General features: G+C 46.6%; 1 protein-coding gene and 1 pseudogene across 1 annotated transcript in view; both read right to left on the bottom strand.

Moving 5' to 3' along the window:
- Positions 1-4,424, bottom strand: part of trmt112 (tRNA methyltransferase activator subunit 11-2) — a 5,742-nt gene extending 1,318 nt beyond the window's left edge. Inside the window, exons 1-4 of the mRNA XM_056273164.1 lie at positions 4,262-4,424; positions 3,494-3,595; positions 2,756-2,848; positions 1-260 (exon numbers count right to left, since the gene is read on the bottom strand). The exon at positions 1-260 is cut by the window's left edge and continues 1,318 nt beyond it. Coding sequence (XP_056129139.1) covers positions 159-260; positions 2,756-2,848; positions 3,494-3,595; positions 4,262-4,336 — 372 coding nt within the window. The 5' untranslated portion in view covers positions 4,337-4,424 and the 3' untranslated portion in view covers positions 1-158. The remainder of the gene's footprint in view (positions 261-2,755; positions 2,849-3,493; positions 3,596-4,261) is intronic.
- A 12,416-nt stretch (positions 4,425-16,840) lies between these two features.
- LOC130110664 (NLR family CARD domain-containing protein 3-like) lies at positions 16,841-39,721 on the bottom strand (annotated as a pseudogene).
- Between the last annotated feature and the right edge of the window lie 32,368 nt (positions 39,722-72,089).

Genomic DNA, 72,089 nt, shown 5'->3' with positions numbered 1-72,089 from the left:
CATTTTAGTTTTTCCTCTCATTTTCCATGACTGGAAAATTGGTCAGCTATTTTCCAGGACGCGCGGGAACCCGTGGTTGTTGTGTCCATGTGTGTAACTGATTAGATGGGGTGGGGGGGGGGTTTGTAAGCTCGGGGCTCCATTCTCTGGGCTCTGATCTACACCTCGTCTTCATTCAGCAGCATGTTGGGGACCCCTCTGGAGATGGGAAACTCACGTCCTGATTCAGGACACTGCAGACACCCCTCGATAACCTCCACCTGCAACACACACACACAAGGCCATGTACAAGTCGTAGAAATTAAAAGTAGAATCTACATGTCAAAATAATTTAACCGCTCCATGCTGTTGCTTTTGAATTTTGCTGTGTGTTACTGTTGTGGTTTTCTCCTTGTGGGGTGTAGCCACAGGGTGTAGCTACATCCCTCCTATCCCTGATGCACCACCTCAGGAACGCCAGCCAGGATGACTGTCGGACGTGCTGGTCTGCATGGGCTAGCAGTTAGCTTAGCCCACCCTGCCTCCGCGCCCTGCCAGACCGCCCTCGGTGCTTCCTCCCCGGGCACAGCTCCAGGCAGGGGCTGTGGTCCCTGGGCCCATTGGTACGAAGCAGACCAGGCTCTCCAAGCCGATCCAACAGCAGCTCTCCCAGCCAGACACCCTCGACACACGTCCCCCGCACTCCACACGACGACGCAAACGCAGACAAAAACACTGCACAGTCGACGCTAGGCGAGGCCGCCGCCAGACCGCCTCAGTGTTTTCTCTCGGGTACGGCTCCGGGCAGGGCTGTACAGCTCCGGAAAGGGCTGTAAGCTCTCTCAGCCGATCCAACGCCAGCTCTCCCAGCCATCAAATGAATAAAAACCGACGAACAAAATAAAATCAAACTTCACACGAAGACACAAACTTAAGACACAGACGCCGACAAAGACACGACACGGTCGGCATTGGGTGAGGCCACCGCAAACGGGAGTTTGCGCCGCCATCTTCCTACACCGGCCCACCCACCTGCAATAGCACAACTGCTGTAAATTACAATGCTGCATGGTCAGCCTTACTGCTGAATCCCCTTTTCCGGTTCTAGAGCGCTACGTCTTCTGAAAACATCGCCTGCATTAATCCAGTGGTGAGAGTGGCTACGCCCACTGATGTCAAACTCTGGCACTGTGAAAACCAATGAGAAGTAAATCGGGAGAGGCAATACAGCGCAACAAGTCCCCCCCCCCCCCCCCCCGAGATACGCAAAATGAGGGAAATGGTCACTTGCTTGAGTTGAAAAATGTTCACCTTGAGCCACAGTTTGGCTTGTACTGAGCCAATTAGCACAGGTCCCTCTCAGAGTAAGTCCTCCGTAAGAGAAAACGTTGTTCCCTGTGGCTCACACTCCTTCACAGACCATCCCTTCACCCCATCTTAAATCCAACCCACATGGGCATCTGGGTGGCATGGAGGTCTATTCCGTTACCTACCAACACGGGGATCTTCGGTTCGAAACCCAGTGTTACCTCTGGCTTGGTCGGGCGTCTCTACAGACACAATTGGCCGTGTCTACGGGAGGGAAGCCTGGGGGAACTGGGGGGAATAGCGTGATTCTCTCACGTGCTACATCCCCCTGGTGAAACTCCTCACTGTCAGGTGAAAAGAAGCGGCTGGCGACTCCACATGTATCGGAGGAGGCATGTGGTAGTCTGCAGCCCTCCTCAGATCGGCAGAGGGGGTGGAGCGGTTGAGGTGGAACTGTATAGAGGTCACCAATTCCCCAATTTACAGACTGCACTTCTAAGTTATATAATTTCTTTGAGTGCCTTATGCTCAACACTAGAGGTTCTTGCACAGCAAGAAAGCCATATTGTGACGTAGCTTTTGAAGATGTAGTAAACCTTCAATTACATTTTTTGAGATGATAAATTATTTTGAACACACCCTAGGGTTTTTCCCCAAGGGTAGTAAAACTGAATGCTTTGGTGATAAATTCGACAAAAAAAAAAAACAAGACCGCCAACACAAGGCTACTATGAGGGGGGAAATCTGTGCTGTCTCTTTCCTCCAGGGTATAACGCACATCCTGATCAACACCCCCCCCCTTGATTTGATGACATCATAGCAAAGACACTGACACCTCATACTGTAATGATGACACATGGAGTCCAGCACACAAGACCATTAAAATATGGGGTGAGTATAAAGACGACACCGACTCTCTGGATAGACTTGTGAGAAGCTGGAGCAAGATGTTCTACTACAACAGTGACACCTTCAGTCTAACTCACACCATGATCCTTGTCCTCTACATCTATACCCTTTATTTGCTTTATACATGGACACCTCCATCACTGTCCTCTACATCTACACCTTTTTATAGCCTTTATACATGGTCACTTCCATCACTGTCCTCTACATCTTCCCCCCCATTTATATCCTTTATACATGGACACCACCATCACTGTCCTCTACATCTACACCCCTTTATATCCTTTATACATGGACACCTCCATCACTGTCCTTTTCATCTACACCCCATTATTATTCACTTTTTTCAAATTGAGAGTGGGTAGAGACAAGCTAAAACCAAATATTTACTTATTTTAAATGACAATACCTGGAATAGTTCCTAATCTGTGTTTATCACAGATTGACATTCTAATTCAAAAAATTTTACAGACTGTAAATCAAGTGTATGACACTGATGGAGGGGGCCCTTGCTGCAAAGAATGACTGACAGGAGTCAAGTGACTTTCTGTTGGCTCCTTACCTCCAGCAGTACCCTGTGGACATTCTTGAGGAAGTCTTCATTGCTCTCGTAGTCTGGCACCAGTGCAGTTGGCAGGTCATGCAGGTGACCCAGCTGTGAAAGAAAGAAAAAAAGCTTGGTAAGAGCGATTCACATTGGGTGGTGGTGGCAGTGACAAGAGGTACAAGCGTTTGACTCGGGGGGGGGGGGGGCAAACTCCTTGACTAGCTTAGAAAATCTGCTCCCGAGACAGGAACTGAAGAAAAAAATTCCCATATGCCAGCTTCTACAGTGCAGGGGTGTACATCTATCGGCGTGAACCATTTCTCCGCCTGAACTCAATTCTCTAAGCAGTTCATCTTAAGCCAAAGGTGTGGGTTTATTAACCATAATGGCTAAATAACGCTTACTAGGCAAAGAGAAGTTAAAAGAGGCATATCAAGGCGACAGTGACCCCAAATTTTCCCTTCTTATCAGAAATACTGAATCCCCAGCTTCCTCCAGGCGGGTGCTGATCTGTGGGTACCACTGACTTCCTGTAGAGTGGGACATGTCAAAGCAGAACTAAGCATCACGTTCTTGTCAAACTTACCCTCAGAATCAAAAATATGTAAACTAGTGAAACATAAACTCAAGCAATGAGCAGTGGTGTTATGGCAGACACAACGGTTTTCCCTCCTTGTAACTGTGGTGTGACTGGTGTACTATGTTAACATTTAGCATGAGCACAATAGTTCTCTGATCCGAAACAGGGCTCACCCCTTCAGCAGCTTGGACCAAAGCGCTCCACTCAAGCTTGGGCAGCATGCGGCAAATGAACTTGGGGTTGAAGTCCACCTCATTCACCTTCACCTCTGTGGCCTGCAGACAGCCCCGTAGGGAAGAACACCGCAAAAACAGCGAGTCAGGGTCTAACAATGATAACAGTCAACCCTCTACTATGGGTGGTTACATGATATAAACAATCACAATGCAGCATCACGGCTTCTCAAAGATGAATAATTTACTGGGATTTCACGCCACCTTATGCTTTAGGTGTCTGCAACTATGCAGAATATCTGAACAAACAGTAACATTTTAGAAACGGGGCATGCAACTGGCATTAAACCGGTTCTCGGTTTAAAGCAGTAACACAGCTAAGCTGCGAACAGTACTTGAGGCTTGGCGTGCCTCGCCTGGCTGATCTGGAGAATCAGATCTCGTCTGGCTGATCTGGAGAATCAGATCTCGTCTGGCTGATCTGGAGAATCAGATCTCGCCTGGCTGATCTGGAGAATCAGATCTCGCCTGGCTGATCTGGAGAATCAGATCCCGTCTGGCTGATCTGGAGAATCAGACCTCGCCTGGCTGATCTGGAGAATCAGATCTCGCCTGGCTGATCTGGAGAATCAGATCCCGTCTGGCTGATCTGGAGAATCAGATCCCGTCTGGCTGATCTATACACGTGCTAACGCTGATCTGAGCTGGATAAAGACACAACGTTGCGTTTTAACCAGCACACGAGCAGCTTCCGGTATCTGCGCTTACCTTGATAAGCAACGGGTAGCCTTTGGTCACTCCTTTCACGTGAGACGTCAGCATGTTATGCGTCAGAAGCTTCATTGTTTTATTTCTTAAATTTTTCGGCCAGTCTTTAAAGATATTGACCCGACTCGTGTCACGTTAGCCGAAGTTTACATGTGAACCGGAAGTGGAGTAGGTACGCCGATTTATTTATTCCCCGAAAATCTCGCTCTCTTGTGTTCCGGACGGAAGTTCATCGGACATATGTGATCTAAAAAAAAACAAAAAACCCGGAGAACCGAATGGGAACCTATAGAACCGACTGGGAACCTATAGAACTGAATGGAATATTGATGTGAATTTAGCATCAATTTATTAAAAAAAATGCCGCAGTAAAATAACTTAAGTAATCCCATGAGTACCTGAGGACATGTTGAAGAAGAATATGGTGTAGTTTGCTGATATCAATTTGGTTTAAAACATTTTTTGGTAACACTTTAGTATGTGGAACATAAAAAAACTAAATTACTAGTGAATTAGTAATGATCAACATGTCACTTTAGTATGGGGAGCATATTCTTAGTAACAAAAACTTAATTTACAGTAATTTAACACTATGAACACTTGTAGTTTTGTGTGTTGTTATGTAAGAACAGACCATAACATTAAGTGTTAGTAAGGGAGAATAACTCTTCTTGTGGTACTACCACCTTATTAAGTCCATACTAAGCAAAGCATATTGAGATGGTACTACTAATAAGCAATACTTCTGAGGTTATAGAGGGAAAACTCATAGTTAATGGCTTACTGGTTGTATAATAAGGCCATGCAGAATAAGGCATTAATGAGTACGTAATAATGACCAATTAAGAGCCAATATGTTGCTAATTTGCATGCTAATAAGCACCTAATTAATGGTGACTACGTTCCCCATACTAAAGTGTTACCAATTTTTTTGTGGAATTTAAAAAATCTGTCTATATAGAACTGAATGGGATATTGATATGATTTTAGCAACGATTTATTAAAGAAAAATGCTGCAGTAAAATAAGCTGACAATAATCACGGGGGTACCTGGGGACACGTTGTACAAGAATATGGCGGAGTTTGCTGATAACAATTTGACTTAACATTTTTATGGAATTTTAAATATCTGCCTGTATCGCAATGCATGTGTATTGCCATTGAATTTAGCATCAATTTCTTTAAAAAGAAAAATGCTGCAGTAAAATAACCTGAAAATAGCCACAGTGGTACCTGGGGACATGTTCAAGAATATGAGGAAGTTTTTATTTATTTATAACAATTGGATTTAAAAAATAATTATGGCCGTTTAAAGGTCTGTCTATATAGAAATGAATGGGTTATTGATATGACTTTAGCATCAAGTTATTAAAAAATGCCGCAGTAAAATAAGTTGACAATAACCACAGTGGTACCTGGGAACATGTAGAAGAATATGGTGGAGTTTGCTGATGACGTTTTGCCTGAAATGTTTTAATGGAATTTTCAATATGTGCCTACGAATGGGGTATTGTTATTATTATATTACATTTTCATTTCATTTTTATTATTTTATCTTATTATTAACAATGGTTGGGTAAAAGAACAAAAATTAACGAGACCTTAGTGTAGTTTGTTAGTTTTCTAACATTTGCCATGTACAAATTTACATCTTGTGGTCCCTGGACAGGGGGGGGGGGGGGGACAATTCAGTAAAACACGAGCAATTACAAGCCATAGAGTTAGCAATGTCTGCCAACAGCACATCGCATATAAAACATCACACAAAATATACATAGGGGTCTGAAAACAACTGTTACGGGTGGTATTATAGCACCACCCAGTGGATGTTAGCTGTAGTCAATGTTAGGTAAGGCACACGGTGCGTCAGTCCATCTCTGCAGTGTTGATACTGTAACGTGCATGGATTAGTAAACAGGCTGGCCGCTGCCTGGCGGGTCTGATCCTTTAGTCGAGCGGTTAGCGATCCCTCCTGCGGTGCGGACGATACGGGTTCGCTTCCCGGCCGCGGCAGTTCCTGTGGGTGCGTTGTCCCCCGAATTCGCTACAATACTTAACAGTTCGACATTAAAGCCCCTTAGCTGTTAACTTGGAGTATGCCTAATTTTTACACACCGCTAGCTCAAACATGTTGTAACCGGTTATTTTCTTGCCCGGTGCGGGATTCGATACGCGGTGTACTGCACCACAAGGCGACGTCACTAACCGCTCGGCTAAAGGGTCAGACCAGTTAGCTAGGGGCTAACGTGTCTTATTAGTAGTTTACAATGGTGTCAGAAGTGGGCCCTTGATTCGGCGATTTGGTGGCTGAAGGGATATTGAGGCGTCAAGCGAGTTTTGCAAGTGTTTTGGTTTGCTAATGCTAGCTAGCCGTACCGCAGTAACAGCAGCGAATAGCCATGGCCGTGACCATACCCCCCACCAGCTCCCATGAGGCTCAGTGGCAGCATGGGTGCGAATTGGGAAATCTTCCGAGCAGAATATGAAGACTATGCTTTAGCCACAGGGCTGGTGGACAAGGACAAGAAGGTCCAGACGGCGACTCTGAGGAGTGTCATGGGAGTTGAATGGCGACATGTCTACAAACACAACTTACATCTGACCGATGCACAGCAAGAAGACGCGACCGTCATACTGGACTCATTGGAGAGGCATTTCCAACCCGCTAACAATGTGATTTATGAGCGCTACGTTTTTGGCTGTTGTAAACAAGAGGAAGGTGAAACATTAGACTGTTTTGTGACATGGCTCAGGGAGAAAGCTTCCACGTGTGAATATGGAGCCCTAAGAGATGACTTAATCAGGGACAGGATAGTCATCGGCATTGCTAAGGAGGGCACATGCAGACGGTTGTTAAGGGAAAAGGACTTGACTCTAGCCAGTGTTATTGAAGCGTGCAGAGCAGCAGAGCTGAGTGATTTGCAGTTGAGATCCATGGAGCAGGAGAGCTCACTCGTGGACAATGTCAATGTTGTAGGGAAACAAACATTCAAAAGATCAGCCAGTACTACAGAGAAAATGAGTGGGCACCCCAGATCACAAGGTGGGGGCCTCTCCGCATGCAAATACTGTGGCACAGCACATGAGTGGGGAAGAGAACACTGCCCAGCGTATGGCAAGGCCTGCACTGCTTGTGGCACAGCCAATCACTGTGTGAGAGTTTTCAATAAAAATAAGAAAAAAGATGGTAAACTCCACGCAGTTGAGGGACTGAACATGGATAAAGATGACACAGTCATGTACACAAATGATGTGTATGCAACAGAAAGCATTGGTGCAGTGGGAATAAAAGGCAAGAAATGGTTTGTCAATCTTCGCCTAAATGGAAAACTACAGAGATACCAACTTGTCACGAGTCTCAGGGACAATAAGAGGCTAGCTCCCAGAGAGAAACTAAAGCATAGCAGCACCACACTGAAAATGTACTCAGACCAAGGTCTGCCACCATTTGGGGTCCTTACCACTGAGTGTGTTGTATGGGGCAGCAAATACAAGCTGGATTTTGAGGTCGTAAATACATGACAGTTGCCACTGCTGTCAGGGTCCACGTCAGAGGAGATGGGGCTCATACACTTCACCATCCCAGAGGAGCTCAGAGTAGAAGGGCTCAACGCAGTGGACGACAGCCTCACCATGCCTCTCACCAGAAGTACAATAATCAGAGTATATCAGGATGTCTTCACTGGTCCTGTGGAGGCACTCCCCGGAGAGGTTCATTTCGACTTGGATCCAGCGGTTCAGCCGGTACAGAGTGCACCACGCAATGTTCCAGTGGCTATGAAGGAAGCTGTGAAGGCTCAGCTCGACCGATATGAAAGAGAGGGTCATATCACATCAGTCAGTGAGCCCACGGATTGGATTAGTAATATGGTCATAGTCAAAAGACCAGAAAAGCTGCGTATATGTCTACAGCCACACCATCTCAACCAGGCACTCAGACGCTCGCGTTACCTCATGCCCACACTGGAAGATGTGCTCTATAAGTTGCCTAAAGCCAAGGTCTTCACACTGGTCGATGCAAGAGATGCTTTTCTTCAGTGTAAACTGGATGAGGCTAGCAGCCTCATGACCACCTTTTGGACCCCCTGGGGCCGGAAGAGATGGTTGAAACTTCCGTTTGGTATGTCAGTAGCCCCAGAGGTCTACCAGAGGAAATAGCATGAGCTGTTGGAAGGGCTTGAGGGAGTGGAGCCTATAGCTGACGACATCCTCATCGTTGGTTATGGCGACAGCGAGGAGGAGGCAAACAAGGACCATGATGACAAGCTGGTAGCCCTTCTGGACCGCTGTCATCAAGTGAAACTGCGGCTCAGTGTCAAGAAGCTTCAGTTTAGAATGTCTGAGGTGTGGTTCCATGGCCACATCCTGTCGGCTGCAGGTCTAAAAGTTGACCTGGAGAAAGTCAGAGTGGTTTTGGACATGCCAGCCCCATCCGACGTCAAGGGTGTGCAGAGACTCATCAGATTCGTCATGTACTTGGCTAAGTTTCTCTCTCAGAAGGCTCTCATAAGTACGCGAGCCTTTGAGGAGACTCACAGACAAGGACACAGTCTGGCACTGGCTGCCGAAGCACGAGGCAGCTGTCAGGAAGATAAAACAGCTTGTGACACAGACGCCTGTGCTGCGATACTATGATGTGTCAAAACCCGTCACAGTACATAGTGACTCCAGCCAGCATGGCATGGGCTGCTGTCTGATGCAGGAGGGACAGCCTATTGCTTTCGCGTCGATGGCACTCATGCCTACAGAGCAAAACTACGCGTAGATAGAGAAGGAATGCCTCAGCATAGTATTTGCCTGCCAGCGTTTCCATCATTATCTGTACGGTCGAGACAATATCACAGCGGAGACAGATCACAAGCCCCTCATAGCAATCTTCAGCAAGCCTCTCCTCAATGCTGCCAAGCGCTTGCAGAGCATGCTACTGGCTCTTCAGAATTACAACCTGAGTGTGAGCTACAAACCAGGACCGGACATGTTTGTGAGTGAAATATTAAGCAGGGCTGTCACTTCCAAAACACATCTTGGCTCTATGCATGCAGAGCACACAGTCTGCAGTATGGTGGACGAGCAGCTGGCAATTGAGCACATAAATATGGCCGACTATCTTAATGTCACAGACAAAAGTCTGCTACAGATACAGCAACACACAGACAATGACAGACAGCTGCAAGTCGTGAAGTCTACTATCCTGAAGGGTTGGCCCATTGATAAGGATGAAACAGAGCAGGCAGTCAGAGTTCTGACCTACTAAAGAGGAGCAAAGAGTCCAGAACGGAGTCTTGTTTAAGGGGCAAAGAGTGGTGATCCCAAAATCATTGCGTCCTGAGATGCTTGCCAGAGTACATGGCAGTCACATCGGTGGCGAGACCTGCTACAGACAAGCATGGGAGACCATATACTGGCCTGGAATGCAGAGCAAAATCAAGCATTATGTCAGTAAGTGCTCTACATACAATGAGTATGCGATTGAGCAGCAAAAGGAGACAATGCTGAGCCATGAACTGCCCACACGCCCCTGGCAAATCATAAGTCTGAATCTTTTCCAACACAGTGGGAAAGACCTTCTGATGGTCGTTGATCACTACTCAGATTTCTGGGAGATTGATGTTCTGCCAGACCTTAGCGCAGAGACAACAATAAAACGATGCAAGGCTCAATTTGCTCGTTATGGGCAACCTGACAGGGTCATTTCCGACAACAAGCCCCAGTTCGCCTGTACTCGGTTCCACCAATTCACTGTGGAGTGGGGGTTTGATCAAGGCCAACAGGGAGGCGGAAGCAGCGGTCAAAATCACAAAGAACCTGTGCAAGAAAGCACTACGGGATGGTGAGGATGCCTGGAAGGCAATCTTACAATGGAGAAACACCCCAACGGAGGGTATGGACAGCAGTCCTGCCCAACGACTGATGTCACAGCATTTGAAGTCAGCTCTGCCAGTGGTTGATTAACTTCTTGAGCCACGCGTCGTTATGGATGTTGTAGACAAATTGTGGCACAGGAAAAAAATCTCGACACTCATCTATGACAGGACTGCTAAGGACTTACCTGAGCTCACAGTGGGAGAAGCAGTTCGGATGAAACCACTAGGGGACAGGACTGGTATCTGGCAATGGGGAGTGTGTCTGCAGAAAGTGGCCCCACGGTCATATCTGGTAGAGGTCGAGGGCTCCTTGTATCGTCGCAATCGAGTCAATCTATGTATGGCAGAGCCAAGGCCATCACAAAACCCTAAAGCTGGCGCAGAGGGGCCTTCATCTGAAGGCAGTGGGTCTTAGCCACAGAGCAAAATGACGGAGGGTGAGAGGGCATGCACGTTCTCTCCTCAACCCTCTCCCGGCAGGCTCTACAGCAGTCCACGGGCTCCGGGCCCACCAGACTTTGGACACCTCTGCTGTCCCATCGTCACCCCATTCCCCTGCTCCTCTCGAGATGGCCGTCCGATATGGCCTCCTAACAGACTGAACCTATAAGCTCACATGGACTGGTTCTAATGTTCAGTGTTTAGGCAGTCTGGGGATAGTGGCTGAAGGGAAGGTGGGGGAGGGGGAAGATAGACGGGCTGTTTAATTGTTTTTGAGATCTAGACATGACCATGTCTTGGGTGAAGTCCACAAATTGTTATTTCAAGAAGTGTTTCGTTTACTTAAAGGAAAGGGAAATGTTACGGGTGGTATTATAGCAACACCCAGTGGATGTTAGCTGTGGTCAATGTTACGTAAGGCACGCAGTGTCCTGCGTGCGTCAGTTCATCGCTGTATTGTTGATACATACAGTTCGACACTAAATCTCATCAACTGTTAACGTGGAGTATGCCTCGTTTTTACACACCACTAGCATATAGTTGTCGAACTTCTTCCGCCACGTATCAACAGTGGCGCCCCCAGAAATTTTTCATAGGGGTGGCCAAATGGGGCCACTGAAAATCTTGGGGTGGCACACCAAAACCAAAAGCCATGACAGAATTTCGGGAATTCTATGATGCTGTTGTAGTATACTGTATAGCCTAGTGGAAAACTGTCAATATGAGAGTTAAGAAACATACATTATTGATTTAAATGAACAGCACCTAATGCAAAATATCAGATAGAAGCATATTATGCATAATCAGAAGCATATTTTGCATATGCGACTCGTGGCTGGGGGGGCCAGCAGGGGGGGCCAGGGATAGTATCAGGGTGGTCGTGGCCACCCCTGGCCACCCCTTGGGGGCGCCACTGCGTATCAAACGGTATTGGCGGCTCACAAGCACGAGGAAGGACGGGCGGTGGACTCGGTACTGACACGCTCGTCCTCGTTGCCTGTTTATTATGTTGGCGAGTGAATCACAGGAGACGAAAGAAGTGTTATTTTACTTTATTTAGCAACACCTAACACCTTCCATCCAACTGTCGTCGCTCTGCTTGTTCTCCCTCTGTCCCATGGGTGTATTAGAGGATGCCGGATCTAAAAATGGCGCCTGTTCATTCCGATAAGAATTGCTCGCCTGGCGCAGTCTCTTATCTTTATTATTATTTTTAAATTATTGAACACGTTTATTGAACACATTACAACACAATATACAGAGAAATGCACATTTCAACACCTGCGCATTTCAACCTCTGGCGCATCGTCATCGCCCGATCCGTTACGGACACCCGGTTTGTTTTACGCATGCGCGAACATGCGTCTACTTCTTGTCGGCGTCCGTCGAAGCAATTTACGGAAGTGTCTGGGATTTAAGTAAAATAATTGTAACCCACTCAGAAATAACCTACAAGCAGGGTCGACAACGTTAACCAGTCGACTAAAGGGTCCGACCCGTTAGCCAAAGGCTAACGTGTCTACTTATCCGTGCACGTTACAATATGTTTCGCCTGCATATTATTGTAGCCCAGCAGAGGGCAGTAGTGGTGCTGCGGATAGAGAAAACTACTCCAACGGTTGTCAGGGCGAGGAAGAGCGAAGTTGGAAAACAGCAGAGAGCAGTGAGTTGGAGTTGAAACGCGAGCTGAAAGAAAAAAGCGGGATTAAAGAAATAGTTGCGGGGTTTTCTCCACAGCACCCTCCTCTAAGCAAGGAGCAAACAGAACGGGGTTGACATTCTGACGGAGATTTTCCAGAATTGTATTCTTCTCTCCGGTGAGTGTCTTACTAAGTGTTCGCCATGTGCGTTGCTAGCAAACATAGCATGATGGCTTTGTTTCACGAGATGAGATGAAGCAACGGAAGCAAGAAACCAGTCGGAGTTCATCTCCAGTTAAACTAACGGAAGTGGTATTAGAAGCTGCTTCACATGTGCAGCGGGTGAGAGAATGGACTGTATACCAACTGTAAGCTGCTATATGTTCATGGATATGGGTTTCTGAGTGATCTTAGTGTCCGATCTGGTCATGTTTAGTTGATAAGTCATTGAATGCTGCCCTGCTATGCAGGTTGGTTTTTCTCTTGACATGATTTGGGACAGTCCATTAGACCAGTGTTTCTCAACCGGGGGTCAGCGGACCCCTAGTGGTCCGTGGTGTAATTGCAAGGGGTCCGTGAAAATAAAATATCTTTAAAAAAAGATCCAATGACATTTATAGAAATAGGATTATTTTACTCGAATGTGACTGAGACCGTTATCTACCTAAACTATAAAGGGTAACAGGACTTTTTTCTCTAATTACATCTGTTTCACCAGTGTAATTTATTGTATTTCAATAAGAGATCTCGCTCCCGTTTGCATTGTTAAAAGTTACTGCATAAAAATTCTGTTGTTACATATATCTGAAAGTTACTGAATACATATTCTGTTTTGTTACATATATCTGAAAGTTACTGCATAAGAATTCTGTTTTGTTAACTATATCTAAGTTACAACTGAAAGCTCTTATTTGTGCCCCAAAGAGTGAATAAATGCTATAATGCAATTTGAAATGCAGTTTCTACTGTTTCTATCAAATTGCAACCCCCCTCCCCCAAGATCAGGTGGAGGGGTCCTCAGGGTAGATCAAAAATACGCAGGGGGTCCAGGACCCCAAAAAGGTTGAGAACCACTGCATTAGACAGCTCGCCAACGGACCCGCGGCAGACGAGCAGAGGGCGTGAAGAGGAACATCCTGCCAGCAACCGGAAGTGTTCTACTCCACGTGTCTTCATTTCATCGGGCAGATAAGCGCTGAGATCTCACCACACTTAATGCAAAAAAACACTACCCGGGTAGATGAACATTGTGTACTTTTATTTTTGGGGGGATTATTTCATCAGAACTTTGAAAGGCTTTTTCATTTTCTATTTTTTCCTCAACTCATGTTGTTTAAAGACTAAAAAAAGAGAAATCAGGATCATAATATGTTTAATGTTACAGTGGGATAAATGCCGGCGGTTTGAGTAAAACGTAATAGGTTTTTTAGTGTTTTCATTCCTCTACTGCTCTTTGAAAAGTACCCTAAACGAGCGTTTGCAGTTTATAGTATTGTAACGTGCACGGATAAGTACACACGTTGGCCCTTGGCTAAGGGGTCGCACCCTTTAGTCGAGCGGTTAGCGAGGTCTTCCGCGGCGCGGGAGATACGGACAAATCCTAGCGGGAACCCTGGTCTGCCCTCTCGACATGAAAGGTAAGCCTAAGAAAGAATTTTCGAGTTGGCCAACGTTACACGTTATTGCTTTAAAAAGGGTAGTGATTAAAACTGAGTAAAATGTGTAGATAACAGCACGGCACAGAAAGTGAAGGAAAAGAGAAACAGCAAAAACCATCAAAGTTGTTACTATTAAAAACAAAATACAGACAAGACACGTTGGTGAATGTTCTCATTCATCCAGGTCATGGTTACCCAAAGGAATTGAATCAAGTGCAACTGGACTTATATATATATCCGTGAAGACGTTTCACCTCTCATCCAAGAGGCTTCTTCAGTTCGTGCCTTTCTGACTAGACCAAGCTAGTCTGACTGGCTGCTGATGAAACTCAGATATTTAGCCTCTTTGGAGTCGTTATCAGAGCTATTGATGGCAGTGGCTCTTTTGTGTTCCGATGTTTAGTAACAACAGTAGTTGGAAGTGTTAGTTTCGACTCGTTAGTGCTCCATTCAGTGGTCATGAGTCATTGAAGCCGTTAGTGACGGACTGTTGTTCTTGGAGGCTAAGCTTTTGAGTCTCCTGAGTAGAGATGAAAGGACGGCATTGTAAGTGAGAGATAGGTGGTGTCGCAGACCTCCTCCTCTGTTGAGGGATGGTTTTTCCAGTTTCGCATAGATGGCTCCCTTCACCCCTCTTTCAAACCATCTATCTTCCCTGTCCAAAATGTGTACGTTGCTGTCCTCGAAGGAGTGTGTCTTCTCCTTTAGGTGTAGATAGATTGCTGAGTCTTGTCCTGAGGAGTTTGGCCTTCCGTGTTGGGGCATCCGTTTGTGTAGTGGTTGTTTGGTTTCTCCTATGTATAGGTCAGTGCAATCCTCATTGCTTTGTACAGCATACACCAGATTGCTTTTCTGGGTGTGTGGTACACGGTCTTTGGGATGAACCAGTTTTTGTCGGAGTGTGTTGCTGGGTTTGAAGTATACAGGGATGCGGTGTTTGTTAAAGTTTCTCCTGAGTTTCTCGGAGACCCCAGAAACATACTGGATGACTGTGTTATTCCTTCTGTTCCTCTTCTCCTCATCGCTCACCCATTTGGGCTTTCTGGACCATGTTGCAGTTTTCACAAAGGTCCAATTGGGGTAGCCGCAGGTTACCCCAATTGCAAGCGGTTACCAAACACATCAACTCAGTGGACAAGAACATTAAGTTCACAAGGGAAGATGTAAAGAACAACAGTTTGCCCTTCTTGGACTGTGACGTCCACATTGGGGAAGACAGGAGCCTCCACATTGGGGTTTACAGGAAACCTACACACACAGACCTATATCTACTTTTCGACTCACACCACCCTCTGGAACACAAACTGGGCGTCATCAGAACTCTGCAACACAGTGCTGATAATGTGCCCAGCAGCACTCAGGCCCAACGAGAAGAACACAAACACCTGAGGGGAGCTTTAAAAACCTGCGGCTACCCCAGTTGGACCTTTGTGAAAACTGCAACATGGGCCAGAAAGACCAACCGGGTGAGCGATGAGAAGAGGAACAGAAGGAATAACACAGTCATCCCATATGTTTCTGGGGTCTCCGATAAATTCAGGAGAATCTTTAACAAACACCGCATCCTTCAAAACCAGCAACACACTCCGACGAAGACTGGTTCGTCCCAAAGACCGTGTACCACACAGAAACCAAACAACCACTACACAAACGGATGGCCCAACACAAAAGGCCAAACTCCTCAGGACAAGACTCAGCAGTCTATCTACACCTAAAGGAGAAGACACACTCCTTTGAGGACAGCAACGTACACATTTTGGACAGGGAAGATAGATGGTTTGAAAGAGGGGTGAAGGAAGCCATCTATGCGAAACCGGAAAAACCATCCCTCAACAGAGGAGGAGGTCTGCGACACCACCTATCTCCCACTTACAATGCCGTCCTTTCATCTCTACCCAGGAGACTCAAAAGCTTAGCCTCCAAGAACAATAGTCGGTCACTAATGGCTCCAACGACTCATGACCACTGAATGGAGCACTAACGAGTCGAAACTAACACCTCCAACGACTGTCGTTGCTAAACATTGGAACACAAAAGAGCCATTAACATCAATAGCTCTGATAACGACTCCAAATAGGCTAAATATCTGAGTTTCATCAGCAGCCAGTCAGACTAGCTTGGTCTAGTCAGAAAGGCACGAACTGAAGAAGCCTCTTGGATGAGAGGCGAAACGTCTTCACGGATATATACCAAGTCCAGTTGCACTTGATTCAATTCCTTTGGACAGACAAGACATATTTTACATAATAAAGACACAAACTATTAACAATGTTGTCCATCTGCCGTAAATCTGATTTATTACTACGCCCAAAAGCAGACCTCATTAATATTCATAAAGTTTTGCATGTCTTGAGAAAATAAGCTGTTTGTAACCAGATGGTACATGAATTCAATAAATCAAATACACAGAAGAAGAACTTCTTTTTGGACCAGTTGTCTATGAATGACGTCGAATTTCCCATCAGAACTTTATAAACTGCAGAGCTGACTTGGTGGAAACGTCTCATAGACTCCTGTTCATTCTGGTGCGTGTCGTGTTCCCTACCCCCATCTGCTGGTGACACGAGATATCGTCAGTATGCTCCATAAACACAATTAGCTGGTGTAGGCCTGGATACCAAGGCTGTGACCGTAATAATACACACTGGAGGGATATATCGCCCCCAACATTCACATGTGATCACATGGTTCTTCCAATATTATGGTGAATGTTTGCATTTATTTTATTTTTTTATTCTACAGCAACCAGCCACAGGTCATGGTCCAAAACAGTCAATGTCATTTATTATGAAGTTAGGCTGACCATAAATGGTTATTTAAATCTAGCCTTGATTTGAATATCATCAGTTTGCAGCTGCGTAAAAAAGAGGCTGAAGTTCAGCAGGTGATCCTGCAGACACAACTGAAGATTCAGGAGATCCAACAGTCAGCAGAAATTGGCGAAGAAGACGCAGACAGAGAGAAAGCCCACAGTGTTCAGGTCTTCACTGCTCTGCTCTGAGACTTCTCAAAGTCCAGTCCTCGGTCTGCATCCGGACCGAACGGCAAGTCAATCTGGACCCAGCCCACACTTGTGTTATGAATACAACACGTTATGAAGTGTAACGTTTTCTATTTTGTGTGTTGTTGCTGCCGAGTTCACGCATTAACTTTACACCGGTGAATTTGCTTTGCGGTGGTGCGAAGCTTTTACTGTACTTATGGTAATGTAACGAGTGTAGTTGTCAACTCGAGTAACGCTAAAAACTGCTTTTAATGCTGGCATGCTGGACCTTCATGGTGTTACTTGTTAGATGCTCCAACCCATTTGGCAATGACAGCAGTGCTGCTGGACTTTAAAAGGAATGTGGGTGGTTTGGCAGGGGCATATTGTGAGTTTGGGTACTGGGCTGGTTTTACTGGCCACTGGGCTGGTTTTACTGGCCACTGGGCTGCTGTTACTGGCCACTGGGCTGATTTTGTCACACAGACCCGGTAACCCTGCTTGCTTCCTCACGGTCTTCCCTCTTCGCGGTTCTGGTAAGTGTGGTGCTGTGTGTGCTGACGCACTGTGGCATATCAGACTTGTATGGGCTCACAGGAAAACGCCGTGTTACTTCTCCACCCGCTGCTCCCTACATCTGTCTGATGACACCATCAGATATGTGACTTCATCTGGCCGCAATTCATTCTCTCTCTCCCCGTGTGTGTGTGTGTATGTTAAATTCAAATTCAGATGGCTTTATTGGCATGACGTAACACTGTACATATTGGGTATACACATTGGAAAAAGCTCAACATTAATTGGAAAACATTCCTGAAAACAAACACTACAGCAAAGAAACACAGCACAAAACAAGATGAATAAACTGTCATCAAATAGAACAGCAACAACGTGTGTCAGGTGACTCACTCACAGTGCCTCACTTTATGGCAGGCAGCAACATAGCCCGCTGCTAACTTAGCGGTCTTAATAGTGGTCTTAATATTAGTCTTAATAGTTCTCTTAATAGTGCTCTTAATAGCGGTCTTAATATTAGTCTTAATAGAGGTCTTAATATTAATCTTAATAGTGGTCTTAATATTAGTCTTAATAGTGGTCTTAATATTAGTCTTAATAGTGGTCTTAATATTAGTCTTAATAGTGGTCTTAATACCAGTCTTAATAGTGGTCTTAATGTTAGTCTTAATATTAGTCTTAATATTGATCTTAATAGCGGTCTTAATATTAGCCTTAATATTGGTTTTAATAGCGGTCTTAATAGTGGTCTTAATATTAGTCTTAATAGTTCTCTTAATAGTGCTCTTAATAGCGGTCTTAATATTAGTCTTAATAGAGGTCTTAATATTAATCTTAATAGTGGTCTTAATATTCGTCTTAATAGTGGTCGTAATACCAGTCACAATAGTGGTCTTAATAGTAGTCTTAATAGTGGTCTTAACATTAGTCTTAATATTGGTCTTAGTAGTGGTCTTAATATTAGTCTTAATAGAGGTCATAATATTAATGTTGATAGTGTTCTTAATTTTAGTCTACTAGTGGTCTTAATAGAGGTGTTAATATTCGTCTTAATAGTGGTCTTAATATTAGACTTAATAGTGGTCTTAAAATTCGTTTTAATATTGGTCTTAATACCAGTCCTAATACCAGTCTTAATAGTGGTCTTAATATTAGTCTTAATAGAGGTCTTAATATTAATCTTAATAGTGGTCTTAATATTAGTCTTAATAGTGGTCTTAATATTAGTCTTAATAGTGGTCTTAATATTAGTCTTAATAGAGGTCTTAATATTAATATTGATAGTGGTATTAACTTTAGTCTTAATAGTGGTCTTAATATTAGTCTTAATAGTGGTCTGAATATTAGTCTTAATATTGATCTTAATAGTGGTCTTAATAACGGTGTTAATAGTGGCCTTAATAGTAGTGGTAATACTGGTCTTAATATTAGTCTTAATATTAGTCTTAATAGTGGTCTGAATATTAGTCTTAATAGAGGTCTAAATATTAATCTTGATAGTGGTCTTAATATTGATCTTAATAGCCATCTTAATAATGGTCTTAATAGTAGTGTTCATAGTAGTCTGAATATTAGTCTTAATAGTGGTCTTAATAGTGGTCTTAATAGTAGTCTTAATAGTTGTCTTAACATTAGTCTTAATAGTGGTCTTAATATTAGTCTTAATATTAGTCTTGATAGTGGTTAAATCTTCTTCTTCAGTAATTAAATGAATATTACACAGGGAACAATCACAGGAAGTCTTTCCAGTAGTCTTTTAATCATTCTAAACATTTTATCTCACTTCAATATCGTTTGCAAACATTTTTCTCAAGTCTTTTGTTCATCTTTCTTCATATCTCCATATTAGAGGACAACGTCTGTTCAAATAAGACTATTTAATGAATAAAAGTGAAAGTTTCTGCATAAAAGTAGAAGTGAGGAGTGGACACACATCTTACGTGTGGTCTCAGGTTTTCATACATTTCTGTCAGATGTGTGAAAAAGTTGATAAATCCACTTTTCATGTAGAAACCTCAGTATGAAGGAACCACACACACACTAGTGCTGAAGTTCCTTGATAAATGAGACCTAATGACTGTTAATTTCTCAGCAGTGTGATGAAGACCCATCATGTCCACCATCATCTTCATCCCCAGTAGGATGTGAATGAATGGATGTCCCACAGTGCTGTGTGGACGCACTTTCCATCTAAACAGCTGAATGTGATCTGCTTTGTTCTCATGAAGAAACTAAACACACACTTACACTTCCTCACACCTGGTGTCAACCTGCACACTCCAGCATGGTCCAGCCTGGGGGTGGATGAGAGACACAGTTACACCAGCACATCCTCCATCTAATAAACCTGCATCCAGTATCAGTCCTGTCCACTGTTACAGATGAACCAGTCTGATCCAGCATCAGAGTAGGAGGAGAAAATCCTTGTAGAAGACATGATGAGTGAGTGTCATCCAGCCTGTCCATACCTGAGATTGTCCAGTCTCCAGTGTGGATCCTCCAGTCCAGCAGAGAGCAGCTTCCCTCCTGAGTCTCCTGGCTGGTTGTAGCTCAGGTCCAGCTCTCTCAGATGGGAGGGGTTGGAGCTCAGAGCTGAGAGCAGAGAAGAACAACCTTCCTCTGTGACCAGACAGCCCGACAGCCTGAACACACACACACACACACACACACACACACACACACACACACACACACACACACACACACACACACACACACACACACACACACACACACACACACACACACATTACTTTCTTTCAGCTGTTGATGTGTAAGAGTGTCTCATGAAACATGTTCAACATAATCAGGTTCCTGAATCAGTTTCAGCTTCACTAAACCTACTACTACTACTTTCGGCTGCTCCCGTTAGGGGTCGCCACAGCGGATCATCCGTTTCCATTTCTTCCTGTCTTCTGCGTCTTCCTCTGTCACACCAGCCACCTGCATGTCTTCCCTCACCACATCCATAAACCTCCTCTTTGGCCTTCCTCTTCTCCTCTTCCCTGGCAGCTCCATATTCAGCATCCTTCTCCCAATATACTCAGCATCTCTCCTCAACACATGTCAAAGCCATCTCAATCTTGCCTCTCTTGCTTTGTCTCCAAACCGTCCAACCTGAGCGGTCCCTCTAATATAATCGTTCCTAATCCTGTCCTTCTTCGTTACTCCCAGTGAAAATCTTAGCATCTTCAACTCTGCCACCTCCAGCTCCGCCTCCTGTCTTTTCGTCAGTGCCACTGTCTCCAAACCATACAACATAGCTGGTCTCACAACCATCTTGTAAACTTTCCCTTTAACTCTTGCTGATACCCTTCTGTCGCAAATCACTCCTGACACTCTTCTCCACCCACTCCAACCTGCCTGCACTCTCTTTTTCACCTCTCTACTGCACTCCCCGTTACTTTGGACAGTTGACCCCAAGTATTTAAACTCAAATGCCTTTGTCACCTCCACTCCTTGCATCCTGACCATTCCACTGTCCTCTCTCTCATTCACGCATAGGTATTCTGTCTTGCTCCTACTGACTTTCATTCCTCTTCTCTCCGGTGCATACCTCCACCTCTCCAGGCTCTCCTCAACCTGCACCCTACTCTCGCTACAGATCACAATGTCATCCGCGAACATCATCGTCCATGGAGACTCCTGCCTGATCTTGTCCGTCAACCTGTCCATCACCATTGCAAACAAGAAAGGGCTAAGAGCCGATCCTTGATGTAATCCCACCTCCACCTTGAACCCATCTGTCATTCCAACCGCACACCTCACCATTGTCACACTTCCCTCATACGTATCCTGCACCACTCCTACATACTTCTCTGCAACTCCTGACTTCCTCATACAATACCAAACCTCCTCTCTCGGCACTCTGTCATAAGCTTTCTCTAAATCTACAAAGACACAATGCAACTCTTTCTGGCCTTCTCTATACTTCTCAATCAACATTCTCAAAGCAAACATCGCATCTGTGGTGCTCTTTCGTGGCATGAAACCATACTGCTGCTCGCTGATCATCACCTCTCCTCTTAACCTAGCTTCTATTACTCTTTCCCAAATCTTCATGCTGTGGCTGATCAACTTTATACCTCTGTAGTTGTTACAGTTCTGCACATCACCCTTGTTCTTGAAAATCGGTACCAGTATGCTTCTTCTCCACTCCTCAGGCATCCTCTCACTTTCCAGGATTGTGTTAAACAATCTAGTTAAAAACTCCACTGCCATCTCTCCTAAACATCTCCATGCCTCCACAGGTATGTCATCAGGACCAACTGCCTTTCCATTCTTCATCCTCTTCATAGCTGCCCTCACTTCCTCCTTGCTAATCCGCTGAACTTCCTGATTCACTATCCCTACATCATCCAACCTTCTCTCTCTCTCATTGTCTTCATTCATCAGCCCCTCAAAGTACTACTTCCACCTTCTTAGCACACTCTCCTCGCTTGTCAGCACATTTCCATCTCTATCCTTGATCGCCCTAACTTGCTGCACATCCTTTGCAGCTTGGTCCCTCTGTCTAGCCAATCGGTACAAGTCCTTTTCTCCTTCCTTAGTGTCTAATCTGTCATTCAACTCACCATACGCCTTTTCCTTTGCCTTTGCCACCTCTCTCTTTGCTTTACGCTGCATCTCCTTGTACTCCTGTCTACTTTCTTCATCTCTCTGACTATCCCACTTCTTCTTTGACAACCTTTTCCTCTGTATAATTTGCTGTACTTCCTCATTCCACCACCAAGTCTCCTTGTCTTCCTTCCTCTGTCCTGATGACACACCAAGTACCTTCCTAGCTGTCTCCCTCACTATTTCTGCAGTGGTTTTCCAGCCATCTGGCAACTCTTCACTACCACCCAGTGCCTGTCTTAACTCCTGCCTGAACTCCACACAACAGTCTTCCTTCTTCAACTTCCACCATTTGATCTTCGGCTGTGTCTTCACTCGCTTCCTCTTCTTGGTCTCCAAAGTCATCCTACAGACCACCATCCGATGCTGCCTAGCTATGCTCTCCCCTGTCACCACCTTGCAGTCTCCAATCCCTTTTAGATGGTGCCTTCTACATAAGATATAGTCCACCTGTGTGCACTTTCCTCCACTCTTGTACGTCACCCTGTGTTCCTCCCTCTTCTTGAAATATGTATTCACCACAGCCATTTCCATCCTTTTCGCAAAATCGACCACCATCTGTCCTTCCACATTTCTCTTCTTGACTCCATACCTTCCCATCACCTCCTCATCACCTCTGTTCCCTTCACCAACATGTCCATTGAAGTCCGCTCCAATCACCACTCTCTCCTCCTTGGGTACCCTCTCCACCATGTCGTCCAACTCATTCCAGAATTCTTCTTTTTCATCCATTTCACACCCAACTTGCGGGGCATATGCGCTGATAACATTCAGCAATAAACCTTCAATTTCCAGCTTCATACTCATCACTCTGTCTGACACTCTCTTCACCTCCAGCACGCTATTGACATACTCTTCCTTCAGAATTACCCCTACCCCATTTCTCCTCCCATTCACACCATGGTAGAAGAGTTTGAACCCACCTCCGATACTCCTGGCCTTACTCCCTTTCCACCTGGTCTCTTGCACACACAGTATGCCTACCTTTCTTCTTTCCATCATGTCAGCCAGCTCTCTCCCTTTACCAGTCATAGTGCCAACATTCAAAGTTCCAACTCTCACCTCCACATGCCTACCCTTCCTCCTCTCTAGCTGCCTCTGGACTTGCTTTCCCCCTCTCCTTCTCCTTTGCCCAACAGTAGCATAGTTTCCACCGACACCCTGCTGGTTAACAGTACCAGTGGCGGTCGTTGGTAACCCGGTCCTCGACCGATCCGGTATGTAAGTCTTATTTATGATCCGCATATTTGATTTGGCAAAGATTTTACGCCGGATGCCCTTCCTGAAGCAACCCTCCCCATTTGTCCGGGCTTGGGACCGGCACTAAGGATGTACTGGCTTGTGCATCCTCAGTGGCTGGGTTTTCAGCTTCACTAAACCAAACAATAATAATGGATTATATTTTTAGGGTTTTATCTGGACACCCAAAGCACTTCACAGAGAAGGGGGGAAACTCACCTCAACCACCACCAATGTGCAGCACCACCTGGATGATGCACGGCAGCCATTTTGCACCAGAATGCTCACCACACATCATCTTGAGGTGGAGAGGGAGGAACCACTGAGCCAGTCATACTGGGGGATGATTAGGTGGTCAGATGGAGAGAGCCAGGCTGGGGAATTTGCCAGAACACCGGGGACCCCCTACTCTTTGCTGTAAGTGTACAGACCCATGGGGTCTTTAATGACCACAGTGAGTCAGGACCTCGGTTTTAACGTCTCATCAGAAGGACGACATCTCCTACACCAATGTGTCCCCATCACTACACTGGGGCATTGGCTTTTTTTTTTAAGGCTCAGAGGGGAGACTGCCCCCTACTGGCCCACCAACACCAAATCGAGCAGCAACTCCGTTTTCTCGGGAGGTCTGCAATCCAAGTACTAGCCAAGCCCACACTTGCTTAGCTTGTGTCATTGGGCAGAGCCAGGGTACATGTTGGTATGGCTGCCAGCAAACCAACCCAACCTGGGTTAACTGATACGGGGCTCCAGAGTGCCACCATTTAGTCACATTTTGCACCTAGTTTTGGCGTCGTTGCGAGTAGATTTTAAACCTAGGTGCAATGGTGCCACTTGCAATATTACCGTGTTTTTGTAATCATGTGAAAACCAGTAAGAGGAGAACTTGTGTGTGAATGAGTGGGCTTGGCGTATGTGTGTGTGTGTGTGTGTGTGTGTGTGTGTGTGTGTGTGTGTGTGTGTGTGTGTGTGTGTGTGTGTGTGTGTGTGTGTGTGTGTGTGTGTGTGTGTGTGTTTTATGTGTGTGATAAAGAGGAGTTACTACGAGGCTCTCGTGACATGACCAAAAAAAAGACAAAACAGCATTTGGGGGGGATAGCACATGTGCAGGCCCCCCCCCACAATGCTGCCCCACAACAACAGCCTGAAGTACACACTGTGCAGGGCAGGTGCACGGCGTGACAGCTGACACGCTTAAAGAGAAGACCGGCAAAAAACCAGCGGACTCCATGTAGCTCTCATTCAAGACTGACGGCCACACGGACGTGTCAGCCAAGGAATGGAGATTGTGTATGCACGGATCCTGCAGCAGAGGAGGCCGGTGAATGTTTTGATGGGCCACGTGGAAGTCCAGCACCCAAAATCTCAAGGTATGTAAGGACTCTGACTCCGGTCTGGCTCGTTGTACTCGCACACAGAACACACAACCTCCAGAAATACACACTAGGAATGACTATATACAGGGGAAACTGTTTCTGTGACATGTAAACAGGATAGAGTGCAAAGAAGTGAAGGAGTGATGGTAAATACTGTAACAAGCGTTACTGTACAGTCAGTAGGGGGTTATGTACAGTATAATACAGCTTGTTCACACATGAGAGGCACATATTTATTGCACTCTATTACTAAAATATTTATTTGTAGGTACATTGAGTATTTCACTGCTCCAAGGTTATTGCAGTGCCGCAGTGAGTTTGATGCCAAGGAGGCTGTACAGACGTGGTTCAGTCAGGGTAAAAGAGCTAGAAGGCCCAATTACAAGGGTTGGGTAGAGCCTCCTAGTGGCCCTCAGGGGGATGTGCTCTAAACTACAGGGAAGGCTAGGGGAGGCATACTGTATGAGTTCAGTGTTGACTTGTGTTGTTGTGGTTCTGGTGCTGTAATGACAGTAATATTACTGACCACATACATTATGTTTACATTTATAAATGTTATATTTGGTGCCTATGTTTACAAAAAGCACTTTCGAGTTTACATTTTATCTAACTTATTGTTTTTTTGCTCTTAAGCACTACCTCCCTTGGTGACATTTAAATAAAACAGCATATTGTTATTTCTGTAAGTGGTCTATTTATTACCAAAGCATTTATCAGTAATACAGTTAAGACGGGAAAATATCCATGTGTTGCGTTGTGTGTCGATTCAAGTGGTGCTCCTAAAATTGTCAGTAAGGAGCAGCAGTGCTCCTAGTGGAAAAAGTTAGTCTGGAGCCCTGTGGTATCACGACGGTGGTCAACAACTTCCTCTGTCAACTCAGGTCACATGATCAGACTAGGGTGCATGTTGGTATGCACATTTTTCTTTGTTATTCTTTACAGTAGCTGCAACCCTAGTTGTATGAAGAGGTCTTGGATACAAATCAAGACTAAATATAAAACATGATCCAAAGTGGTCAGTATTCCCTGTCCTTATTCTTTCAGTGGTGTGAATGTGTGCTACTGTACAACACATTAACACTTTATATGATTTGCACCAAACTGAATAAAAATAAAAATAAAAAAGTGAACTAAAAAGGATAGGAGGGCATCCATCTCTGCCAGAAGATCCTCCAGTAAAGAAGTTGTCCATCTCTAATAATGAGCGGTGGTCTAACATGGTGGGGGTCCAGAAAGGTGTGTGTTGTGGCCCTGCTGCTGGCAGCTCCAAGCAGACCTCTCTGACAGCAGATAGTCTATGTAAATGAGAGTTTATGCTTTACAGCTGTGATGTGAGCACATGTGGCTGAATGTACTGACCATCTGCAGTTTTGAGGGAAATCCTGATATTAATGAGCCAACACACACAGTCATGAAGCCCCACACAGAGGTATCAAACCCAGCAGTGAACAAGGACCACATAGCTTTATAGATCATGTGATGAACACACATCATATAGATGATGTCATTAACACACTGTCATGTTTTGTTCTTAGGGGGGTACAGTGATGAGGACACATTGTGTGCTCAGAGAGCTGCAGAGGTCAATGCATCCTATTGTGTTGTCATAGTAGAGATGGGAGTGTGAACACAATGCCAGAGGAAGTGATGCCTCCTTCACTCCTACAGTGTGTCTGTAACAGGTAGATGAAGTCACTCTTCACCCCAGAACCTGTGGCCTGTACCTCCACATTTAAAAGACAGACAAAACCACTACAACATGAACCTCTACACAGGGTTACCACCTCACATTCATGTGTTCATACAAGCACATGTATATTTAAGTTGTGTTTGATACACTACAATATAACCTTAACCAGCGCAGTATTTTTCAGGTGAAAACAGAGTTATACTGCAAACTGAAACAAGAAATATGAATTATAAATATGTAGTTGGAATATGGTCAGAAGGACGGCCTTGCTATGCCTGTTAGACTATTTCACTTTTTTCTCTGAAAACCAAACTGTATTGATTTGTAATGTGTTGACATGACCTCTTTGCTGGTGTATGTGCTCATGGAAAGCGGTTGACAGGAAGTAGAAAGTAGAACCAGAGCTTGTTACTACAACTGGTCTGTAATTCCTCCAGTCAGAGAAAAGACCACCCAGGTTAGGATGTACTGACTGCCATTGAAGTGGATGTAAATGAGGACTGAAGGGGTCCTGTGTTGTAGAGGTTTAGGAATACTGACCTGAGAGTTTCCAGTCTACATTGTGGACTCCCCAGTCCAGCAGAGAGCAGCTTCACTCCTGATTCCTGCAGATCATTGTTACTCAGGTCCAGCTCTCTCACACTAGAGGAATTGGAGCTGAGAACTGAGGACACAACTTCACAGCTACTGTCTGACAGATTACAGGAACTCAACCTGAATGGACACACACACACACACACACACACACACACACACACACACACACACACACACACACACACACACACACACACACACGCACACACAAACTATATCATTCTATTACATTGTAATGGCGTTAATACTTTTGATTTTACTACCTGTTTTCATCATTACAACAGTTTGGATAATAGTACTTTATTATAGTACTCATCTAAACATGGAAATAACAAAATATTACTACTACGAGAGTACCATTACTGCTGTTATTTTTACTACTAGTCCTACTATAACTGCGACGGCTATTTGCAATAATACAATTTGTACTACTACTGCAACTACTGTGACTACTAATACTATTTTTACAACTACACTAGTACTACTGCTACTACTATTGCTGCTTTTACTACTGCTGCTAATTCCATTACTACCTGCTTCTTTTATGATTACTGCTACTTACAACTATTACAACTACTGTTTTAATAGTTGTAATTATTCTATCATTTTAATGTCATTAATACTTTTGATTTTAGAACCTGTACCCCCAATAACAGTCTCAATAATCAGTGTAATAAAACAATATTTTATCACCAATGAAAAATAATAACACATAATAGATTTAATACTTTAAAAGGCCTAATCCATATACTTACAGAGCTGTATTGGAGGCTTTGACCACTGGCAGCAGCCTCAGAAGACCTTCCTCTGAAGCAGAGTATTTCTTCAGGTCAAACACGTCCAGCTCCTCTTCTGAAGACAGTAAGATGAAGACCAGAGCTGACCACTGACCAGGAGAGAGTCGGTCTGTGGAGAGTCTTCCTGATGTCAGGCACTGTTGGATCTCCTCCACTAGAGAATGCTCATTCAGTTCATTCAGACAGTGGAACAGATTGATGCTTCTCTCTGGAGAGAGATCCCCCCTCATGTTCTGCTGGATGTACAGGACTGTTTGCTGATTGGTCTGTGACTTACTTCCTGTCTTGCCCAGCAGGCCTCGTAGGAGATTCTGATTGGGTTCCAGTGAGAGGCCCAGGAGGAAGCGCAGGAACAAGTCCAGATGTCCGTTTGGACTCTCTACCGCCTTGTCCACTGCTGTCTGGTAGAGGTCTGGTTGTATAGGTTTATATCTAATTAGTTTCAGCCAGTTGGAGATTGACTGTGTTGCTGACAGCAGATTGACTCCAGTCTTGATGAATGAGAGAAAGACATAAAGAGCAGCCAGAAACTCTTGAATGCTCAGATGGACAAAGCAGAAGACCTTGTCCTGGTAGAGCCCACAATCCTCCTTAAAGATCTGTGTGAACACTCCTGAGTACACTGAGGCTGCTCTGATATCAATGCCACACTCTGTCAGGTCTGCTTCATAGAAGATCAGGTTGCCTTTCTTCAGCTGTTCAAAGGCCAGTTTTCCCAGAGACATAATCATCTTCCTACTGCCTGTATTCCAGTGTGGCTCTGCTTCAGATCTCCCATGATACTTCACAGTCCCCTGGATGGACTGAACCACCAGGAAGTGGATGTACATCTCAGTCAAGGTCTTGGGCATCTCTCCTCTCTCATCTGTTCTCAACACGTGATCCAGAACTGTAGCAGTGATCCAACAGAAGACTGGGATGTGACACATGATGTGGAGGCTTCGTGATGTCTTGATGTGTGAGATGATTCTTCTGGCCTGCTCCTCATCTCTGAATCTCTTCCTGAAGTACTCCTCCTTCTGTGGATCACTGAACCCTCTCACCTCCGTCACCATGTCAACCCACTCAGGAGGGATCTGGTTGGCTGCTGCAGGTCGTGTGGTTATCCAGAGGCGAGCAGAGGGAAGCAGTTTCCCCTTGATGAGGTTTGCCAGCAGCACGTCCACTGAGGTGGACTTTGTGACATCAGTCCAGATCTCATTGTTCTGGAAGTCCAGAGGAAGTCGACACTCATCCAGACCATCAAAGATGAACACAACTTGGAACTGGTCAAAGCTGCAGATTCCTGCTTCTTTGGTTTCAATAAAGAAGTGATGAAGAAGTCCCACCAAGCTCAACTTTTAATCTTTCAGCACATTCAGCTCTCTGAACGTGAATGGAAATGTGAAGTGTACATTGTGGTTGGTTTTGTCTTCAGCCCAGTCCAGAGTGAACTTCTGTGTTAAGACTGTTTTCCCGATGCCAGCCACTCCCCTTGTCATCAATGTTCTGATTGGTTTATCTTGTCCAGGTAAGGGTTTAAAGATGTCTTCACATTGGATCGGTGTTTCTGGTCTCGCTGGTTTCCTGGATGCTGTTTCAATCTGTCTGACCTCATGTTCATTATTGACCTCTCCACTCCCTCCCTCTGTGATGTAGAGCTCTGTGTAGATCTGATTCAGAAGTGTTGACTCTCCTGGTTTAGCAACACCCTCAAACAAACACTGAAACTTCTCCCTCAGAGCTGCTTTGAGGTTACTCCGGCTCAAGGGAACAGGGGTTTCTGAATAAACAAATCAGGGAATCAGTGAGTGGATGATACTGTAAATGTGAGAAACAGAAACTTTACCAAACTCCATAGTATTAATTCAGCTCATCACTGGTGGATGGACAAGCAGGTTTTATTTAAAACAAACAATGAAGACATGTATATAATTTATATAAAGGGTAGATTTGTCCAAATATATTTCCACAAACAACATGTACATTAATAATAATTAATTTCTACTGTAATAATATTTTGATGGCTATTGTCACATCTCTTGTAGTAACCATGTATTAGTTAGGAGGTCTTTACTGGGATTATGGTGACAGTGATGATGTCTTAAAGAGGTTCTCTCTGGTATTATTGTTCTGATGTGAACCAATGTCATCAGCATTTTACACCCTCATTAACCAATCAATAGTTTGACCAGATTATCCATTAGATTTCATTTACCATCCAAATGGAAACTGTCTGAACCTCCTGTGATAAATCTACATTTTCAGCAGGGTTTGAAAACAATTCCACCTCCCACTTTGCCTCTGTTGACCCTTTACACGGTGTTGAGGCTTTTGAATAAAGAGTCTCTTACTGCTCTCCAGAGTCAGCCAGCTCCTCCTGCTTCATACTCCTCAGGAAGTGCAGTGTGATCTTCAAAAGTGCCTCTCTGGGACTCCTCCTCTGCTCCTCCTCCTCCTCCCTCTGTCTCTCTAAGCACTCTGGGTAATCTGGACTCAGATCCTTCTGGAACCTCTTCAGCTCCTTCTTCACAAAAGTGACTATGTTCTCCTCAAGCAGCTGTAAATGAATCAGTATATGAATTAAACTTTCATGTTAAACTCATGGAACAAAACATCAAGCCCATCTGTCATTGATTAAAACCCACTGATGTGCCTTTGGATACTTACGCTTTCAAGTACCGGTACTTAATTTCTTACACTACCGTTCAAAAGTTTGGGATCACCCAAACAATTTCGTGTTTTCCATGAAAAGTCACACTTATTCACCACCATATGTTGTGAAATGAATAGAAAATAGAGTCAAGACATTGACAAGGTTAGAAATAATGATTTGTATTTGAAATAAGATTTTTTTTACATCAAACTTTGCTTTCGTCAAAGAATCCTCCATTTGCAGCAATTACAGCATTGCAGACCTTTGGCATTCTAGCTGTTAATTTGTTGAGGTAATCTGGAGAAATTGCACCCCACGCTTCCAGAAGCAGCTCCCACAAGTTGGATTGGTTGGATGGGCACTTCTTTGAGCAGATTGAGTTTCTGGAGCATCACATTTGTGGGGTCAATTAAACGCTCAAAATGGCCAGAGAAAGAGAACTTTCATCTGAAACTCGACAGTCTATTCTTGTTCTTAGAAATGAAGGCTATTCCATGCGAGAAATTGCTAAGAAATTGAAGATTTCCTACACCGGTGTGTACTACTCCCTTCAGAGGACAGCACAAACAGGCTCTAACAGGTACTATTTAATGAAGATGCCAGTTGGGGACCTGTGAGGCGTCTGTTTCTCAAACTAGAGACTCTAATGTACTTATCTTCTTGCTCAGTTGTGCAACGCGGCCTCCCACTTCTTTTTCTACTCTGGTTAGAGCCTGTTTGTGCTGTCCTCTGAAGGGAGTAGTACACACCGGTGTAGGAAATCTTCAATTTCTTAGCAATTTCTCGCATGGAATAGCCTTCATTTCTAAGAACAAGAATAGACTGTCGAGTTTCAGATGAAAGTTCTCTTTTTCTGGCCATTTTGAGCGTTTAATTGACCCCACAAATGTGATGCTCCAGAAACTCAATCTGCTCAAAGAAGTGCCCATCCAACCAATCCAACTTGTGGGAGCTGCTTCTGGAAGCGTGGGGTGCAATTTCTCCAGATTACCTCAACAAATTAACAGCTAGAATGCCAAAGGTCTGCAATGCTGTAATTGCTGCAAATGGAGGATTCTTTGACGAAAGCAAAGTTTGATGTAAAAAAAATCTTATTTCAAATACAAATCATTATTTCTAACCTTGTCAATGTCTTGACTCTATTTTCTATTCATTTCACAACATATGGTGGTGAATAAGTGTGACTTTTCATGGAAAACACAAAATTGTTTGGGTGATCCCAAACTTTTGAACGGTAGTGTATATTCGCAAATTTTTGCTGCATTTTGAATGTCGTGAAAAGTCACAAAACTGCCTTGAGCTTGAGTGATGCCTTGTATTTAAGTGATGTACACCATGTTAAGGGGAACTTTTTCCGTCTATATATTAGTTTAGTGAAATTTGTAAACTTTTCATACATTAAAAATATTGAGAAAATGTGTAAAAATATGTGCAAGCCAGCATGGATTAAATGTTAATGTATGATTAAATATTGTAATTGAAGTAGGTACCTTTCATTGTAATCAATTTTGCATCTATCGATCTTCTAATGCAACAGTGTTTTTTAACTTCAAGTGTAAAATTGCTGTTTTCTCAAAAATAAGGATTTTTCATTGTTCAAAAATCTGATGTGATAGGCAAAAACTAATGCCAGATTTGGATTCAACACCTAAACGTTTGCAGGAATCAATTGAAAAACCCCATGCAAGAAAAATTGTGTAGACCAGATGAGATGTTTTGAGAGAAGAAACTAAACCAACAGAAGGTTCAGACCAATTCTATGTGTCATGACTTGTTACCTCTGTCTGTTCAGTAGAGTCTGATAACAACCAAACCACCTGTTCATATCAGCTGTTTAATTCTGACCTCTGCTCAGTAGAGTGGTGTCCATCTTTGAATCTAAGAGGTATATCCATAGACCAGTCACTCTTGATGGACACACAGCTGGGTACAGGGGAGTCTGGTCTCTCCTGATGGATCCTGCTAAAAACAGAGGAAGACTATCTAACAAGTCTTGTTTTGAAGATGTATTAAGTAGATATGGGTCAGAATAGTCGACTACTGTGTTTACTTTTTTATCTTTAGATGTAAGGTTTTTTATCTTGTGTCAATCACTCAAACTTTATTTGAATAACACCTTTCATACAGGTTAGTGACGTTCAAAGTGCCTCACAGATGACTGACAAGCCGATAAGCGATCAATTTGAGACAATTTGAGAATAATGACAATAAAATAGATTTGAATAGAAACTAGACAAATAAAGTAGATAAAATAGCTTAAACAAACAAGACAAAACGAAACAAAGACAAAATCGATAAGATGGATAAAGATACAGTATATTATAATATTAATAATAAAATATCAACATAAATACAATCAAGTAAGTGAATAAGCTAAAGTAAATAAGTAGCTTGTTGATTGTTTTTATTATGATGTTCCCGATGGATCTGACTAGTTTTTCTTAATCTCTTGAAGTAATTAAATACACCATCCAGATATATGTAGATTAGTCCTACGTCAGTTTGGCAAATCACTGTTTTGAGAGGGAATCGCTGGTCGTTAGTAAGCGATGTGTTACTTGTAGTGACACGTTATGGTCCAAATTAAATTATGGTGCAAATAAAACAGATGAAAGATATAACAATTTGTACACATGCATCTCTTTATTGTGAACGTGTGTAGGCCTAAATAACAATCATAGGTCTTCACTGAAGCAAGTGGGTCCAGTTAAAGTAGAGCCTAATTTATAGGGCTTCCTTGAGACCAACTGTTATGTATGGATGGTGCTATTCTACCAGTGACCACTAGGTGGCACCTGTATTCTATATTGCTGTTGTCTGGGTTGTAACCAACAGAAGAAGAGTTCCTAGTACAGTGTGGTGACCCACATCTATATAACTAGAGACATTCACCTAAGAGATAATGCACTTCCGCTTCCGGTACAGAGTTCAGTGTCGTTGTCGAATGTATGACATGCAAAGTTGGAGTTAGTAAGCTACCTCGACTACGTCTACTCTCACGTCTCCTGTCTCGTTGTTTTCTAACTCCACATTGGTGACCCCGACGTGATCGAACTACTAATACGAGTATGTCTGACAACGACGACGCCGGTGCTAACAACATGGCTATTGCTAACGCCAGCATTTACACCGCTACTGTGAAGCTACCCGACTTTTGGCAGCATAATCCACGGCCGTGGTTTCAACATGTGGAAGCCCAGTTCCAGCTGAGAGGGATAACGCAGGATGCAACGCAGTACTTCCACGTAGTGGCGGCGTTAGACGCATCGACAACGGCGCGAGCAATGACACTGTTGGAAGCTCCGCCAGCTGCTGGCAAGTACGATGCTATAAAGACATTCCTCCTGAAACTATTTGAACTGTCGGAGCTGGAGAAGGAAGACCGTTTACTGTCCCTGAATGGCCTCGGTGACGGCAAACCGTCTGAGTTAATGGAAAAAATGCTGTCTGTGCTGGGATCGGCTGATCCGGCCTTTCTTTTCACACACATTTTTCTGAGGCAGCTCCCCGCACCTGTACGCACAGCACTGGCCAGTTCTCCTCTCGCCGCCTCCAAGGACTACCGTTCTCTGGCTGCTGAAGCAGACAGGGTTTTCCTGGCCAACCGGCAACAGTTTGTGCATGCCCTGCTACCCCACCAGACCGCCCCACCACCACCTGTGTACGACTATATGGACACCGCGGCTGCGGTGACAGCCCGCCGCCAACCTGACGACGGGCTCTGTTATTACCATGCCAGGTTTGGGGCAAAAGCAAAACGGTGTCGCAAACCCTGCAGTTACAGGGTTCAGGGAAACGCCAAGGCCGGCGCTCGTTAACGGCTATGGGCGCCGGCCGTGACTGCAAGCTGTTGTTCATCAGAGACTCCTTGTCGGGCCGACGGCTGCTGGTTGACTCTGGCGCTCAACGCAGCATACTACCAGCACAAGCTGTGGACACGATGACCGACAGTCACGGCCCCCAGATGGACGCCGCCAACGGCACGTCCATTCGGACGTACGGTATCAGACATGTGGACGTGTGTTTTGGCGGCCGACGTTTCGGCTGGGACTTTGTGATGGCTGCTGTATCCACCCCGCTCCTAGGTGCGGATTTCCTCTGTGCTTTCAACCTGCTGGTGGATGTTAAAAACTGTCGCGTGATTGATGCCGTCTCTTTTGCGTCATACCCCTGCACGCTTGGAGGCGCTGGAGCGCTGTGCCTCGCTAACACACTCTCCACCGGGGATCCATACCAACGCCTGCTCGCAAATTTCCCCGAGCTCACCACACCCACCTTCTCCTCGGCGGTGGCCAAGCACGGCGTGGAACATCATATCACTACAGTGGGCCCCCCAGTTTACGCCCAGGCCCGACGCCTCGACTCGGCCAAGCTCGCAATAGCCAGGGAGGAGTTTTCGACTATGGAGCGCCTCGGCATTGTCCGCCGTTCTGACAGCCCGTGGGCTTCCCCTCTTCACATGGTTACTAAGGCCAACGGGGGTTGGCGCCCGTGCGGGGACTACCGTCGCCTAAACAATGCCACGACCCCCGACCGGTACCCCATACCGCACATACAAGATTTCTCTACCCACCTGGCGGGCGCTGCCATCTATTCCAAAATCGACGTAGTGCGGGGGTATCACCAAGTGCCGGTCCACCCACTGGATGTCCCAAAAACGGCTGTCATCACACCCTTTGGGCTCTTTGAGTTTTTACGTATGCCTTTCGGCCTTAAAGGGGCGGCGCAGACGTTTCAGCGCCTTATGGATTCTGTGCTCCGCGACATGCCATTTTTGTTTGTGTACTTAGACGACATCCTCGTGGCCAGCGCGTCGGCGGAGGAACATATGACGCACCTCAGACAGCTGTTTGACAGGCTCAGCGAACACGGCCTCATCATCAACCCAGCTAAGTGTCAGTTCGGGGAGTCGTCCATCACCTTCCTCGGGCACCACATCACTCCACAGGGGGCCGTTCCCCTCCCTGCCAGGGTTGAGGCTGTCACCATGTTCCCCCGCCCCCGCACTGTACAGTCGCTGCAGGAATTCCTGGGCATGGTGAACTTTTATAACCGTTTCCTGCCCCGTGCCGCCCACATCATGCGTCCCCTGTATGAGGCCCTGCGGGGTAAGAAGTCTAAGGACGAGCTGGACTGGTCTTCGGGGATGGACGAGGCTTTTGTGGCTGCCAAGACCGCGCTGGCCAACACGGCGCTGCTAGCTCACCCGTCGCCTGCCGCCCCCATAGCCCTTACAACGGATGCCTCCGACTACGCCGTGGGGGCCGTGTGTGAGCAGTTGGTGGGGGGGGGGGGCTGGCAGCCGTTGGCGTTCTTCAGTAAACAACTCCGTGAGAGCGAGCGCAAATACAGCACCTTTGATAGGGAACTACTGGGTCTCTTCCTCGCAACCAGACACTTTAGGTTCCTATTGGAGGGCCGACAGTTCACCGCTTTCGTGGACCACAAACCGCTGACGTTCTGTATGGCCAAAACCTCAGAACCGTGGTCTGGGCGTCAGCAGCGCCATCTCGCGGCGGTTTCCGAGTTTACCACGGACATACAACACGTGTCGGGCAAGGATAACTCCGTCGCCGACTGCCTTTCACGGGCGGTTGTTAACGCCGTTCACTTGGGACTCAACTACGCCGCTATGGCAACGGACCAAGCCAAGGACGCGACCGTTCAAGACTACCGGTCGACCCCTACGGCGCTACGGCTGGAGGACGTGACGTTCGACGCGGCCAACACCACCCTCCTCTGTGACATCTCCACCGGTCAACCGCGCCCCCTGGTGCCTACTTCCTGGCGGCGCCGAGTTTTCGACACCGTCCACGGCCTTTCCCACCCGGGAGTGAAGGCCTCGACCAAGCTGGTGAGCGTCAAGTTTGTTTGGCCTGGGCTCCGTAAAGATGTTAGAGCCTGGGCCGGCTCGTGTGTGGCGTGCCAACGCGCCAAGGTGCACCGCCATACCAAGGCCCCTTTGGCGCCGTTTGTGGTTCCAGAGAGGCGGTTTGACCACGTCAATGTTGACCTGGTGGGTCCCCTGCCCCCCTCCCGTGGTTATACGTTCCTCCTCACTATTGTGGACAGGGCCACCAGGTGGCCAGAGGCTATTCCCTTGTCCTCCACGACGGCAGCAGAGGTAGCACGGGCGTTCATCGGCTGCTGGGTGGCCCGTTTCGGCACGCCGGGTTACATCACGAGCGACCGGGGCTCCCAGTTTACCTCGGAGCTCTGGACGGCGGTCGCTGAGCACCTGGGGATGAAGATCCACCGCACTACGGCGTACAACCCGCAGAGCAACGGACTTTGTGAGCGGTTCCATCGGGACATGAAAGCCGCTCTGCGGGCAAGCCTCACTGGCTGCGACTGGATGGACCGGCTCCCATGGGTCATGCTCGGCCTGCGTTAGGCCCCGAAGGAAGACCTCCAGACCTCCTCCGCTGAGCTGGTGTATGGCCAGCCCCTGCGAGTTCCGGGGGAGTTTCTTCCGGATGCTACGGCTCCCTGGTCGGCCGCCTCTCACCTCAGTGCGTCCCGGAGCGCTGCCGGTGCCTTCGCTCCCGTTCCGATGTCTCAACACTGCCCCCCCCAGTCCTACGTCCCCAAGGATCTGCCATCGGCGAGGTACGTCTTCATTAGGCACGACAGCCATCGGTCCCCGCTGCAGCCCCCATACGACGGGCCCTTCCGCGTCCTGGAGGCGGGGGATAAGAACTTTGTGGTGGACATGGGGGGCAGGCCGGAGCGGGTCGCTATAGACCGTCTCAAGCCCGCTCACTTGGACATTGGGGAGCCAATGCAATTGGCCCTACCCCCGCGGCGGGGACGCCCTCCTAGGTCGGCCCCGGCACCTGCCTCTGTTCCTGCTTCGGCCCCGCCTATGGCCCGGGTTTCGGCCCCATTTGTTTACCCTCCTGTGAAGCGCAGCCGTTATGGCCGCAGGGTCCACCCCCCGACTCGTCACTTGTTTTCCCCGTGACTTTGCACTATGTCATTGACTGTTCTGTTGTAGAGTCTATTTTTATGTTCATGACTTGCACTTTTGCTGTTTTGCATTGTTTTGGGTAGGTGAATTCTGGGGGGGCCTGTGTGGTGACCCACATCTATATAACTAGAGACATTCACCTAAGAGATAATGCACTTCCGCTTCCGGTACAGAGTTCAGTGTCGTTGTCGAATGTATGACATGCAAAGTTGGAGCTAGTAAACTACCTCGACTACGTCTACTCTCACGTCTCCTGTCTCGTTGTTTTCTAACTCCACAACAGCATGGAAATGAACAGCCGTGTGTGCGTTGTGGTCCCTGCATCGTGTGTGAAATTGTTCACACCATAGTGTTATTAGCCAGCTACATAATATAAATTGGCTACGAGATGTGGAGTAGAAACTTTTAGGCACCAAAGTAGCCGTGAAAAGGGAAGTTTTCTACTTGTTTGGACAAAGTCATCCACGCAGTTGTAGCTAATGCTAGCATGGTGCTAGCCAACTGACTGAACTTGCTAGCTGATGATGAGCAGTGGCAGCGGAGAAGAAAGGGAAGAGGAACCAGAAGGACGCATCATGGCGGGAATGATTGGCGGTATGGAACCATTTCAGGAATCCGGTGAACAATGGGCAACGTATATTGAGCGTTTTGAGAATTATATCCTGGCTAATGAGATCAGGGATGCTAAGAAGGTGCCGGTTCTATTGAGTGTGATAGGGCCAAAGACCTACGGATTATTGCGCAGTCTGATTGCTCCAGACAAGCCTGGGGAGAAGACGTATGGTGACATTGTAAAGGTGTTGAAAGGACATTTCGCCCCCAAACCGATAGTGATAGCAGAGAGATTCCGTTTCCACAAGAGGAATCAGGAGGACGGTGAGTCTGTGGCTCAGTATGTTGCTGTGCTTAAAGGACTTTCCGAGCATTGTGAGTTTGGTGGCTACTTAGAGGATGCACTACGGGACAGGGTTGTTTGTGGACTGAAAAGTGAAACGGTTCAGAAGCGCCTGTTGACCGAGGACAATTTGACCTTTCAGAAAGCGGTCACTTGTGCAGTTTCAGCAGCAACAGTGGCGCGTGACGCACAACAGTTGAGCGGCTCGTTAAAGGTAAATGCCGTTCTCTCTCAAACATCCCATGCCAAATGCAGGCGGTGTGGACAGACAAATCATAGTGATGATGACTGTTGGTATAAAGATAGAGACTGCCATCAATGCGGCAGGAAAGGCCACATTGGTCGCATGTGTAAAAGTAAACCCAAGAATGACTATGGCAGAGAGAGGAAATACAGAGAAGGGGAACCGGAGTTTAAAGGCAAAAGCAACACATCCAAACACAGCGGGAGAGACAAGAAGAAGAAAGTGCATTGTGTGGAGGCCAGTGACAATGAAAGTACAAGTGAAGGGACTAAATCTGACACTGATAACGAATTGCCATGTTATGCACTGTCTCGTAAGGGTAAATATTCACGTATATCTGTGTTACCTGAAATAAATGGTAAGAAAATGGAAATGGAATTAGACACAGGGGCTGCTGTATCTTTAATTTCATGAGAACAGTATAAAAGTACAATGAAAAAGGTGCCATTGCAGCCTACTGATGTAGTCCTTAGGACGTATACAGGCGAACCTTTGTTACCAGAAGGGGTTATTAATGTGAAAGCAAACCTGAATAAGCAAACAGCTGAGTTACCATTGTATGTTGTAAAAGTGAATGCAGCTCCACTATTTGGTAGAGAGTGGCTGAGAGCTATTAAGCTTAACTGGAAAGACTTAAAAACTGTGTATGGTGTACAACTTGAAAAGAAAGACAGTTTAGATGCTGTACTAAAGCGGCATTCTGCTGTGTTCTCGGATGGGTTGGGTTCAATGAAAGACAATAAGGCGAGAGTGACTCTTAAACCTGATAGCATACCCAAATTCTGCCCACCACGTAATGTGCCCTATGCTCTGAGATCCAAAGTAGAGGCTGAACTGACCCGCCTCACTGACCTTGGCATGATCTCACCAGTGGAGCATAGTGACTGGGCCACACCCGTAGTTCCTGTCAACAAGAAGGATGGCACAGTGAGACTTTGTGGTGATTTCAAAGTCACCCTCAACCAAGTGCTCTGTGTGGACAAGTATCCTATTCCACGCATTGAGGATCTCTGCATCGCTAGCTGGAGGTCAACGCTTCAGTAAACTGGACTTGTCAAACGCATACCTACAGATGGAAGTAGTGGAGGAGTCGAGGAAGCTACTGACTATTTCCACACAAAAAGGACTTTTCTGCTACAACCGCTTGCCCTTCGGTATTGCGTCAGCACCAGCGTTGTTCTAGAAGGCTATGGATCGGATCAAGTGCTCGTTGGATTGCCATTCACGCACTGTTATCTCGATGACATTCTGGTTAGTGGGCCAGATGAAGGGACCCACCTGAAAGCCCTGGACGACATTCTCACGAGACTGGAGGAGTATGGTCTCCATGTCAAAAAGGATAAGTGCATGTTTTTCCAGGAGTCAGTAGAGTATCTAGGTCATATCATCGATGCTGCCGGGCTCCACAAGTCGCCAAAGAAGGAACGCATTGTTGTGGAGGCACCGGCGCCCACCAACGTTAGCCAACTACGCTCGCTCCTCGGAATGATAAACTACTATGGACGTTTCATCCCGGACCTGGCAACCATCCTGCAACCAATGAACGCACTGCTGCACAAAGGGAAGAAATGGCAGTGAACTACAGCTTGTGAGGCAGCGTTCCGAAAAGTGAAAGAGCTCATGGTATCTCAGAAGGTGCTAACCCACTACAACCCTGAGCTGCCCCTCCGTCTAGCCTGTGACGCTTCACCCTATGGGGTAGGGGCTGTACTCTCTCATGTCATGCCTGATGGTGTAAAGAAACCTATCGCTTATGTGTCAAGAACACTCAGCAAAGCAGAGCAGAACTATGCCCAGATTGAGCGAGAGGCGCTGGGGATAGTCTTTGGCGTACATAAGTTTCACCAGTATCTCTATGGTAACAAGTTCACTCTACTCACAGACCATCGCCCGCTGACCTCCATTCTCAGTCCAGTGAGGAGTACGCCGTCGACGGCCGCAGCCCGCATGCAGCGCTGGACGCTCCTCTTGTCAGCGCATGATTACACTATAGAGTATCGTAAGGCTTCAGCACATACTAATGCAGATGGACTGTCAAGGTTGCCACTTCCGGACACCCACGACGACAAGATAGACACAGTAGATGTGTTTTACATGTCACAGTTACACACACTACCAATCAGTACCACTGATATCCGAAACAACACTAAATCTGACCCTACACTGTCTCGCGTACTAGAGATGGTCACTACTGGACATTTTCCAAACACGAAAAACACAGATACTGAACTGTCTCTTTTCCTGACTCGTCAAAATGACCTCACAATCCAACAGGGATGCCTCATGTGGGGCACACGAGTGGTAGTGCCACCCAAGCTATGGCCCCGGGTGCTCAATGAGCTACATACAGCACACCCAGGGGTAGTGAGGATGAAAAGTTTGGCACGGTCGTATGTCTGGTGGCCAGGTATTGACTCTCAGATCGAGCTCCAGGCCAAATCCTGCCACTCATGCCAGCGTATTCAGAGAGAACCGAGTCTTGCCCCTCTACATCCATGGATGTGGCCTTCCAGTCCTTGGGAAAGGATTCACGTGGACTTTGCTGGTCCATTTGAAGGATACATGTATTTTGTGGTAGTAGATGCTCATTCTAAATGGCCCGAGGTGCAAATCATGGATAGCACCACAGCAAGCAAGACCATCACAGTACTGAGGGGCCTTTTCAGTCGCCACGGCCTTCCTCACATTCTCGTAAGCGACAATGGACCCCAGTTCTATTCTGAGGAATTCGCCACATTCCTGAAAGCCAATGGAGTCAAGCACATTCGCTCAGCGCCGTATCACCCTGCTACGAACGGCCTGGCCAAGCGCTTTGTACAGACTTTCAAACACGCCCTCAAATCCTCCAGGGGCGCCGCACCAGTGCAACAGCGGCTCGACACATTCCTGTTGACGTATCGCAACACCCCGCATGCCACGACAAAGGAACCGGCGGCTATGCTGTTCACTAGGCGCATGCTACGCACGCGACTGGACTTTCTCAAACCCAGTGTGGCTGGGGTTGTTCATCGCTCTCAAGACTCCCAGCAGCAACGCCGTCAACAACACTCCAAGGCATGACACTTTGCAGTCGGTGAGTCTGTCGTTGTTCGTGATTACCGGAAGGGGGAGGAAAAGTGGACACAAGGAGTTATAATGACTCAAACGGGACCAGTGTCATACGAGGTCAAGGTGGGAGCACAGGGAGTGTGGAAACGCCATGTGGATCAGATGTTGACTCGAACAGAGCAGGCACACGCGGACGCTGCCAGCTCTGCAGTCCACCTTCCTACCAGCTTCCCTATGTCACCTCAACGTAGTGCTGGTGGTACTACACGTCACCTCGGTACCCCTGCATCTCACACTGATGAGAACACTAATCCAGTTCCAGTGGCTATCGATTCACTGGAACTCACGCTATCCGCTGAGACATACTAAACCACCTGCACGTTACTCTGCTGAGTAAACACATTGATAATGTGGTAAAGAGACTGAGACTTTTTGAGTTTAAAAATATTGGGAAACGAATACGGGTTCTGAATGTATACTGGAAAATAACAATGTTTTGAATGTACTTTTGGGAAGTAACATTACGCCTTTGTCACTTAATCTTTGTTCCGGGAAGTGATTTTTGCATTGTTGATGTACAACATATTTTAGTTGGGAGGAGATGTTATGTATGGATGATGCTACTCTACCAGTGACCACTAGGTGGCACCTGTATTCTATATTGCTGTTGTCTGGGTTGTAACCAACAGAAGAAGAGTTCCTAGTAAAGCATGGAAATGAACAGTCGTGTGTGCGTTGTAGTCCCTGCATCGTGTGTGAAATTGTTTACCCCATAGTGTTATTAGCCAGCTACATAATACCAACTAGTCGACTATTCACTCAGACAACCTCCCGGCTAGTCGACTTGGAACAAACTGAATTCACCATCTTTCTGCCTGTTATAGCAGCCCTTCACATAATGTTCTAATATAAGAATGTAAATAGGAAAACGGTTATTTTGTTGCACTGTCACAAGTTGAACACTATATGGCAAAGTGATGGTGATAGGCAGCTGTTTTAAGGTCACAGGTTAAAGGAAGTATTGTAAATGATCACAGATATCAGGAAAACACAGTTCTTACCAAAAAGAAGACAATTTAATATTGGGACAAAGACAAATGTCATTTTGAAATATTTCGGAACACTTTGCCTTCACCAATTCACCACATCAGCACAATAAATATTGTCAATAATCAGCATGCTGTGATAAATGGGAACACACACCCAAAGAGAACATCTCAGTTGGACATTGTTATTGGACATGTGAAAAGAACGGTATTATCCCTCCAATGCAAGAGACTAATAACAACTTTGGGTTTAACTGATAGTCACTATACATGTGACCATAGACCTCACCTCTGTTCAGTAGAGTGGTGTCCATCTTGGAAAGAAATAGGTGGATCCATAGACCAGTCACTCTTGATGGACACACAGCTGGGTACAGGGGAGTCTGGTCTCTCCTGCTGGACTGGGCTACAACACAACACAAACAGACCTTTGACTCTGACTGATGATGTCATGATGACATCACTGCTGAGCTCTGAGATGGAGACCAGTCATGGACAGATAGAGATCCTCATCTTACCTCGTAGCTTTGGTCTGGCTGTCATGTTCCCTAAACAGAGTGGTTTTAGAGGTAGGACCTCCCTCCTCTCTCTCCTCAGACACATTCATAGCAGAGTGTAGACCTTCACACAAACACACACAACATGCTGTGTTAGCTGGACACATTCGTTATCATAAGATTTTCATTAGAGGATCAGTTATTTGTAGGCTTGTCATCATTCATATTAGTAACATGTCACATACACACTGAGTGTATAAAATACTAGAACCACCTGCTGTCTGCATCTAACAGCCTGACCAGAAACATCCAGAAAGAAGGATTTGGAGCCGTGTGGACCATCGAGACCTGGACTGTTTAACAGGTGGTTGTGTTAAAGGGAGTGGGTCTCAGTGTTGGAAGGCGGTAGTGTTTTTTACACTCAGTAGATGAACAGTAGATAAAATGTACTTCAGACAAACTTATCTGGGCTGTCAGAGCAGCTGTGAGACTTTCTGCTGAACTCACCAACAGAATGAGGAGAGACAACACACTATAACCTGTTGGCTGCTGTTGGTTCTGTCTGGATACCACTGAGAGGAAAACACAGAAAACATTCCCATGAAATGTTCATCTCAACACCAAAGTCAGACAGAAATGCTGGAAATCATGATGCAATGAATGCCAATGAATATTCAGATCTGAAAGCAACAAATAAACATTTGGAAAGATTTTACCACCGTCATCTGGTACAACTCCACTATACAGTTATACAGTACAAAGTAATAGGAGGGAGACAAGTCATCATACATTTAATATGTGTCCTGGTAGGATTGTTACCTGGTGAACTCAGGTCCACATCAAGTCAAACAGACCTTCTGTCTTCATCAGTAGAGGACACACAGAGAGAAGATGCTTCTTATTCTCTTTGGTGGGTCCTGGATGTCTGTGGACATTTGATCACATCCTCATAACTTCAGTATCCAAGTCTAGAAATGTCAGAATGACATCAGACCCATCTAACCAGTCTAACCAGTGGTCAAGTCTAGTCTGTGTCAGACAAACCACATGTCAGGTGGTTTAGTTTATCTGTGTCCACTAGATAGAGGATAAGAATCACATCTTGGACAGTGGACTGAAGAAAAGCCTCAAAACTCAGAAATGAAAGTGAGGTGGAGAAACTTTTATCGATTTAAAATTCAGTAGCTGAGGTAGAAAGTCAGTGGTTATGAAAATCTGTCTACAATGACACAAAATCACAGCTACAGTACAGCATATAGTAAATAATAATAAAGTCTATTACTGAGGGGGAAACCAGAGCAACAGTAAACTCTCATGTTTCTGTGTTGACAGATCTGGTTTGATAAATGGTTTGCTGTTGTTTCATACATTGTTTTGTCTGATATATGAACATAGTCAACATGTCTATGGAGCCTTAAAACTGTTCAAAGTGTTCCTTCGTGTTTTAGAGGTCTACAATGTTCTTCATCAACAGGCCTCGTCTCTGTTCCCTCTTTTCTTGATGACAAATCTCCTGAATCGGTTTCAGTCAAATCTGTCATTACACAAATGGCTTCTTTTAACGTGGTCACATAGACACTGCTGTGTTAACAGTTGTTCATTCTGACGAGGTGTTGAACAGAAACATCAGATATTAAGAGTCGTCTCAAACAGCAGAGTGAGTGTGGAAAAGTCCAGTCACACTTACATTATTCTGATTGTCCGCTAGATGAAGCAGGAAGACGTCAACAGCAACAGAGATCCACTAAAACCAAGTCATGGAAGAATATCCCACTATGAGACTGTTGTGTTGCTGTGAATTACAACCCACTTTTACTGCTCCTGCTGCTACACATTTCTACCCCGAGGTCACAAAGTGAAAGTAAAAAACTAATGAAGATGGAGAGGAGAGAGAGAGAGAGAGAGAGATAGAGAGAGAGAGAGCCACACACACACACCTGGGGAGAGAGAGAATGAATTGTGGTCAGATGATGTCACATATCTGATGGTGTCATCAGACAGATGTAGGGAGCAGTGGGTGGAGAAGTAACAAGGCGTTTTCCTGCAAGCCCATACAAGTCTGATATGCCACAGTGCGTCAGCACACACAGCACCACACTTACCAGAACCGCGAAGAGGGAAGACCGTGAGGAAGCAAGCAGGGTGGGGCATCAGATCATATAACATATAACCCCCCACCACCCCCACTACCCCCCCCACACACACACAAGTCAAGTCAATTGTATTTGTAAAGCCCAATATCACAAATTACAAATTAGCCTCAGTGGGCTTAACAGCAACACACCATCGTGTCCTGAGACCCTCTCATCGGATAAGGAACACCTCCCTAAAAACCCTTTAACAGGGAGAAGAAACAGGAAGTAACATCAGGGAGAGCACCAGAGGAAGAGCTCTCTCCCAAGACGCACAACGTGCAATGGATGTTGTGTTTACACAATTTACACAATACAACACTGAACCAGGATAAACACAATTACAATACTACTACTACTACGACTACTTTCTCCAAAAGGAGTTGAATCAAGTGCAACTGGACTCCTTTGGATAACCATGACCTGTATGAATGAGAACATTCACAGATACTACTAATTTCGGCTGCTGCCGTTAGGGGGCGCCACAGCAGATCATCCGTTTCCATTTCTTCCTGTCTTCTGCGTCTTCCTCTGTCACACCAGCCACCTGCATGGCCTCCCTCACCACATCCATAAACATCCTCTTTGGCCTTTCTCTTCTCCTCTTCCCTGGCAGCTCCATATTCAGCATCCTTCTCCCAGTATACCCAGCATCTCTCCTCCACAATTGTCCAAACCATCTCAAGCTTGTCTCTCTTGCTTTGTCTCCAAACCGTCCAACCTGAGCGGTCCCTCTAATATACTCGTTCCTAATCCCGTCCTTCTTCATCACTCCCAGTGAAAATGTTATCATCTTCATCTCTGCCACCTCCAGCTCCACCTCCTGTCTTTTCATCAGTGCCACTGTCTCCAAACCATACAACATAGCTGGTCTCACAACCATCCTGTAAACTTTCCCTTTAACTCTTGCTGGTACCCTTCTGTCGCAAATCACTCCTGACACTCTTCTCCACCCACTCCACCCTGCCTGCACTCTCTTCTTCACCTCTCTTCTGCACTCCCCGTTACTTTGGACAGTTGACCCAAAGTATTTAAACTCATACGCCTTCGTCACCTCCACTCCTTGCATCCTGACCACTCCACTGTCCTCCCTCTCATTCACGCATAGGTATTCCATCTTGCTCCTGCTGACTTTCATTCCTCTTCTCTCCAGTGCATACCTCCACCTCTCCAGGCTCTCCTCCACCTGCTCCCTACTCTCGCTACAGATCACAATGTCATCCGCGAACATCATCGAATGTTTATGATGAACATCATCATAAACAGAATTATAATGGACCTGTAAAATTTATGAAGAATATGATGCATAGGATCATAGGCGCCAACTTTTCAAAATGACTGGGGGTGCTCGTTTTGCAGAACATGTCCTGCCTTTATCTTAATCATAACAAATCACAGTGACGGGGTTGCATTTCAGTTCTTGCACTAAATGTCCATATTTACAAAGGGAAATAATAAGAACTGTGATGTCTTCTTAACAAGCACGCAATTCGTGATAAGCTGCGACAGAGCGGCTTACAGGCCTGCTAGCTGCAGCTAAAAAATAAAAATAAAACCAAGCACACACACAATTGACCCTGCACATTGTCCTTACAATCGGACACAAAATACAACCTTAGCACAGGCCCAGTAAAAGGGGATTGCTCACCAAGTTCCGTTGACATCGCAAACGTGTTTGTCCGCCCAGTACTCCGTGAACTGGATTTATGTCCAGATCCTTCAGCCTCCACCTGGACGTCCCCGCCGTGAATACGGGTGCTACTAGCGACGCTGCTGCTCAGCCTGGTCCGAGTCATCGCTGACCTCAGGAATGTGTTCAGACGTCGGAGTCCAGAAAAAGACCTCTCGCTTGTACTACATGTCGTGACTGGTATAGTTAGACCGAGTCTAATGACAGTTAAAAGGTCTGGGTACAGAAGTGCGGAGGAGGCTGCATCCTTTTCAGGAGTTGATACAACGTCCTGCACGCTGCTGTCCACTTTGATCTGACGGGCCTGTGAACTCCCCAGTGTAAACTACTAATAAGACACGTTACTCCAGTGATGTCGCCTTGTGGTGCAGTACACCTCGTATCGAATCCCGCACCGGGCAAGAAAATAACCGGTTACATTGGTGGCAGCAGTGGGATTCGAACCCACGCCCCCGGAGAGACTGGAGCGCGGGAATAACAAAGCGCGAGGGCGCGCTTCCGGGGAGGGCGACGACTGTAAACTACTAATAATAGTCCATGGGCCAGAGCCCAAAATTTCCTATTTCGGTACACTCAAGGTGGCAAAACTTACTTATAATTTTTGAAAGGATCCATGTCTGTAGATGATATTTTGGTATGCTAACCATTCCTGAGTGGCAGCTGTATCACAGTTATCAGCTCATGAAGTTAACCACCCCCTAAAGTAAATTGCATTTTAGACGCTGGTGCATATCCTGGTTTAGCCTCATGGTCAGGACATTTTTCAATGTTCTATAATATTGTCTTTGGTATCATTTTAAAGGGGACCTTCTTAGCTTTCATTCAAGCCCTGTTGTGGATATTTCTCACAAATATAGAGGTCACTTGAGCTCTTCAACCCGTCAATAACACACATCTTTCTGCAATGTTCGCCTAAACTATATACTTTCTTTTAGCCCTGTGGCATCTAGGAATATCAGGGACACAAAACACAAAAACTGGAATACTCACAGGACTGTAAAGATTCAGGAAATGTATAATATACCCATACTATTTCATTGTGTGAGGTGATTGTGAACCTTAAATTAGAAGGGCATTATTACTAAGAAACTAAACCAAAGCCAGTTAGTCCATGGGTCAGACCAGATATCGATATCACCCAAGGTGACACAACTTCACTGGTGCCATTTTATTTGGTACACTAACAGAAGTAAAATAATACATGATAACCTTTCCAAATGAGCAGCTATTTCATGTTTCTTTCAGGAAACCTGTTTCTGTGCCTCCCACGATTGTGTATTTGCCCAGATTTTTACAAATATAGCATTTCAACACCCCTGGTACTGATTAGCCTAGCTTAAACTCTGGGACAGTTCTTAGTTGGCCAACAACCAAGGATAACCAGTACTGTTTACTTCCATTCATTGTGCTAAGCTAGGCTAACGTGCAGCCAGATAGCTTTCTACTAAACACATATAGAGGAAACTGGTATCTATCTTCTTGTCTCACTCTGGAGAAGATTGTAAGCTAATTTCCCATAATGTTAGCATGTTCTTTTAATGTATATGTTAATATGATTAGTTAAAGTGGCTACGAGGAACTTTCATCTTGTGTTGATTTTAGCGGCCTCATGTGGACAAAATACAGCTGTTGCATAGCAACTAGGTAATGTATCTATTTGTGGCTATGTAAGATAAATAATGGTAATATGACGCTGGTGAAGCAAAGTAAACTTTGTTTTAGTAGTGTTCATACACCTAAGTTACATGTATTGTTTGTATGTGGCAGGTGAAAACTGACTGAATATGGCCACTGGTGAACAAGCAAGTTTTTACCCAATACCAAAGCGCCCACGGGTGGAGTGCATTATCCACTGTTCTGATGATACAGATAAGCTGGTTTCACTACAAAGTGTCGACTCATGGAGAACTCTGCTCAGGGCAGCTCAGATACGAAATCATGCACCAGTTTTGAAACTGGCAAAAGACATTCCTGAGGGACAGATTCCAGCAATCTACTACCACAGAAAGTGTCGCAGTATCTTCACTATGAAGCAAATTCTTGATGGCCTCCTTGCCAAAGAAAAGAAAAGTTGTGTCTCTGCTGAAGAGAAACAATCTAAGAGAGTAGCTCGACATGCTCCAAGTACATCTAGGACTTATGATGCAGAGTGCATATTTTGTCAGAAAAACAGCAAATATTCCAAGAGACAGAATACGAGAGAAGTACTGGTGCAGTGTCGAGAACTGCGAGCTGATGCAAAGATCAGGAGTGCAGCCACAAAGAAAAGGGACAGCAGAATCCTTGCCATTGTGAGTAGAGACCTTGTAGCAGCTGAAGGGCACTACCACAGGTCATGCTATAAACTTTACACCAAAGAAGAGGTTTCCAAAGGAGAGGTTGCCAGCAATGAAGATGATGATGCTGCAGCCCAGTATGAAGCTGCTGTGAATAAGGCATACAATGAGCTGTTCCTCTTCATCAGGATGGAGCTTTTTGGCAATCCTCAAGTGATGACAATGACTGATCTCTCTTCTAGACTGGTAGCTTCAATGAACTCCCAAGGCATTGCCCAAGTCAAGGAATCAACCAAGAAGCACATAAGGCGAAACCTGGAGAGTGAGTTTGCTGGAGCCTTGCAGATATTCCCTGATGAGAAAGGAAAATTCCTCCTCTATCCCGATAACTTGTCCATGAGGGAACTTGCCAAAGAAAATCAGTCTCTCAAAAGGGAGCTGCAGACCCTGAAAAGTGTCAGTGCACAAGATGTTATAGCCAAAGCAGCCATCAAATTGAGAGCAGACATTAAAAGTCAAGATGTTCCTCAAACCTGGCCGCCTGAAGTCAAACCAGAAGCAGAATGTCCTACCATTCCAGAGTCGCTCATTATCTTCCTGTACTCTCTACTCACAGGCTCAAATGATCCTGATCATGCATCCCAGAGAGTGCAGTGCCTTCTGCAGTCATTTGGCCATGACATAGTATATGCAGTGACATGTGGAAATACCAAGCCTTCCAAGCACATTGTTCTGCCATTCAGTGTCAAATCGTTGACAGGAAATGTAGAGTTGATAAACATCCTCAACCGACTTGGTCACAGTGTGTCCTATTCACAGATGGAAGAGATCAACACTGCCCTGTGTCTCCAGAAACTCTCATCATCAGGGAGTGGCATTGCCCTTCCAGCTAACATCCATCCTGGCATATTCACAACTTTAGCCTGGGACAATATCGACCGTCTTGAAGAAACTGTCAGTGGTGAGGGAACATCTCACAGAGTCAATGGGATTGCTGTGCAAGCAAAGCCAGTCAACCCACTTCCTGTCCAACCCATGCCCACTGTCCCCAAAACAAAGAAGAGAAGCATTGATGGACCTCCACCAATGTTACCAACTTACAATGCTGGACAACGGGCAGGGCCACCACAAAGCAAAAAGTCAGATGCCGATACTGCAGCCAATACTAAGCTTGCCAGAGAGAAAAACCTTCTTTGGGTCCTAGCACGCATGTCACAACAAGAAGAACAGTCAGTCAGCAGCTGGACAGGCTTCAACATCCTGACTCGAGGAGAGATGACGGTCATCCCCGACAATATAGGCTATCTGCCTACCATCAATGCTCCAGCGACATAAATGTCTACTGTCAACGAGGTGCTTAACCAGTCACTGAGCATCATGCAGTGCTTAGGCCTGAGGAAGATTGTCTGTGTCTTTGACCAAGCCCTGTATGCGAAGGCTGTCGAGATCACATGGAAACACCATGACAAGTTCCATGATATCATCGTTAGGCTTGGGGTATTCCACGCCATCTGCACACTGCTGGCAATAATAGGAAAGCGTTTCCAAGATGCTGGACTCAAAGACCTCTGCATTGAGTCTGGCATGATTGCAGAAGGCTCAATTGCTGGTGTTATGGATGGCCGCAAGTACAACAGGGCAGTGCGACTACACAAGCTCCTGTATGAGGCTCTCATGCGACTGACCTTGAATGGTTTCCTGTCCTGGTTGGAAGAAACTCACAGGAATGACATGGTTCACCTGAATGAGACACTGAAGACCATTGACAGCCTTGGGAAAGAAGTCTCACAACATGCTTTGAAGGAGGTCCTCGAGAACAGCTCTTGTACACGCATCATGGATCTATTTGAAGTCTACCGTGAGTTCCTTAGAGGTGGAAACGGCAGCCTCTCGAACTTCTGGATGTCCTATTTGGACATGGTTGAAATCTTGTTGGGGCTCATCCGAGCATCCAGAGAGGGAGACTGGATGCTACACTTGGCTAGCATTCGAGCAATGATCCCATGGTGCTTTGCTTATGACAGGATGAATTATGCACGCTACCTCCCCTACTACTACGCCCAGATGTCTGAGCTGCCCATCACACACCCAGATGTGTACACAGAATTCATGGAAGGAGGCTTCTCAGTCCAACTGGGCTCCACCAATCCCTTTGGCTGAATCCCTGTTGACCAAGCTATAGAAGAAACGGTGAACAAAGACACCCAAACAGCTGGAGGGACAAAGGGATTCAGCTTGAAGCCAGGAGCTGTGACCAAATATTATCTCACAGCTGAGTATAGAAGCATGTACCTCGGACAGCTGAGAGACCTGACAGGTCAAGGCAGGTGCAAATGGTCTCATCCAGATCTACAGAGTCCAAGGATCAAGAGAGATGAAGCAGATGTCCAGTCTCTCATGGACCTTATGGAGAATAACTGGCTCAATCCTATGTCCCCTGATGAGATTGATTTGGTTAGCCTCTCCACTGGCAACATGGCTCCACCTGATGTGACCATAGATCTCTTGAGAGCTCTTGAGAAAGGAGAAGAGGCCTACCAAGCATTCCAGCAAACAAGGTTAGATGCAGACCCACCACCTGTGAAATTCCACGACAAGATGACCAAGCAAAGTCTGAAAACATTCTCCAATGTCAGCACAAAACAAGCTCATGGAAAGAAAGCACAGGATGTGGTTCTGAAGGCAGATAGAAACCCTTTCAGTCACATGATCCTGGTGGCTGAAAGCAGGAAGGTGAATCTGAAGGATGTCCTTGCCTACCCATTGGGCCCACTACCATGGGCACTGGCAAATGCTGATGGGTCCTTACGAAAAACAAACAAGGCTGCACTTGCCAGAGAGCTTGAAAAGAATGTATCTCCTGCAGAAGACATCCCAATCCCATCTACTTCCATCATTGATGGGATGAGCCTGGTCCAAAAAATGAATGGCAACAACAAAACCTTTGCACAGGTGGCAGAGTCAGCCTTGACCCAGGTCCTCCATGAGGGAGCACAGAGTGGGAGGATTGATGTTGTTTTTGATGTCTATCACCAGACTTCGATCAAAGATGCTGAACGACTGAACCGGGGTGGAGACATCACTCTCCAGTACAAGAATCTTGCAGGGGGACACCACGTCCAGCAGTGGAGAAAATTTCTGTGCAGTTCCTCCAACAAGACCAGTCTCATCAAGTTTCTGGTGGAAGAGTGGAAACTCCCACGATACAGAGCTATGCTGCATGGCAAGGTGTTGTACATGACCTGTGAGGAAACCTGCTACAAGTTGACAGAAGATGGGTGTGAGGAAGCAGCAGAACTGCACTCCACACATGAAGAAGCTGACACCCGTCTGCTCCTGCATGCATTGCATGCAGCAAATGCGGGCTCAAAGTCAGTTATCATCACAGCTGAGGACACTGATGTCATGGTGCTTTGTCTTGGCTTCCAGAAGGACATCACCTGTCCCATCTACCAGAAGTGTGGGACTCAGAACCGCACACGGTTTGTCGACATCACCAAACTGGCAAGTTCACTTGGAGACAGCATCTGTGACAGCCTAATTGGCTTACATGCCTTCACAGGCTGCGACACTGTCAGTGCATTCGCTGGTCGAGGGAAGCTGAATGCCCTGAAGATAGTGAGAAAGCACACTTCCTGCCAAGAGACTTTTAGTCAACTGGGACAGACATGGAATGTGAGTGATGAGCTGTTCCAGAAAATTGAGCAGTTCACCTGTCGGATGTATGTTGCTAATAGCAGCACTGCTGAGGTGAACAAACTGCGTTACCAGCTCTTCTGCACCAAAAGGGGAGAGGTTGAGTCCAGCCAGCTGCCACCATGTAGAGACTGTCTCTTTATGCATGTTCAACGAGCCAACTATCAGGCAGCAATATGGAAGTGCTGTCTGCAGGCTAACCCTGTGGTGCCAAGCCCTACTGAGTATGGATGGACAGACGATGAAGGCAAGCTGGCCATTTACTGGATGCGCTCCCCACCTGCACCAGATGTGGTCTTGGAAATGCTAACATGCAAGTGTGTGCATTCATGCAAAATGCCAAGCTGCATGTGCCTGTCAAATGGACTTCCATGCACAGACATGTGCAGGTTACAGACCTGCAGTAACCAAAAACAGCAGGATGGTCCAGAACTGGACTTTGAACTTGGGGAGTCAGATGATGAGAGAAACGAGCAGTTTGATGAATGACAGTGTGATGATTCTGATGGTATTACTGTGGTAGTAGTCTATTGATGCACAGGATGTTGATTCTGGACTTGGTTACCCAGAGCTTGATAACAATAATGTAACCATATGCACATATACCCATTACCCTACCCATTACCATTACATATACCCACTAATGATATGGGATTACATGTATCATTGACTAAGTATATGTAAATGTCAATGTTGTTTAAAATATTAAAATAGTTCATTACCTCACTATGGTATTCCTTTTTATCATGTATTTTGATTGTGTATTTAAACAAATGTATAGAGACCAGTTTGTGACCTAACTGGCTTTGGTCTAGTTCTCATTTAAAGCTCACAATCACCTCACACAATGAAATAGTATGGGTATATTATACATTTTCTGAATCTTTACAGTCCTGTGAGTATTCCAGTTTTTGTGTTTTGTGTCCCTGATATTCCTAGATGCCACAGGGCTAAAAGAAAGTATATAGTTTAGGCGAAAATTGCAGAAAGATGTGTGTTATTGACGGGTTGAAGAGCTCAAGTGACCTCTATATTTGTGAGAAATATCCACAACAGGGCTTGAATGAAAGCTAAGAAGGTCCCCTTTAAAATGATACCAAAGACAATATTATAGAACATTGAAAAATGTCCTGACCGTGAGGCTAAACCAGGATATGCACCAGCGTCTAAAATGCAATTTAGTTTAGCGGGTGGTTAACTTCATGAGCTGATAACTGTGATACAGCTGCCACTCAGGAATGGTTATCATACCAAAATATCATCTACAGACATGGATCCTTTCAAAAATTATAAGTAAGTTTTGCCACCTTGAGTGTACCGAAATATCGTCTGGCCCATGGACTATAAGACACGTTAGTCCCTAGCTAACGGGTCTGAGCCTTTAGCCGAGCGGTTAGTGATGTTGCCTTGTGGTGCAGTACACCCCGCATCGAATCCCGCACCGGGCAAGAAAATAACCGGTTACACCAGCATAAGATCACGCTGCGTTGTCAACGTTTCACCATCCAAATCATCTCCATAAAAATCAAAACAGCTTCTCCCATTTGCTGACCAGCAACACCTTTCTCAACTTGCTCCGAAAGTTCCGCGCTTTCAGTAGAAACCCCGTCATGTAGAGCCACTGGTGCATTATCCGACACCTCAGCATAGTGGCGCAGCCTGCAGGAGTCCTCAGGTGTAGAGTATGTGACGTGTGATTGGGACCACTGCCAATTTCAGTTCGCTTTGGTGCTCGTCGCCTTCGTGGCAGTTCTGGTTCGGAGACACCTCCGTTGCTTGCCTTGCCTGTTATGTCTGTCTCAAACCTGTCAAAGTTGCCCCTCACATGCTGAAGAGTGGTTTTCAGATTCGCAATGATCATAGACCCTCGTCTGAAGCCGAGGGCACTGGACTGCGGTGCTGTGTTTGCTGCGTCAACGTGCAAAAATAATTTCAGAAGCAAGTGCAGCATAAAAAACACAGCAAATGTCCCCAATCTTGACCAGAACCCGCCTGCTTTGGCCCCAGTTTCAGTGGTTTCTTCATTTGCCATATTTTCAAAACAACCCATCAGTTCACTGTGATTTTCTGTTACGGGGTCCACCTAGTGGGCACAGATGGGCGAAGGTTTGGGCTGTTTGTCCGCGTCAAATGTTGAAAGGGCGTTTTGGTGATGCACTGACGAAAGTGATTAATTCCCGAATTTCATTCAGAACATCTCTGCAACTGGGAACACTGGACACACAATCCTGCACGACTAAATGTAGGGAATGTGCCATACAATGAACAAACACTGCTCGTGGTTCTACCTCTCGCACTTTAGCCTGAAATCCATTCCGTTTGCCTGCTGCTACATTGCTGGTGTAGCCGGTTATTTTCTTGCCCGGTGCGGGATTCGGTACGGGGTGTGCTGCACCACAAGGCGACATCGCTAACCGCTCGACTAAAGGCTCAGACCCGTTAACTAGGGGCTAACGTGTCTTATCATTAGTTTACAGTAGCTCCATCAAAGCATTGTCCTCTACAGTTTATTATGTCCAGGCCGCATCTTGTCAGCACATCTTTGGCTATTTTAAAAAGCCCCTCAGCTGTCGTTTCGTGTTTCGTAAAACCCGAGAAAGTCTTCGTGTATTTGTAAATCCTTGCTGATCCGGCGGACGCAAACAGAGACCTGTTCATGGGTGCTGCTTAAATCTGTGGTTTCGTCCATCGTAATAGAAAAACAATCACAGTCCTGTATGTTTTTGATCAGCTTCCTCATCACATCTTGATAAATAATATTAACAATTTCGTTTGTGGAATCATGTGACAGCCACGTGGAGTTATTTCGCTCCAGCCATGCAGTAATTTCAGGCACATCTTCACCTCTTAATCTCGTTCGTCAGTGTGTCCGCGAATAGCTGGTCCCTGCTGTCGTACAAGGTGCTGAAGTGAGCACGTACATGCTTTTGTCAAGACCACACGTGCACCTTGCATGTCGCTCTGTTTGCCTGAACTCACCATGTGTGACGGGGGCAGTTCTATGCTGGTCAGCCTGCTGCACGCCCGTCACTCTCATCATTAGCTCTGCGTTGTGTTCTAGTTGGGTGGGGCCCCAGGTGTTGTGGGGGGGCCCTCAGTCTCTCATCATCATCATCATGATCAAGGAAGGAGGGGGGGACACACAGGACTCTATTTGGCCCAGCTCGCCATTTATTTTCTGTACGAAATCACAGGAAAGAAAAGGAAATAGAATGTTGTCTGTCTCATAACGTAGCTATAGGACAGTCACCTCTCAGCTCTATAGCCAGCGCGAGCTGAATTCTTCTTTCCTTGCGGTTTCAAACCCTTCGACAAACGTCCAGTCCTCCAGCTGGAGCGGTGTTTCTTACGGACGTAGGGGTTGAAGCTCAACCACTGCCCGCACTTCACTCGTGTGCGTTAGAAGGAGAAACCGTCCACGGGACTCCGATGTAAGAAAGGATAAACAAGTATTTTATCCCACAGCTTGCAGTATCTTCTTACAGGGATACTCGAGGTTACGTTCTCCTCAACCAGCAAAACTGTGCTACGTTAAGAAACACGCGTGGCTCGGCTCGGTCGCTCCTTGAGACTCCTCCCACAAAACAAAAATGGCCTCTCCCGCGTTCCCTCTTCCGTGTACCCACAAGACCTCTCTCTTAAAGCGACAGTACAGGTATATGACGGTCGTTATAAAACATACATAAAAGTAAATAATGACATAAAATAAAATGAAGTAAACACAAATAACAGCACACAGACAGGATTTGGTGATATTTCATACTCAAACAAAATAAATTAAAACGTTAATTTTAACCTGGTTACACATGGCAACAAGGACGTTTTGAGTGCTACACTGTTGTCTTTAAGACTCACGGTGACAGTCTGATTGTTGGTGCTTTTTGAACCTTTCCAGTGCATGTTGCCATGCGTCAAACCCACTATCAATATACTGTACCATTTCGAGTTTTGTTGAAAAAATAATCCGTCCCTTCTGGTATGCTTTTTTGCAAATTTGGCAAAAAGCCTTTCCACTTTCTTTGCTGTACTCAAGCCAAGGATATGTATTCAGCCATGTCTGCTGGAGTGTTCCCCCTTTTTGCGTGGTGGAGGTCCGTAATGTACACTAGCTCCTGCTCTGGCTTCTGTGGACACCAGGGGCGGCTGGCTAGCGTTTCCATCCTCCTTGTGACGTCGTTATCATCGGTACTTAGGCCAGCAGGTGCTGATTTTGGTGTTCTGATGACAAATTTATCCATTTTCGTTGTTCCTTTCTAAAATTTCACATTGTGGTGGACACGTATTGGGGACAGAATTCCACCCAGGAACTAAGGGTTAAGTCATGGTTGCCCTGGCAGGTTAACGCAGGGTTAAGTTATGGTTGTCCAGCCAGTTTTCTGGTTATTCTTGCCACCTCCGCTCAGTCGAGCTGTGGTTTGGTTGTCTCTCTGATTTACCGTGGATTAAAGAAAGTTGCCTACACGGCTAAAGTGTGAACCTACGGTCTTCTCCGTTCCTTCGGCTCTACACTGGTGACCCCGACGTCGGTTTTCGGATAAGTTTTCTGAAACCACACACATTATGGCTACGAACGCCGTTGCAATGAAACTGCCGGAGTTTTGGGAGTCTTCCGCGGCTACATGGTTCGCGCAGGCTGAGGCACAGTTCGCGCTCAGAGACATAACAGCAGACGAGACCAGGTACTACTACGTAGTGGCAGCGCTGGGGTGCGCTACGGCTTCCAGGATAAGCGGTTTCATAACCGACCCACCGGCCGATGGTAAATACGCCGCACTTAAACATCTCCTCCTTGAAACTTTTGAACTGTCAACAACGGAGAGAGCACGTCGCCTCTTCGCAATTCAGGGCTTGGGAGATGGCAAACCATCGGAGCTAATGAGCAGGATGTTAAACCTACTGGGTCAAGAAAAGCCATGTTTCCTGTTTATGGAGCTGTTTCTGCGCAACATGCCGCCCCACGTCCAGACTGCGCTTGCTAACTCCACCATCACTGATCCCCGTGAGCTGGCAAAGGAGGCTGACCGATTCTTCGTCGCTACACAACGTTCCTCCCATGCCGGGGTGCTGGCTCCTACCTTCACTGGCCCCCCGCCGACATCGCGGGCGTGGCCCGACGGTGGCGCCACAGCGTCAGACCGCTACAAGCCCTCTGGACTCTGTATGTACCACGCTCGATTTGGTGCGAAAGCTAAACGGTGCCGTTCCCCCTGGAACTACAGGCCGACGGGAAACGAGAGGGCCAACACTCAGTAGTGGCCATGAGTGTTGGCGATACGAGCAGGCTACTCTTCATCCTCGACACCATCTCCGGTCGGCGATTTCTTTGTGACACGGGCGCACAGTGAAGCGTGCTCCCTGCTACTGACGTCGACATCATGGGCGGGGAGCGGGGCCCCCAGTTGGCGACGGCTGACGGCAGCCCTATCCACACCTACGGCGTGCGGTCTGTAGAACTGTGTATTGGTGGACAACGTTTCACGTGGGAGTTCGTCATGGCCAATGTAACGCTTCCCCTCCTCGGAGCTGATTTTTTGTGCGCTTACGGTTTGCTAGTTGACATTCAGAACAGCCGTCTGGTCGATGCCTTAACCTTCTCCTCCTTCGCATGTACGCGGAGGGAAGCGGCCTATGCAGGTCTAGCCAACTCTCTCTCAGAGGCAGACAAGTTCAACCGCCTCCTCGCTGAGTTCCCTGACCTCACCCAGCCTACCTTCTCTGCACCCACCGCTAAGCATGGGGTGGAGCATCACATTGCTACGAAGGGGCCCCCGGTCTACGCCAGAGCCAGGCGTCTCGACCCCGCCAAACTCGCCATTGCCAAGTCTGAGTTCGAGCACCTGGAACGCATGGGGATCATCCGCCGCTCTGACAGCCCGTGGGCGTCCCCACTCCACATCGTCGCTAAGCCTGATGGAGGTTGGCGCCCATGCGGGGACTACCGCCGACTAAATGACGCCACCACGCCCGACCGCTATCCTGTCCCGCATATCCAGGACTTTTCTGCAAACCTGTCTGGCAAATGCGTCTTCTCAAAAGTCGACCTGGTCCGTGGTTATCATCAAGTTCCCGTGCACCCCTCAGACATCCCCAAGACAGCGGTGACTACCCCATTCGGCCTATTTGAATTCCTACGAATGCCATCTGGACTCAAAAACGCGGCCCAGTCCTTTCAGCGGCTGATGGATTCAGTGCTCCGTGGCCTTCCTTTCATCTTTGTCTATTTGGACGACATACTCATCGCCAGCGCCTCCGAGGAAGAACACCTGTCCCATCTTCATGCCCTCTTCACACGCCTCAGCCAGCATGGGCTGATCGTCAACCCGGCGAAGTGCCGGTTCGGGCTGACAGCCATTGATTTCCTCGGGCACCGCATCACTGGGGACGGGGCAGTCCCCCTGCCCTCAAAGGTGGAAGCGGTGGCGGCCTTTCCGCGCCCCCAAACAGCTCGTGCGCTCAGGGCGTTCATCGGGATGGTGACATTCTACCACCGCTTCATTCCCCAAGCCGCCTTTATCATCCGGCCACTGTACGAGGCGCTGAAAGGCATGTCCCCCAACCAGGCAGTCGACTGGACAGCAGAGCGGGACCGTGCGTTCACCGAGACTAAAGCTGCGCTCTCCCAGGCTACCCTGCTAGCGCATCCTTCACCTACAGCGCCTATTTCCATAACCACGGATGCATCGGACTATGCTGTTGGTGCGGTTCACGAACAGTGGGTGGGGGGGGCTTGGCAGCCTTTGGCCTTTTTCAGTCGCCAGCTTACACCCCGAGAGCGCAAGTATAGTACTTTTGACAGGGAACTCCTCGGTCTCTGGCTCGCCGTCCGGCATTTCCGTTTCCTGCTAGAGGGCCGCGAGTTTACTGCGTACGTGGACCACAAGCCCCTCACGTTTGCCATGTCCAAGACGGCCGAGCCACGGTCCGCTCGCCAGCAGCGACAACTCTCCTACATTTCGGAATTCACTACCGACATCCAGCACGTCGCTGGTAAGTCTAACCAGGCAGCTGACTGCCTCTCTAGGGCAGTGATTGGAGCGGTCCACCTAGGCCTTGACTATGCACAGATGGCCGCTGACCAGGCCACGGACCCGAGCATCCTCCGTCTCCGGGCCTCCGACACGGGGCTCCGCCTGCAGGACGTTCCTTTCAGTGACACAGGTGTCACCCTCCTGTGTGACGTCTCCACAGGACAGCCCAGGCCCATCGTCCCGCACAGCTGGAGACGCCCCGTATTTGAAGCTGTGCATGGCCTCTCTCATCCAGGCGGTAAGCCATCCGTGCGCCTGACCTCTGCTAAGTTTGTGTGGGAAGGACTTAAGAGAGACGTGAAAGCGTGGGCCGACTCGTGTGTTGCCTGTCAGCGGGCTAAGATACACCGCCATATTAAGGCGCCCCTGGAACGCTTCGCAGTGCCGGAGAGACGATTTGACCATGTCCGCGTCGACCTGGTTGGTCCCCTACCCCCCTCCCATGGGTTCACCTACCTCTTCACTGTGGTGGACAGGACTACACGCTGGCCTGAAGCTGTTCCCCTGGCATCCACGACGTCTGCTGATGTGGCCCCGGCTTTTATTGGGTCGTGGGTCTCACGTTTCGGTACGCCTTCCGACCTTTCATCTGACCGCGGGCCACAGTTTACCTCAGAGCTATGGAATGCTGTGGGTGAGGCTCTGGGCGTCAAGCTTCATCGCACTACCGCCTACCACCCTCAGGCGAACGGCCTATGTGAGCGCTTCCACCGGTCCATGAAGGCTGCGCTTCGGGCTACTCTCAAGGACTGCAACTGGGTCGACAAGCTCCCATGGGTCATGCTGGGCCTGCGGACCGCCCCGAAGGAAGACCTACAAGCCTCCTCTGCGGAGCTGGTGTACGGCACGCCGCTGCGAGTCCCAGGCGATTTCATGCCCAATGCAACGCGTCCCTGGTCAGCTGTGGACCAACGAGCCTCCTTGCTGGACGGGGTCAGAGCTTTCACACCCGTCCCTACCGCCCAACACGGCGCGCCGGTGTCCCAGGTGCCCCCAGGTCTGCAGTCAGCGGACTACGTGTTCATCCGTCACGACGCACACCGCCCCCCTCTGCAACCCCCTTATGACGGCCCCTTCCGCGTCCTGGAACGGGGAACTAAGCACCTGGTGGTGGATTTTGGGGGCACGGCCGAGCATGTTTCAGTGGACCGAGTTAAACCCGCACACCTGGACTTGACGCAGCCGTTGGAGTTAGCCCAACCTCCTCGTCGCGGTCGTCCCCCGGCTCCGCCTCCCCCACCCCGTGGAGGCCCGAGCTGCCTCTTCTGCTCCTCAGGCCGACCTCCACAGGCCCGCGTCAATGCCTCCCAGAGACACTCCGGCCCCTGTTATCCGGAGCCGCCGCGGACGGCCTGTCGTCCCCCCGCGCCTGCCTGACTTCGATTACTAGGGCGAATTCTGGGGGGGCTCATGTGGTGGACACGTATTGGGGACAGAATTCAACCCAGGAACTAAGGGTTAAGTCATGGTTGCCCTGGCAGGTTAACGCAGGGTTAAGTTATGGTTGTCCAGCCAGCTTTCTGGTTATTCTTGCCACCTCCGCTCAGTCGAGCTGTGGTTTGGTTGTCTCTCTGATTTACCGTAGATTAAAGAAAGTTGCCTACACGGCTAAAGTGTGAACCTACGGTCTTCTCCGTTCCTTCGGCTCTACAATATAATTTCATTGCCGGCGCAGCACAAAGCTAAGTGACCTGATGTTATTAACATTAGCTACCATAATTTAGCCGCCAAGTCATTTCTGTTTAGTCTAACCTACGTCAGGCGTCACGTAATTTACAGTCCTGTGACAGCTGACCAACCGAGAGCGAGGACAAGAAGATACCAGACCAAGAGCACCCGCTCTCGTGGGCATTCCAGGAAGCACATATTTTAGCAACAATGCATACAGTATACAGTATATATATTTTAATCTTAGCTCGTTTTTTATATGTTGAACTCTGTGTAGCCCGTGGAAATAGATACCACACAGGACACAATTACTTCCGGGGTTCTTGTAGCTTTAATTTTATTGTTTGAACCTTCGAATGCAGATCGTTTTACTGAGTGCATAAATTCCTGTGTCTTTCGAGCAAACAGCTCATAAATGTTCACAGATGTGGCAAGTTTAACAGAAAAGATTTTAAAAGGAAAATAAATACAACATACAACATACGGTGCAAAATACGGCAGTGGACTATGTATGTTAAACAGGGTTTAACAAAGACATGTGGAACTTCCTGAAGATCGCGCAACTTCTCACTCTGTCAGTTACCTTTAAACAGAATTAAAATGCATATAAAACCTTTACATCCCAAATACAATGGCATGGTGTGGCTTTATTCACGCCAACATTACCTTGTCATGCCTGCAATGGCGAACAGTGGTCGACGGCTCGCGCCCAAAATCACCGAACATCAACTCCAGTAGCGTCCTTACTTACTGCGGAGTCAGAGCACCGTCACACCGCAATCTTCAGGCGCTCCACACAAGAAAAAAAGAAAGAATACCCAAGATGCACTTGGATAACTTGCACGGAGTTACAATAAAAGTCCGCAACACTGCCACTTACTGGTCAAAACATGCAATGACAACCAAAACTATAAAAATACACTCACAATCTGCTTCACAATTTAACTACATCAAATGACATTTTACATGGCTTGACAGTGTAAAAATTACATATATTAACAGTTAAACTATACTAAATTTAAGTGGAAAATCATTTAACATATTTAACAGATTTACCACCTGGCTACATACTCCCCTGCAAATATAGTCAACGTCCTCGGTGACTACGAAACATGAACTGACTCAAATAGTCCCTGCAAGGCCTTTTCAAAGAGAGCAGCACCCAGGCTTGTCAAAACCTTAGAGACCATGTCTGTGCTGACTGAGACTGCATTACAGGCTGACTTTGGCAGATGAAATGGGTTTGAATGAGATCCAGCCATTTCCCGCTTGCTTTTCCTAATGGCAGGTTTAGGTGCATAGGTTCTACGTCCTGCTCCACCAGCATCATCTGTAATTGCGGGCCTGTCCCTGTTTTTAATAATGGGCAAGTCACTGTCGCTAACGTCTGGATGCACATCATTAACACATTCTGTTTCTGTGCCACAATTTCTCATATCTGAATAACCTTCCTCAGGTCCTTCACCGTCACTCTCATCTGTGGGTGCTGTCACATGTAAACTAACACTTTCTGCTGCAAGAGGCAGGTTAGGTACTTGCACAAGCCGGCGAGGGATGACTTCCTCAACAATAACAAAATCAGCCTCAGGTGACTCAGGCTCATCCTCAGCTACAGGCTGTGTAGTGGTCTGTAACCTAGTTCTAGTTCTTGGTTTGGGAACTGGTTTCGCACAAGGTCGCAACTCTGACCTATGAACTCTTTTAATGGGCCCTCCCTCAAAAGGTTCAACAGTGTGTGTGGTACCCTGGATGTCAACTACCTTGTAGACTGTTGAGGTCCATGTGTCCTGAATCTTATGTCTACCTGGGGGTCTGTGACGTAGGAAAACCAACTGACCAATGTCCACAGGAGGACAATACACCTTCTCATTTTGCAGTGAGATCCTCTCAGCTGCCTTCTGCTCTGAGTACTCTCTGGCTCTCTCATGTGCCTGTCGGAGTCTCTCCTGATGAACAGACAACCAATCCTGTTTCCTGTCTGACACACACTCACGCCCTAATAAAGCATCTACTGGGAGATGTGGCTGTACCCCGAAAAGCAAATAATAAGGCGAGTACCCTGTGGTGGAATGAGGAGTGACATTATAGGCATATACTACTTCAGACAGATGCTCTGGCCAACGCTTTTTTTTCTCTGGTGGGAGTGTCCTTAACAAGTCATGGAGTGTGCGATTGTATCTTTCACACTGACCGTTTCCCTGTGGCCTGTAGGGAGTTGTCCGTGTCTTTTTAACCCCATAGAGTTTGCACAGCTCTGCTATAATTTCACTCTCGAAATTTCGACCTTGGTCTGAGTGCAGTCTCTCTGGGACCCCATATTTCATGAACCACTCCCTGAGCAAAACTTTAGCTGTAGTGTCAGCCTTCTGGTCTTTGGTAGCATATGCTTGTGTGAACTTTGTAAACACATCGGTCACAACAAGGACATTTTCACGGCCATCTGAAGCTGCCTCCAACACTGTAAAATCAACAGCCACCACTTCTAGAGGTCGGGAGGCCAGGAATGCCTGAACTGGAGCATGGATTTTTGGCTGAGGCATTTTGGTCAAAATGCACCGCTCGCAGTTTTTAACCCAGCTTTCAACATCCTCGCATAGCCCTACCCAAAAACACCTCCCTCTTAGCAAGTTTACAGTGCGCTCTATGCCCTGATGTCCCATGTTGTTATGTACATTTTCTAGAACTTGGTCCCTCAAACTAGGCACGAGTAACTGCCACACTTCTCCATGACGTGGGTCTGTGATAACCCTGTACAACAACCCTTCTCGTTGTTGTATGCATCTCCATTGTTTCAACAATATTTTCACTTGACTAGACAGGGCTGCTCTCTCTCTGGGACATGGCCTCCTCCCCCGATCCCAAAATGCCCTAAACTCTTTTAGGGTGGGGTCACCGGCCTGAAATCCTACCAGCTCCTCTCTGGTATAACCTGGCAGTGTGGGGGTGTTGCCCTGTTTAGTACCTGTCTCACCAGACCACGACTCCCCAGCACGGATCTGTCTCACTTTGTAACACTCCAGACCTCTAGAGACAAGACCAGGATCCAGAACTGTTCCTCGTTCAATCAGGTTACACACAGTGATACAGTCGTCAAAATCCGAGTCAGGGTCTGTTTCAGGCTCCCCTGCAAACTCCTGCCTAGAGAGAGCATCTGTGGCGGCATTACTGCAACCAGGACGGTACTTAACCTCGAAATCAAAAACAGACAGTTGCGCTACCCACCTCTGCTCTATAGCACCTAACTTGGCTGTCTTGAGGTGGCAAAGGGGATTGTTATCAGTCAGGACAACAAACTTTGAACCAAGCAAGCAACCCCTGAATTTTTCAGCAACTGCCCATTTTAAGGCAAGCAACTCCAACTCCATGCTACTATAATTTCGGTCATTCTTCTCAGCCTTGCGTAGTCTGCGGCTAGCATATGCTAGGACACGTCTGGTGTCACCTTGCTGCTGACACAATACAGCGCCTAATCCATGCTGACTAGCATCTGTTATGCTCGCGCACCAGAACCTGACCCGTGTGGCGAAACCCAAGACAGACAGACACGAGATGACTTCTAAGTCTACAAAGGGGGGTTTTATTGTGGGAGGGGAATGTATGGTGAAAAAAGGCGTTCTGTTAGTGGGATGTGTGAATAAACTATGTGTGGTGTCCCGTGGTTTGCGTGTATAACTATGTGTGAGTGTTTTTAGCCAATGTGTGGTGCGGTATGTAAATGACCAGGAGGTGTTGAAGAAATGTGCGTGCACCTGGCGAGAAAGTCCAGTCCGTGATCCAAGAGGGGTTGTCCGAGAAAGGCCAGGTCCGAGATCCGGGAAGTCGAGTCCGAAAGGAGGGGTCCAGTTAGAGGGACAAGGGGGGAGATCGCAGGAGAGGTCCGGGGAGAAACGTGAAGGTCGCTGGGGACGAGGGAGACGCGGGGAGCCGTGGAAATCGCGGAGGGAGAGTCTTGGGAGGAAACAGAGACACGAAGATAAGACACTGGGGAATAAACAGAAAGCAAGGAACGCTGGAGGGCTTGTCAGAACTTTACCGCAGGGTTCAGTACGTCGAAGCACTGAGAGACGTTCTGGGGGGCTTCTTGTAGAAGGCTGCCCGATTGCCACAGGTGTGTCTGATGGATGATGGCAAACACCTGGTGCAGTGCAGCGCTCGTCTCAGAGCGCGAGCCGAGCGCTCGGATGTTTCCGGCACGTCCGAGCTGGGGGAGTGGCTTGAACGTGCCGGGGAGGCAGCTCGGGGCGGTGTAACCACAACAGCATCTGTCTCAACTACAAATGGTTGTGTGAAGTCGGCAAAACCCAAAATGGGAGCAGAGGTAAGTTTTTCCTTTAACTGCTCAAAGGAAGAGTCACACTCTGGTGTCCACATATTACAAAACTGGTGACCTACTTTCCCTGTTTTTTTCACACCTGAACATTTGTTGACTAGGTCATGCAGTGGCCCGGCAATCTGTGAGAAGCCTCGAATGAATCTCCTGTAGTAACTACAGAAACCCAAGAACGACTGCAGCTCTTTGGCAGTGGTTGGGACCTTCCAGTTCTTAACAGCAGAGACCTTGGAGGGGTCAGTTCCTATACCTTCTGCTGACACCTGATGACCCAAAAACTTTACTGACTGTTGTAGAAAAGCACACTTCTGCAACTTCACCTTAAGGCCCGTTTCTGCCAGTCTCTTAAACACAGTCTCAAGTCTCTCCAAATGCTGCTCAAATGTCTCTGAAAAAACCAAGATGTCATCTAGGTAGACCAGGAGTATCTGAAAAATGAGATCATTCATAGTAACTTGCATAAGTCTCTGAAATGTAGCTGGACCGTTACAAACACCAAAAGGCATTCTCACGTACTCATACAGACCAAACGGTGTAGTAAATGCAGTCTTAGTCCGATCTCTCATGCATAGCTACCTGGTGGTATCCGCTCACCAGATCTATGGTCGAAAAGAACTTTGCCCCTTTCAGCGCATCAAAACTCTCATCAATTCTCGGGAGCGGGAATGCATCACGTCTTGTCTTTGAGTTGAGTTTCCTGTAATCGACACATAGCCTCAGACTACCATCTGCCTTTCTCACTAGTACTATGGGCGAAGCATAAGCACTAGAGCTTTCTTGAATGACCCCTTTTTTAAGCAGCTTGCCAATATGTTCCCTGACTTCACTGTACTGTGTGGGTGGGATTCGTCTGTATGGCTGTGTTACAGGTATGTCATCTGTCAGATGGATCTCATGTTGTACTTTGTCAGTGTGGCCTAGATCTTCATCTTCTGTTGCAAACACAAAAGAGTACTTCTCCAGTAACAAAGTCAGCTGTGCTTGCTGTTCTGGGCTACCACAAAAATTGAGCTTGCCGAGAATTTCCTGCACATCTGTCGGTGTTTCGGGGTGTCCACTGATACTCACTTGTTCAGTGTCTGCTGAGATTCTCTGGAACTGTACCTCACAAAGCTCATCACTTTTCACACAGTCTACCTGAGTCAAAACCCCTAGCCTAGTCCGTGGCCCTAGCCAGATATCTTCATCAGACATGTTCATGACTCGGACTGGAAAAATGTGATTTCCCGATGAAACCAAAGTAGGCACAACAACCAAACCTCCAGGAACGGGGACACCCACAGACTCCAGCAACAAAAAAGAACCATCCTCACTCACGGTCCTGAGTACCCTAGCCATAACTGTAGCAGCAGATGAAGCAGGTATATGGACTACATCCTTACCAGCTACCCTAGCGAAAGAGAGTCTGTCTGTTGCATGTACTGCATGAAGATGATTAAAAGCCTCTCTCCAGTTTGAGTCAAACCTGTCCTGCAGTGTGGTGTCAAACTCAGTGTGTACTAGCTCTCTGCATTTTTTTACAATGTGCATCCCTATTAGACCTGGAACAGAGGAAGAGTGTTCAGAATCTTTAACTATCAGAAAACCTCGCTCTGGGATAGTCAGACCCATGGCTTCTACATCAAGCTCCACATAGCCCATATAGGGTATGTCTAATCCATTAGCTGCAGTGATCTTTAACCACTCAAATGCCGGGTGAATGTCTTCGCCTTTCACTGACAGGTGTTCCCTGAAAAAACTCTCAGAAATTGTACTGACCTGGCTACCAGTGTCAAGTAAGCAGGACACTGTAAAACCTCGTAGTTTCACCTCAACAGTTTTACATTCTCCGACTGCACGCTCTAAGATCCTGCTTCTGTCTGGAGTCTCTTTTGGTGAGCCAGCTTCCTCCCCTCGAGTTGTGTGGCTCATGACAACTGAGGGTGCGAGTTTTCCTGCACTACATAAGAACTAGGTGTTGCGTCCCCTTGACCCCCTCTGGCCTGTGAGCATTTTCTTGCAATGTGACCTATGCCTCTACACTTGAAACAGATAGGCTGACCATCTGGTGTGAACTTTGGCTGGGGTCTAGGTCGTGGCTTGGGCTCTAGGAATGTCTGTTGAGTGCTGCGCTTACTCAGTTCACCTACAGCAAAGGCTAGATCAGCAAGTGTTTTGCCTAACTCTGCTAGCTGTTTTTCCTGATGGGCTAATGCTCTCCGAACATCATTTAATGCAGTACCTTGGTCATTGTTTGTTTTAATAATAGAGCACTGGGTTTCTGGAACCTCTGATGTAACTTGGTTGCTCTTTATGACCCTGGGACGATGAGACCTGCTGTCCTCCATCTCCCACAGGAGGGCCTCGTTCCTCACATCTAGAAGACTGCTCTCTGGTTTGTCCCTAACCATTTTCCTGAGTTCACGCCTGAGTGCTGCTTCTCTTAAACCCTCAATAAACCGGTCTCTGAGCACAGTTTTCTCATTAGGTATTACATCTGTGGACTGTTTCACTACAGAGCTCAAAATCTGGGATAGTGCATGGGAGTAGTCACGGAGGTCTTCTCCATCAGTTTGGTTACGGTTGTAAAAGGTCTGCAAAAGCTGTGTGGAACTGCGCTTTTCCCCAAATGCATTGCTCAGGTAAGAGTATAAATCACTGGGCCCCACTGACTGACCCCTCATGCATAGTCGCACCTCTTCCAATGCAGGGCCACGCAATAGAGATAGTATATAGTCACATTGTTCTTCTGTTGTTTGCTCTCTGTATCTTAAAACCCTTTCAACCTCTTCAATAAACTCTTCGACAGATCTCCTGTCTGTACCACACTCCCCACTAAATGCTTGGATCTGGCGTTCTCTTGGAACGTAGATGTATGAACGTGTGGGTGCACTGTTATCACTTGCTCTCTGAGCCCTTGCTTCACCATTTAACCTGGTGAGCTCATCTCGCAGTCTGGCGAGCTCTTGCATGGTGGTCTGCATTTCTTTTGTAGCACCTTCACCTATACCCGTTATGCCACCTGAGGTGTGGCCATTATCATTACGTGAACTCCCTTCATCACCAGAATCACTAGACATAATGATATATTAATCTTTACTCAGTCCAGTATAAATGAGGATATTTAGTTCAAAACCTGGTTCAAGGATACTACAAGGACAGTCTTTAACTTGGAGCCTTGCTGAATCTTGGTCTTTGTAGCTGAAGTTAGCGCTGGAGTCCTCTGCGCTGGTACGGCTGAATCGTGTGACACAGGAAGCACCAGAACCTCGTAGAGCCCCTCACGTCGTCTCTCGCTGGTCACCACCTCCACAGCAGGATGGCTTCAGACTCAACACCAACGGACGTCACCAGCAATCTTCACCACTGCCGTATTTTTTTTTAAGTAAAAATAAGCCACTCTGTTGCCAATTTAAAAAAAATGTTTTAGCTACACCCCACTCCTGGTACCAAAATTATGTAGCCCGTGGAAATAGATACCACACAGGACACAATTACTTCCGGGGTTCTTGTAGCTTTAATTTTATTGTTTGAACCTTCGAATGCAGATCGTTTTACTGAGTGCATAAATTCCTGTGTCTTTCGAGCAAACAGCTCATAAATGTTCACAGATGTGGCAAGTTTAACAGAAAAGATTTTAAAAGGAAAATAAATACAACATACAACATACGGTGCAAAATACGGCAGTGGACTATGTATGTTAAACAGGGTTTAACAAAGACATGTGGAACTTCCTGAAGATCGCGCAACTTCTCACTCTGTCAGTTACCTTTAAACAGAATTAAAATGCATATAAAACCTTTACATCCCAAATACAATGGCATGGTGTGGCTTTATTCACGCCAACATTACCTTGTCATGCCTGCAATGGCGAACAGTGGTCGACGGCTCGCGCCCAAAATCACCGAACATCAACTCCAGTAGCGTCCTTACTTACTGCGGAGTCAGAGCACCGTCACACCGCAATCTTCAGGCGCTCCACACAAGAAAAAAAGAAAGAATACCCAAGATGCACTTGGATAACTTGCACGGAGTTACAATAAAAGTCCGCAACACTGCCACTTACTGGTCAAAACATGCAATGACAACCAAAACTATAAAAATACACTCACAATCTGCTTCACAATTTAACTACATCAAATGACATTTTACATGGCTTGACAGTGTAAAAATTACATATATTAACAGTTAAACTATACTAAATTTAAGTGGAAAATCATTTAACATATTTAACAGATTTACCACCTGGCTACATCTGTAATATTGGGGGTGCTTGAGCTCCAAAGCACCCCCAGAGCTGGCGCCTATGGACAGGATGCCAAGCAGTGTCCAGGCGCCACCGGAACAGTCCAGCACCCAAGCCATGCGACCAGCATCACCATGTAAAAAAAAAAAAAATATATATATATATATATATATATATATATATGGATTGATAAAAAGAAAATGTGATGAGGGGAATGGCAGGCAGCGTCCAGTTGGCGACCACCATCCCCACGGAGACCTGGGAGGAGAACCGACTGCACATGCACACAAGGGAAATTCACGTGACACCATTCACGCACAGAAAAAAGAGAAAGGAGAAGACATAATTCAGAGAGAGAGAGAAAAGACGTGAGGGAAGAGCACAGTTTGCAATAGTCATTAGTCATAATTGTCATCAATTACTCATAATCTAGACTCTATAATCTATACGCTATAATCTATACTCTATAATATCTACACTATAATTTATAAACTATAATCTATACACTATAATCTATATGTGGGGTACTTGGGATTTAGTAGCCCCCCATCTATTTTTATTTTATATACTTACCTTCATTGACCACTCACTAATAGTAAAGAGGAGAATTGTCTGCTGTGTTGTTGTGATAGCCGGTTCTCGCCACAGGAGGGCACTGCAGGTTAATTGCTTCTAGCCTGTGTGACGTAGTGCTGGCTCTCGCCGTGCACTCTGGGACATAGAGTCGTCAGATGAGTGTTGCCGTTCGTATAGTGAGCCATGCTCTGAAAACGTGTCCTCTGTAATGTCTATTTGACAGATGGAGTAAAACAACAAAAACACCAGCCCTTGTAAGTGTCATTCTTATCAAGTGTGCTACAAATATTGGTGCCGAAACCCGGGATCAGCGCCATTGCCACCATTGTCAGGAGAAGAAGTGGGGAGCGGAGTGAGAACACGTGACCAACAATGGAACTGGAGCTTGAGCAACTGCAAGACAGGCTGAGTGAGACCCTCCTGCAGTTAGGGCTGGACCAGTTAAAAGAGGTGTGTGTTATTGCTAAAGTCCCCACTGAAAACCAGACAAAGAGGCATGCGCTGATCAGACTTATTAGTGAAACTGTGGATGAAGCAATTGAGAAGGAGGATGAAGAGGTAGCACGTCAGTTTCTGTCCAGACTAGTGGACCTCTCTAGTGAAATGAAGCAGAGAGGGGCGGAGTCACATACTGGTGCAGGTGCAGACAGTACTAACAAGGATGCTGCTGAATTGGCAAGCTTACATGAACAATATCAGGCCTTACAGTCCAGCTTTACTGCATCCACAAAAGCGCTTGAGGAAGAGATATCACGCCTCAGTGAGAAACTAAGTCTTAAAGAACCCAGTAGACCTAGTCAACCTTCAAACCCAATCCCGTCAGTAATCCAACCCCCTGAAGTAACCATACGCAGAGACTTTAAGATAAATGGCCAAATAGGAGAACGGGGGCAGATAGACAAGTTGTCTTATATAAATCTTACGCATCAGATTGATATGGGGGTGAGAAAAGGCCACAGCGAGTTGGAGATAATAGAGGCTGTAATCCGAGCCATCAGCCCTGGGCTGACTCTCCGTGACTTGTTAGAGATCAAAACCGAACTCACCCTCCCTCAGCTGAGGACCATTCTGAAAGGCCATTTCAAAGAGGATAGCTCTGTGGACCTATATCACCGACTAATCAACATCACACAGGACAGTCAGGAGTCACCACAGAACTTCCTGTTCCGAGCCATAGCATGTAAAGAGAGACTCTTAGCAGCAGCGAGAGAGCCTGGCTCTGATGAACAATACAGCCCTGAACTGATACAGAAGAAGTTCCTAAGAGCTGTGGGAACTGGGCTAGTGAGTGACCAGGTAAAATATCAGCTCAAGAGCTATCTCGATGATCAAGCAACTACTGATGATGTTCTCATTGTTAAGATGATAGAGGCCGCAAGTTTCGAGTCAGAGAGACAGCGGAAATTCAAGAAGAGCTCCCACAGTAAGGAAACCAGAGTGCGGGAAGTGCGAGC

Source organism: Lampris incognitus, chromosome 1 (genome assembly GCF_029633865.1).
Source record: "Lampris incognitus isolate fLamInc1 chromosome 1, fLamInc1.hap2, whole genome shotgun sequence".
Lineage (NCBI taxonomy): Eukaryota > Metazoa > Chordata > Actinopteri > Lampriformes > Lampridae > Lampris > Lampris incognitus.
The sequence above is the reverse complement of the archived record's forward strand: the minus strand, read 5'-3'. Positions and strand labels throughout refer to the sequence as shown.